General features: G+C 44.6%; 1 protein-coding gene across 1 annotated transcript; it reads right to left on the reverse strand.

Annotated features, from left to right (window-relative positions):
- Positions 1–20,016: 20,016 nt before the first annotated feature.
- LOC140219089 (thiol S-methyltransferase TMT1B-like) lies at positions 20,017–44,178 on the reverse strand. The gene is made up of 3 exons (XM_072288971.1): positions 43,912–44,178; positions 27,923–28,072; positions 20,017–20,665 (listed from the first exon to the last, which is right to left on the reverse strand). The coding sequence occupies exons 1-3, from the start codon at positions 44,176–44,178 to the stop codon at positions 20,432–20,434; spliced, it is 651 nt and encodes a 216-aa protein (XP_072145072.1). The 3' UTR covers positions 20,017–20,431.
- Positions 44,179–72,089: the final 27,911 nt, after the last annotated feature.

A 72,089-nucleotide genomic window follows, 5' to 3' on the forward strand; every position in this document is an offset into this window, starting at 1 on the left:
TATGCTGTATCTCTACTATATGACTCAGCTGTTAAAGTACAGGTGCTTCTCGCATTCAGAACACGGATGACTCTGTATGCTTGCTCTGTACTATGCGGTTGGTTAGTTCAAATGCAGGTGCTCCCGCATGTGGAAATGGAAGATACTGTATGGTAAATCTGCATTATGCGGTTGAACCGTTAAAATACAGGTGCTGGCTGTATGCAGCAAAGAGAAGGCGCGTTATTCTGAATCTGTGCTATACAGTCTAGCCATTCAAATACAGGTGTTTCCCGAAGTGCATTGTACTCTTTATAGTGTTACGTAGGAAGACGCAGACGAAAAGCTATATACAAGTATATTCACAAGAAAATACGCCGCACTTGGCCAAGAGGCAACAGCTCGCGCAAGCCTCTAATCGTCGTCGTCGTCTTCACACTGCTAGCCTTTTCGTGATCGCAAATACTGTTCCGTAGCAATAGCATGCACAATTTTTATTCATGCCCCTATCAAGAGCTACACGTTTCTGTCTTCCTGAAGCTCTGTCTTACTTTACCAACGAAATAGGTCATTTTTTCAATAAGTGTAACGTCAGATCCTCTTCAAAGCCTCAATTTTATTTTTATAGAAGCCAATGTTATGGACAGTCATAATGAGTGAGGATTTATTTAGCAGTACCATCGAGAGGCCTAAGGGTAAAATATAATTGTCTAAATTGACATTATTTCCTGGCAAACGATTTGGTGATTTTTTTTTTTGCAACACAGATTCCTTCACATTATGTAGGTTGGCAAGAGTGGTAGCAAATTACAATATACTTGTTACAATCAAAAGGGATGTTTGGCAACAATTAGTGAAATAAACAAGCAGCTTTCTACAATACTGATTCAAGTGATCCAGAAGAGCTGCTAAAATTATTGCACCCCGACATCCACACAGTAATTATACTCAACAATGACGCTTGCGGTGTCAATCACGCTATTATGGCACTAGGCATCAAGTGAGGAGTAAACGGGGATCAAAGGGCTGAATTATTTTTGCTATATCAAAGGCGCTGTGCATAATTGTCGCATTCCGAATGCAAAATGAGCAGTTTGTGAGATGGCAACCGATGCTTAAGAAAGCTCATCACATTCTGGGCAGTTAGACGGGTTCCCGAGGCCGAGAAGGCCTAATGTACATAAATGCACTCTTTTATGTGAAGTGACATTCTGCAGGCATACCTTGTGCAGACGTGCCAAATTTAGGATTTGAAAAACACTACAGTGGAAGGCGAAATGTGTTAAATTTATTGAAAAATACTAAATGTTATCTGATAATTGAGTATGTTTACTTGTCACGAAATAATAACTTTGTTTTCTATGGGTGCTGTAGACAGACACACTGCTTTAACAGTATTGGCAACAACCAACTGTTTCGCAGACGAGAGATATGCTTGTGAAAGTTACGCAGGAGTATACTCTACATTCACACCTCATTTAACATTTCAATCTTGTGGAGGATGCATACTCCAGAGTAGAAGAAACTAATGTACCTTAATGATTGCTGCTGTCGACGCCTGTGCACTAGCCAGTACACATAAGTCAGTTGCAATTAAATTTGCAAAATCTGTACTTAATGCAAGCTGTCGCCAGTATACCTGTACACAGCTGTACTACATTTAGGAGAAGTTAATGATATATACTTAATTAATGTTATAGGACAGAACTGTAAAGCAATATATGGTGTTGCGAAGAAGAGCAACTCTATAGTGGGCCATCCTCTCCAGCGCTTTCCTCGTTTTCTCGGGAAATGTCGCTCGTGCTGAGAGTCCGTTCCCTGCTCTAACGGTCGGCCCAAACGCTGGTGCATAATAAACACCTTTCAACGGTAATAAACTGAAACGATATGTGCCGTTTGAAGCGATGAAACACGCTTGAAGAAGATGAATCGTCGTCTAGGACGTGACGTAAGGTGAAAAGGGAGTTCTGCGTAAGCTAGCCCACCTTTATAGTGTAAAGTGTTGGAGAGTGCATTTAGCATTATTTGCGAAGGTATTTACTTTAAACTACACCAAGAAAAAGCTTTTTGCAGATTTGAAGAACGTAAGACCATTTTTCGTTTGTTCAATGCTAATGACAGGTATGGTCACGAGATGTGCAGTATGAACTTCATTAAGAAGCAATCGAAGCAAACAGCACCCCCACATATGTCATACCGTGTGTACTCGTGCAAGGGCCGCACTTTTTCTAGAGTCTTGGCTGCGTGCGGCTCTTACACGAATCATGCCAATGACGGCCGGCTAAAGTTTCGTACTGTTTCCGCGACTGTAGCACATGGAATATACGCACAAATGACATAATATAAACTTTTTATTTTATCACACAATTTCGCTTTCCCTTTTGTCACTCGCTGAAGAACTGAGGTGCCGGTCCATCGTCGCTGACCAGAGCTGACTCAAGCAGGGCCCCCTTCTCTATAGGGGAAATACCGCCGATCTGACTGGAATTATTGCCAACCCAGCCGAGATGACGCGCCGCACTAAGAAACAGTGGCCCTCTAGCGGCGGCCTCAATGGGATGTTTCGAATTTTTCCCAAAATGTTTCGCTTCCAAGTGGTGGTGCGTCCTTTACACGAGGGCTGCCCTTGGTCGCGTATGTGCGGTATGCCTTCTTTCTCACGTTTGCTGCCAGAAATTGTTAGCGTGCGATATTGCGGTCCGCAGAGAAATTCCGCTGAGATGCCGAGGCAATTTCATCTGTGCTGCAAAAGAAAAAGAACCTGCTATGAGTAATTACCTAAGAAGAAGAAATGAAATCAGGAAAGAAACAATGGATGACAACTTAAAGGGAAGCTCCTCCCTTTTCTAAGCGACCATGGGGATGCCTTACAACGCATAGATATAAAGCGAGGTACACCAAAGAAAATAAGCATGTTCTTATTGGGGTGAAGCTAGGGAAGATGTGGGTCTTGTTTTATTTTACTATAAATATATCTACCCAGATGTTGCTTTAGGCTCATCTGGCCTCCTTGATGCCCTTGGGTTCAAAGGCAGCAGGAAGAAAGTAATCATGCCTGCTATAGAGATTAATAAGGAGCGATGAGAGGCTTTGTTGCAGAAAAGTACGGGTACCACAAATAACAGAGGCGTGCAAAAGGAAAGTCCCCAGTAGTGGTTCAGAAAGTTTGATGCTGGGAATTGTTTGTGTTTGTTTTAAGCATGAATGTTTTTAGCTCCTGTTGTCGGCGGGCTTCAAGTGACATTGAGACAAAACGCAGAGCCGTTATCCGGGCACTCAAACGAAAACATCAGGGCAAGTTGCCAGAACAAAATGACATCATCCGGACAACCAGCGAAAACTTTTAAAAATTACGCGGTCTTTGGCCCGCAACACTTTGTACAGGACCACATTATATACGCTTGGGACTGTCCAAATAAGTTAGAATAAATATTGCTTCTGGGTTCTTCGTAATGTTTGCTCACAATATCACTCAAGTACGATGAAGTTTTATATGTCATTTGCAGTAGGAGGCGACGTTCAAAAGGCAGATAAAGGGCACTCTAGACTTCCTTGTCATCTTTTTAATGCTCAGCGCTGAACGCCAGCTGTCCACGAGTACCACGGCGCGGGTTTTGCGTCGCCTGGAAAGATGGCGCCAGGCTGCATGGTGCCTGCTTCAGGTGCTTCTACCTGCCGCGGTGGCTTAGCGTTTATATTGGTGCGCTGCTAAGCACGAGGTCGCGGGATGAAATCACCGCCACAGTGGCCGCCTTCCGATGGAGGCGAAATGGAGGAACGCCCGTGTACCCTGCATTGGGGACACGTTAAATGTTCTCTGTTGGTTAAAATTAATCTGGGGTCCACCCACACGGTCTGCCTCATAATCCAATCGTTCCTTTGGCACGTAAAACTCCAGAATTCAATTCATTCTTTTTAAGCTGGGCAGTGCCTTCTGTCTCCATGACGTCTTTCACTGCGTGTCGTGCGGGCTTGAGCCGGTTTTCTTCCAGCTGGACAGCATTCATATAGACAAGCGCACAGTATGGCGTGGTTTGGTGTGGTTTGGTGGGGTGTGACGTTGAGAACGTACACTACGCTCATTTTAAGATTGTGGCTGTATAATTGCGAACAAATCTGCAATGCCTGCTGTCATTTGATGCTTACATCTACTCTCGATTACGGGAGAGCTAGCAATTTTTTTAGAAAGTAGAGTTAGCGCATCACTCAAAATGAGAACAAGAGCTTGGCGGCACAAAACATCACCCTGTTTTAATGGGGACGTTCATAGCATCCATTTATTTGTGGCACCGGCGGCGCCGGCCATGCGGGGTGAAGAACAATACTTTCGCAGTTTTGTCCGAAAGGCGAATCATCGATCGCAATAGCAAATTAGTAGACAGCTGTACGAAGTAAGGGGAGGAGTTTTATCAGCCGTATAAGATAAAAAATATTCGCTTACGAAATAAATTAACCAGCATTGTGCACGCGCGCCCAGGCAAACATGCACAGACCACACTCAATGGCCGCAGACACTCGCTGTAGAAACGCTGGCGTGAGGGAGCAGGCAGCAGCTGCGAGTGAAGTGGTCTTCTGCGGTCAACAAGTCTTTTTTACTATGTTCCATACCTGTCTGTTATTCTGCCACGCCTGTATTATTAGGTATTTTGTCCTGTACATTTTTTCTGTAGTTCTCCCACTTGTGCTTGGGCCAGTTATTGGGCTGCAGTATCTTCTAAATAAATAAATAAAATAAACACAAACTGAGCGCCTATAGCACAGCACGCACAAAGGTATGAGCCTTCTGATGGCCGCACGGGTTGCCGTGAATAGACCAGTTAAATGTTACCGCCCGTGTCGTTTTTCTGTTCTCTTCCACCGTGCCTGTCTTTATTTGGGGTGAATATGACTTGCTATAGCATTTGGTCACCGTAGTTCTGTTCGTGCCAACATCCCCAGGTTGTAGCTGACGTCATTTATAAAAATAAATTCGCTGCTGTGAGCATGCCCCATTTTTGTTATTGTCTCCCCATTTTTATTTTTTCCAGTTCTATATAAACGATGAAGCCTATATCTGAACAAGGATTAAATTTTACTAGCTCTAAGCTCCAAAAACAACGGAGCGGTGTGGCACAGATAGGGTGCCTGGGAGACAAGGTGCATTGCTGTTTTTTTTGCAATACTGTCAGTTTATGCACGTTCTCCGCTGAAATCGTTTGCCAGGGAATAATTCTGCACTGAACTCAAGAAAAAAAGGACATTGAATTATATAAAAGTGTACTAATGTATATGGACCTGGGAGATAATAAGAATAACCTGTAGCTGTGGACAATTTACTAAGCGATTTGTAACTTGGCAATCCCATGACATCGTTTTGGAGAAACATACGCCAAGTGATATGAAAGACGGTGTACTGGATCGCAATATCATGCCTGGAAGTCAACCAGTGCGCATGTGCAACCCGCCCCCTACTTATCGCAGCGCTTCTTATATACCCGGCTGCGTTTCGGAATAAAGTGCTTTTTGTTACCTGCTACTCGTCTGGCTTACAGACGGTACTCATTCTATTTCAGTATTATTTAGCTTAATGGGGGATAGTTGAACCTTCTTCTTAAGTGGCTGAAACTTCCCTGCCTTTTTTTTCCACGTTAATCATAATTGTTTGTCGCAAAGATTTGTACGTTTGAAAGCGTTTCATGGGCTCGATTTTACATGTTAGAACCTGAGTCATCCTCAAAAAGAAAACAGCCTGCTGTCGTCTGCGTAAACTACGCACTTTGGAGACGGATCAACATTGACTATTTCATTTATATATAAAATGAAAAGACACGGACCCAGTATGTTGCCCTACGAGACTTTGCAGGTTCCAACTCGGAATCGTCCCCGGCTGTACCTAGGAACCTTACGTCCTACCTTCAACAGAGGTAGGACGTAAGAAGATAATGAGCTGTGCCTCGAATATCACAATGACTGAGTTTTTAGTTAAATGTTGTAAACGTTAGCAAAACTTAGTCGTTTCGTGGCGTAGTTACTATATCTTTTAAGAGATTTCAACGCTTTCGGTGATTTACTTTGCTTGATTGAACTCTACAACAAGTCTCTTTTGCTTACGAGTTAAAGCAGGTGTTATCTATCAATGGCTTGCGCCATTTTTTGGTGGGCTTGAAGGTTTTCAGTAGAAAACATGCATAGTATATTTCCAAAAACGTTTGCATGAACTTGTCATAAGCCGCATCTGCTGTGTTTTATACATATAATCCCAAGAAAGGCTGGCAAGAAAATCTGGGAATGCTAACAACATACTAGGATTCGTAAGTCAATAATAGAATGCTTGATGCAGTTGTTTTTGTTTTTCAACTGCAGTGGTAATGAATATAAACAAAAGTCAGTGATCTGTAGTTGCCTGTACTAGAACACCAGGTCTTACAGAAGACATGTCAAAGTTAGATTTAAATTTGTTCTAAACAACTCCAATGCAGTCGGCATATTGCCGCAACTCGCGTAGGCGTCGTAATCACGTTTTGACAGAGATGTTTATTTAGCAAAAATTCGAATTATAGTTTCATGTTATTGCTGAGGAATTATATTTATATCTGTCACCATCAAGAACTATTCATAATTGTTGATGTTAACGAATGCTAACAGTTATTCTACATACGTTAAAAGCAGCAGATGATTTCCCGATGGCGTGGGGTAGCAAACAGAAAATCAGATTGGTGCATTTAACAACGACGAATTCATCATGCTGATTAGTGCAACAGCATTCGGAGAGAAACTCAGAATTTGAAGCAAGCATTGAGACCTGTCTGCATCGTTGATCACGGCGGTTCATGTAAAAAGATTTGTAACTAGGAAAATTATACACATCCTCTTCCAAAACAAGCCATGTTTCAGAGAATATGACAACACTAAATGGACATTCTGTTGTGCCCCTCCCCCACCCCCCCCCAAAAAAAAACACGAAATACACTAAAATTTATCTCTCTCGTTTGTGCCAGATATAAGGGTAAACTGTACACAACAGCAGCAATTCGAACCGTAGCTTCGGATGATTGTACCTAAGCCCGATAAAATTACTCGGTCCATGAAATACGACACAGATGAACAGACAGGTTAGCTATAGACTTCAGCTAAAGCACAGTTTATCGAGGTCAGTTGTGTAGCGAATAACAACCGCAGGTTCACTCTCTTTCTTTCAAACATCAATTTTCCCGTTACCATGCCACTCGAAGCGATAAACGTTCGCACTCGCCAATTCTCTCACGCGGCGCTAAAGCTGTCGGCTGAATTTCGTAGCCCTGCAGATGACGTGCTCAACGAGAAAGGCGGCCTGAGGGGTCTTCCAGTGACGACAACCAACAAAGTGCGTGGTGGTCCTTGACCACGTCAAATGGGCGGCCATACAAATATGGCCGGAACTCAGTAAGAGCCCATATGATCGCGAAACATTCTAAGTTTATCACGGTATAGATACTCTCGGCTTTCGTAAGCGTGCGACTTGCATACTTAGACCACAACATAATCAGAAACCTCGTGTTTGCGCTCCGCAAGAACAGCGCCGAGGCCAGCACCACGGCCTCTGCACCCTATGGACCTCTGTAGGGGCTGTCGGGTCGTAGTGACGCAAAATTGGAGAGCACTTCAGCAAAGGACACAGGCTTGCGAACGCGTCATCACAATCGGACGACCACGAAGAGAGGGGCCCGGTGCTTCCAAGAAACTCTGTCAGGGGCGATGTGAATGTGGCGATGTTTCCGATGAAGCGTCTCAAGTATGAACACCGCTCTACAAAACTGCGCAGGTTGTTGACGGATGTAGATTTAGGGAATTCGGCAACGGCCTGAAGTTTGGCTGAATCAGGGAGAATTCCATCCTTGGAGACGACGTCACCTAGTATGGTCAGCCGCCATGTTGGAAATCTGCACTTCTTTAAATTTATATTTAGGCCGACGTATCTCGTGCACGTCAAAACAAGCCGGAGGCGTTGAAGGTACGTGCGGAAATCTGGAGTGAAAACGACGTCGTCAAAGAACCACAAGTCTGTATGGCATTTTAAGTCACACAGAACGGTATCCGTCACGTGCTTAAGAGTTGCTGGTGCATTACAAAGTCCAAACTGCAGGACGTGTAATTCCTACAAGCCGTCGTGTGTGACAAAAGCTATCTTCGGTTGATCGTCGTCTCCCATGGGTACTTGCCAATAACCCGAGCGCAGACCGAGAGAAAAAAATAAATCTGCTCCTTGTAGTTTGTCAACGGCGTCATCAATTCACTGCAGCGGGTAAATGTCCCTGCGAGTAATCTTGTTGTGGCGACGAGAGTCCACACAGAACCGCACAGAAGCTTTTTTTTCCCGACAAAGACGACCATTAACTGTTCGAAGGTCGAACCACTTCGGGCCGAAGCATGTCAACGACTTGCTCTTTAATTACATGACTTTCTCTGGGAGACACGCGATACGGGGTTTGTCGCAGTGGCAGTTGGGACCCCATGTGGATGCGACGCGTAACAGTAGACGTCCGGCCCAGCGAAAGTTGCCCGACGTCGAAAGAATAGCGAAGTTCTTCTAACAGGCACATATGCTGGGAACGTTGGGCCGGAGTAATCTAGGTCATGAGCAATGGAGAAACCGTATGCTTCACAGGGTGACGGAGTAGACATAGAAATAGCACTGTGCGTACTTTAGGTGGCGCAGTGCCTGCCATAGGGCACGTCTGTAACATGCGTGGCTTCAAAGGTTCCACGCTACCAAGACATTCCCCTCGTAGCAGCATCACAGTGCATGGTAACGGGTTGCAAACAAAGATAGCGCTGGATCCCTCAGTAACTCCCATGGTCGCAAAAAATAGCAGAGACATCCCCCCGTTGTGCCGATCCCGCCCTACCGACAAACGTCGTCGGCGGCATTCTGGTCACCGCCACAAGACGAGGCTTGGACGCATCCACAAATTCGAAACACGTATGTATGGCGCATTGTCGATACGCGTCCCCTCTGTTATAACTGCGGAGGCATCGGTCATATTGTCCGCTTTTGCTGGTCCCACGACGCCACATTCCGACCTCGTCAATTCTGGTTTGACGGTCGACGCGCTTCTGACGACTACATGCTACGCTGCGACGACGCTGCTTTCAAGGGTCCTCCGCTAACGCGCACTGTGAAGCATGGCTCTCTGCCTAACCACCACACAGACCTCGGCCGACGGTCATGCTCTGCGTCTCCTGCTCATTCATCTTCGCCGAATGGAAGTCATTTTGCTGAACTCCGGGGAAGAAGCTCACCCAGCCCACACCGGGGACACTTACGGTGGTGACTACTGGGGGTAAGGTAACGGGCCGACAACAAGATGAGTAAAAACCACCATAACCCCGCGGCATTACGCCGTGAAGCCGACAGGCCCTCATACTGACGAAATTTGAGCGCAAATCTTCTTGTCTCCGTTGACGGACAGCAAGTGACAGCACCAGTCGACACTGGGGCCGATCATTCCATATTGAGTCAATGTCTAGCCGTTCGCTTTAACAAAGTAAGAACGCCCTGGACGGCCCCCCATATCAGGAGGGCAGGCGCCCAACTGCTCATGCCTGCTGAAAGCTGTACGGCGAGAATGACCTGCGGAGATTCTCCTTTCGTGGACACTTTCGCCGTCCTTCCAACATGTTGTAAAGATTTAATCATAGCCATCGATATTCCACGGGAATATGGCGCCATAATCAACACGCTCGGTTACGTTTTAAAAGAGTCCCGGTTCAATTCCCAATATGCCACCGTAACGCAACTCCTATTGTCTCATCGAAAACGACGTGGTCGTCCCACCTCGGTCATGTATCCTTTTCGGTGGCATGTGACGTGCCGTCTGATTGTGAATGAGTTGCAGACCATGTAACCCCGTTATTTACTCACGGCGTCTTCGTTGGACGAGGCATCGTAACTGTCACTGATAGGCGCACGTACCTATTGTTAACCAATTTTAGCACACAGCAACGGCACCTACCAAGGGGCATGACTGTAGCATATTTTGACGATGTCTTCGATATTCGGGGATGCCTTTCAGTAAACTAGAAAGAGACTGCGCAAGACCCAGCACCAGTGCTTGACGTAAACACTACTTTACCGCAACACGAGTGCGAACGGCTTCTTGCGTTACTGGAATAGTTCCACTACTGCTTTGCGTCGTCGTCAAGGGTCTGTCGGACGCCCCTAACCAAGGATCGCCTAATCACATAGGACGCAACGAGACCGATTCAACAAAACACTTATCGTGTCGCCCTAAAATAAGGCGAGGCGATACAACTGCAGGTAAACCAAATGCTTGAAGACGATGTGATCCAGCCTTCCTATAGCCGCTGGGCATCACGTATAGTTTTGGTGAAGAAGGACGACACCCTATGTGTCTGTGTCGATTATCGAAAGATAAATCAGGTGATAAAGAAGGCACGCCTCCGCTACGAAACGCTCCTGATTTCCCTTCCATGGACTTGAAAGGCGACTATTGGCAAATTGAGGTAGACCCGTGAGACCGTGAGAAAACCGCTTTTGTCACGCCAGATGAACTATACGAATCTAAGGTCTGCACCTGCTACTTTCTAACAGCTTATGAATATCCTGCTTTCGGGGCTGAAGTGGAAAACCTTTTTAGTTTATCTCGACGATGTCATAATGGGTTACGCAACTTTTGACGAGCACCTTGACCGGCTTAAAGCGATTCTCCAGTCGCTGGCCTTGCCCTAAAGCCGGAGAAATGTCATTTTCGCTTTGAGCAGCTGTAGTTCTTTGACCATGTCGTCAGTCACGCGGATGCCCACCCTGATTCCAACAAAACTGCCACTGAAGTGGAGTCCCCTGTACCTTTAGATAAAAGGCTGTCTGGCGCTTCCTGGGCCTCTGCGCATATTGTCGCCGCTTTATTGCAGACTGTGGTCGCATTGCACGCCGTTGAGTCGCCTCACGAGGGATGACGTTGCTTTTTTTTTATGGGGCGATGATCCACCGTTTACAAACGCCCCTTGTGCTTGCCCAATTTGACGAGACGGCTTTTACAATGCTTCACCCTGATTCCAACAATGTTGCTCCCGGAGCCGTGCTTTTGCAGTGCCGTGAGGACCCAAAAGAGCGATCGCTTATGTAAGCAAAGCGCTCTCAAGTATAGAAGCTAACTGCTCTACAACTGAGAAGGAGTGCCTCGCCGTCGTAGCGTAGGTTACACAATCTCGCCCATATTTGTACGCTCAGCGACCATCATTCACTGTGCTGGCTCACAAATCTTAAAGATCCTTCCGGCTGATTAGCAGGTTGGAGCCTTAGACTGCAAGACTTTGAAATGAGAGTCATCTACAGCTCGGGGAAGCGTCATACCTACGCTGATTGCCAGCCTCGGGAACGATGGAGTCGGCTCCTGCTTCCAATAAAAAGTTGACCGCTTTGGCTTACTCGACACCTATACTATTCAATGCACATCAGCAACATCACGACCCTGAGGTGCTTGGCTTCATTAATTCCTTGCTCGGACGAGCTCAGACCGCACCTAAGGATTTCGCAAGAGAATTGTCATCGATTTCTTAACGAACAAAGTTCTATACAAAATGAACTTCTCTTCAAGTGGATCGAGTTGTTTGCTCGTCGTTCGCAAGAGAATTGTCGTCGATTTCTTAACGAACAAAGTTCTATACAAAATGAACTTATCTTCAAGCGGATCGAGTTGTTTGTTCGTCGTTCCTACTCCTCTTCATTGTGACGCACAAGAAGCATGTCAAAACGAGATCACTTCTAGGCATGTACGATGCAAGCGAACGCTGAACAGAGTGCGACAAAGATACTATTGGCCAGGACTGCCCGTTGCTACGATGCAGAGTGGGCCCGGCAGCAAGCTAGCGATGGCGCGTGCTAACGTTCCACGCTTCTTCCTGGTGCAGTTCCTCGGACTTTGGAGCATGCAGCTTCTGGAGCCTTCCAGCTTTCGCGCCCCGTGCCCAGAATCTGTCGCCAGGTTAAGTCCAGGCGGAAAACTTCCGGTATACTGGCATATTGCGGTGGAGCCAGTGGAACCGTCCTGGGCTTCAAATCACCGACTCACTGAGAGCACATTGCGGTCCACGCACTTTGTGCACGGCCACCGACTATATCTGCAAGCATCGTGACATTCACTCAGTCATCTTAACACCGGGACCTCCCCTCTGCATTCTGCGCATGCGTGGAATTCTGTTAAAAAGCTACGCCCGAGCAACGCGCCCTTCAGTGGGCCCAGCAGCAAGCTAGCGATGGCCCGTGCTAACATTCCACGCTTCCTTCTGGTGCAGGTAACGAACTCATATTGCCTTTACACATATCCTAGTAGCCACCGTGCACTCTTTGTGCTGCAGGGCCCACAGCGCTTTTGTTCGATTGTGTGTGATTGTGTGCATATGCTGTTAAAGCTTTTCATGCTAGCTGGTGATATCGAATCTAACCCCGGCCCCGACAAAGAGATTCTTAATGTTTGGAAAGAAATGGAATCTGGGCAGACCGTAATGCTTGAACAACTAAAGTCTATTGAAAAAAAAACTTGATGATGATAATAATGCGCTACGTAAGCTTAGGAATAAAAAGAAACGTCTGTACAATACCGCTAAACGCGTCAATAATGCTCCTTCGTGGGAAAGGTACAGGCTTTGCTTAAAAACGTACTGTTCTGCCTTAGCTGCAGCTAAAAATAAATATTTCTCCACAGATTTACCTTCTCTCTTACATTCGAATCCGAAAAAGTTTTGGCGAATTATATCACCTGACCGTGACTCTAACCGCATAGCCTTACATAGCGATTGAAATACTCCCCTCTCTGACAATGAATGCCCCTCTACGTTTAATGTTTTTTCCATCGATTTTCAGCCGCGAGGATCATACCAATGTACCTGATGTTGCTGGTTGTTACTGGCAATTCATGGAAAGTATTGAAATCTCGGTGCAGGGAATTGCATGTCTTATTAAAAATTTTAAGTTATCTATTTCATCTGCTATTGATAATATTAGTTCCAAGATAGTAAAAAATACCATTTCTATATCCAGTAACATTCTGTACCATATATTCAAGCAGTCTTTGTCATCGGAACAGCTGCCTAATGACTGGAAAATGGCCAAATTCATACCCATAGTTAAAACTGGCAATAAAAACTCCCCGGAAAATTAACGTCCAATTTCGTTGACCGGCATTTGCTGCAAGATGCTCGAACATATAATTGCTTCTCATATTTATAATCACCTAGAGTCCAATTATTTCTTTTTTCGCCATCAACATGGTTTCAGGAAAAGATTATCATGTGAGACACAGTTACTCGAATTCACGACTAACCTGCACCTTAACATGAACAAAACCAGCAGGCCTATTGCATTTTTCTTGACTTTTCCAAAACATTTGATCCTGCAGCTCATTGTCGCTTTATTGCAAAATTTACTGCACTTCGACTTGACTCCTTCACTCTAACATGGCTTCGTAATTTTCTTTCGAATCGTCAACATTTCACAGTAGTTAATAATATTGCTTCGTCTCCTACTTACGTTACTTCTGGTGTGCCTCAGGGCAGTGTTTTGGGCCCTTTACTCTTCCTAATTTACATAAATGATTTGCCACTTAATGTTTCTTCTCGCTTACGTATTTCCGCTGACGACTGCATTATTTGCAGATCAATTAACAGTACTGAAGACCACCTGGCCCTTCAAAATGACCTTAGCCTAGTTCATAATTGATGCAACACCTGGTTAAGGGCTTTAAATGTATCAAAATGTCAGGTAATTTCTTTTAGTCGTAAGCGTGACAACTCACATTTTTATACAACGTCAATAATAAAGAATTGTTACATAGAGTGTCGTATAAATATGTGGGTGTTCACCTAACCGAAAACCTCTCCTGGACCGACCACATTGCAGCCGTTTGCGCAAAAGCTTCAAGGACATTAGGTTACCTACGTCGTAATCTGGGTAATTCACCTTCCAACATCCGCAAATTGGCCTATCAGACATTTGTTCCTCCACAGCTCGAGTATGCATCATCCATTTGGTCCCCACATCCTACATACTTAATCGACATCCTTGAATCAGTCCAGAACCGAGCTGCCCGTTTCATTTCACGTAATTATAGCCATCACTGCAGCGTAACGCAAATGAAACTCGATAATTCCATACAGCCTTTAGTTCTTCGCCGTAATATCACTCTGTTATCCTTGTTTCACAAATATGTTTATAATGCCACACAAGCATTTTTCATAATAGCACTTACAAATCACTTTATCTTGTTTCTTACACTTGGCAATGTGCTTCAAACTTCTTGTGATGTTTTTATTTTATTTTTATTTTCTTTATTCCTTATTGATGCATTGCTATCTCGCTGTTATGAATTACTATTTTATGCTGCGTCACGTGTTCACTTGTATGCCCTGTATATATTATTGCTTTTCTGCGTCTTTTTCTCTAAATATCCCTTCAAGAATTGTACTCCCAGATATGTTCATCATTCGTGTACTGTACTTTCTAGTATTAGTGCCTTACGTTAAGTTTTACTCGTGTTATTTCCTTAAGTGTACCTCTGTGGCCTTTCATTGCTTCAGTTGATCCTTTTTCATGTTTTGATCTTGGTAGTAATGTTGATGAGCCCTGCATTGAGGCGTATCTTTGTATTGCACTTTAGAAGGCTGCTCACTCTTCTTTTCTTTGTCTTGATTTTGTAACCCCCCTTACACAATGCCCCCATAGGGCCTGTAAGGTATTTTTAATAAATAAATAAATAAAACGTTCAGTGAAAATAAAGCACGTGGCGAGACAAAATTGAGACAGCCTGCGCTGGTATCGACGACACGCAGATTTAATTGGGCAAACTTCATGAGAGAAGCACTGAAAATATAGCACAGTTAGGTGTATTGTCTGCCAGATAAATGATGCTGAAAATAGATCTAGAAGAAATTGCCTTGTTTTTTGCAGCATCGCTGATAAACAAAAAGAATCATGGTCTGATTCTGAGAAAATCATTTTTGCACATTGTAAACAATATTAAGATGTACAAATAGAACCGCGTGATATTGAGCGTGCACAGCGCACTGGGTCTATCCAAGCTGGAAAGAGCAGGCCTATAAATTGAGGTTCGCTCACATTAAAAGCGAAGATCTTGTCCTTTCTTCGGCTCGGAAGTTCAAAGATACGTGCTATGCCTGTGCACAAGATCTCGCCCCAAGCACGCGTATTGCCCAGAATCGCCTGATCGAGTTTGGATGGGCCCGTAAACTGCGGTACAAATTGCGACATGGAAAGCTTATCGTAGGTAAAAAAACCTACTACTTCGACCACACTTCTTACCAGGTCATGGAGGAAGGCCTTTAGCCATCATTGAGGCCAAATCGTACACCGCATCCACGGAACTATTAGCCTTTATCATTCCTGCTCACTAACATCCGAAGTGTTGTTCCCAAGCGTGATGCACTGTGCAGTCTAATAGGCTCATCTTCTCGCGATGCCTTACTACTAACAGAAACATGGCTTAACTCATCAATCGATTATACCAAGATTCTCCCTTACCTCTCGTATTTTGACATTTTTCGGAAAGATAGAACCGATAACTCACGCGGTGGGGGTGTATTAATCGCCACTAAGCGGAACCTACATTGTTCACTTGTAAACCTCTCTTTACAACTGGAAATGATTTGGATGCGATGCATTGCTACACACCCACACATTCTGATTGGTATTTGCTATCGGTCTCCTAGTACCGACAGTTATTTCGCGCCTTTACTTCATGAAGCCTTAGATACGTTAACAAAAATTTATCCTAACAGTCCTGTCCTTCTGTTTGTCGATTTTAATTTTCCAACTATTGATTGGTCCGATCCTGCCCCTACATTATCTAAAAGCAGCTCCGCTAGCGATTTCTTAAACACGTGCGTAACATCCGGCTTAGCGCAGCTCGTCACTGACTCAACCCGCGTTACCGCTCACTCGTCCAACAATTTAGATCTTGTATTAACAACTCACCCTGATAACTTTACCGCTGTCACCTTATTGCGCGGTTTGAGCGACCACCTGACAGTACATATTTCGTTTCATTGCAACGTACTAAAGAAGCAAAAAAATCGGAAAACACTTACACTCTATGATAAAGGGGACTAAGTCAGCATGAACCGAGAATTATCTGAGTACTTCGTATGTTGGTCGCTAAATTTCAATTAAAGTCTCTCGAGTCGAACTGGCTGCTTTGCAAAGCAGAGATGCATCGCCTTATAGGTCTTTACAACCCCACCATTACAATAACGGAAAAAAACAACATCACCATGGTTTAATGTATCCCTCAAACGGCTAAATAACAAGAAAAAAAAACGGCTGTTTTGATCAACCAAATGATCTAGTTCTTCTTCCATATGGCAGAAGTATTATGCAGTTCAGAAAGAATATGACAAGTTAACCTCTCAAACTAAACACAAGTTTCTTTCTACCACTTTACCAGCTATGCTACAAACTAGCCCGAAGCTATTTTGGAAACCTATTAATCCTAATCAACGGAATGAGATATCACTTATCAATAGCTCCGGACTTCCCACCCTTGCGACTAAGTTTGCAGATCTTCTTTACACAACATTTAGTTCGTTTTTCACTAATGAATTACCTGACGGCTTACCCGATCCACCATACTTCGCATATCCGCTCATGCAAAATATCACATTCAATCCAGTCGGCATTGTCAAAGTAATTCGATCATTGAAGAATTCGTCATCGACAGCAGTAGACGGTATCAATGGCAAAGTGCTAAAAAATACTAAAAATGCGTGTAGCCTGTTTTTATCACTCATATTGCAGGAATCACTCAACAGCGCTTCCATTCCACATGACTGGCAGGTGGGCAAGGTCATTCCAGTCTTCAAGAAAGGAAGCCGATCATCACCGAGTAACTACCGCCCTATTTTCATAACAAGCGTGTCTTGTAAAATATTAGAACATATTTTATACTCGCATGTTGCTAACTTCCTTACATCCGTCAATTTTTTTCACCCAAGTCAACACGGTTTCTGGAAAAATTATTCCTGCGACACCCAACTTGCTCTTTTCTTGCACGACTTACATTTAAACCATGATCGTAACATCCTGACTGACACAATAATTTTAGATTTTGAAAAAAGCGTTCAATAAGGTACCTCATGGTCGTCTCTTAATAAAGTTATCCTGTCTTAACATTCATCCTTGTGTTCTAAGCTGGATTCGAAGGTTTTTAACTAACTGTCAGCAGTTCATATTCACACTATTCGCACTCACACTCTTCATCCTTAACACCTGCACTTTCAGGCGTACCTCAAGGTAACGTACTTGGTCCCCTCCTTTTATTAATACACATCAATGACCTGCCTAGTTATATTTCTTCTCATATCCGACTCTTCGCAGATGATTGTGTGGTTTGCCGAGCAGTTACTAACCCCACCGACCATTTGGCGTTACAAAAGGACCTATCGCGCCTAGAAAACTGGTGTAATACTTGGCTGATGTGATTAAATGTAGCTAAAACCGTGTTAATGTCTATTCATCGTATTCTTAATTACGATGTGCCTAATTATAACATTAATAACACGCATATTGCAACAACTGATTTATTAAAATATCTTGGTGTGTATATCTCGCATGACTTAACTTGTACCTGTCATGTTAACCACATAATAAATTCTGCTAATCGTACTCTAGGTTATCTACGCCATAACCTTTGCTAGCTCCTCCCTCAACTAAACAACTTGGTTTTCTAGGCTTTGTGCAGACCAAACTGCAGTATGCCGATGCTATTTTTGACCCCCACCACAATAACCTTAATAACACCCTCCAGTGGGTTCACAACCGCGCGACACGATTTATTCTGTCAACTTATTCGTACAATTCAAGCATCCCAGCACTAAAAGCCCAAATAAGCTTACCCTTCTAGCCTCACGCAGTAGAACAGCACGTTTTAACCTTTTTCATAATTTTTTTTTTCATTCTTTGCCTTTCGACAACCCGTACATAAAAAGATCACATCGCATTGCCCGCACCAGTCACTCTAACACAGTATATCCCCCACAAGACCATACCGTGACTTTTCAGCAATCATTCTTTCTGCGCATAACACGAGACTGCAATCCCACAGAGGTTACCACTATCATCGACCCACTTGCATTCAAACGACTCATCAAAAATATCCCTTCGTTTTTTGTATTATCTATCCTTGTCACTAACCCCCCACTCACTCATGTAATGTCTCAACAAGAGACCTTTCGGAAAATAAATAAATAAAAATAAATAAATAAATAAAACACTAAGTTCTGACCTGCCTAGATTGTCAGTGGCGCAAATCACCTCCAAGGAAACCAGCCGGTTTCCTACAACCCATTCAAATACCGTAAACGTCATATTACGATATCAGTATGAACCTCTTGCGTCCATTATGATCTTGGGTCTCTACGAATGGGCCTCTCAGGTCCTCCACTACTGCTAACCGTTGACTCATCGTAGAAACTGACTATCTTAATCGTTACGCCGGAACAAAAGCTATTCAGGGAGGCACAGCAGCAGAGGTGACATGATATTTGATAGAGAATGCTGTCCTCAGATACGGCGCAGCAACCATCGTCATAATAGACCGAGGAACTGCAGTAACAGTCGCGCTTTTAGATCACATCCTAATGCTGAGCGGCACGACTCATCGAACGACAAGAGCCTACCATCCACGAACAAACGGACTAACAGAGCGCCTGAGCAAAACACTCGACGATATGTTTTCAACGTACGCGAATATAGAGCATAAAATTTGGACGAGATTCTGCTTTTATCACGTTTGCTTATAACACGGCTAAACAGGAAACTACACGGATAACTCCATTGAGCCTTGTCGACGGACGGGAAGTAAGGACCATGCTCGTAGCCATACTACCGCACGAACATGAAGATGTTGACAGGATGTCCATACCTTTACGCAACGTGCAGGAGCCAGGCAGCTCACACGCGTGCGAATACACTTGCAGCAACAGTACGATACAGGTCGCTATTATGCCCATCACAGACCTGTAACTTACAAAACCGGCGAGAGAGTATGGATGAGGACGCCAATACGAAAACGGGGACTATCTGAGAAGCTCCTAAGACGATATTTCAGATTCTGTAAAGTGCTGCGACGGCTCAGTGACGTCACATACGAGCACGTTTTTGGTAGCGCTTAGTGCGCAAGGCGCCGCCAACACCGTTCTGAACTTGTGCACGTTGTTCGCATGAAGCCTTATGTCAGCGAGTGACTGTACTACGGACATTCCTTTACTCTTTTGGAGAGCCGGTAAATGACGTGTCTTCTGTATAGAAGCGTAGAATACGCTGAGGATTTTGGCTTTGACGGACTCCGTGCAGTGGGACTCGTGGAATTCAGACGCGAAGACGACGTCTTTGTTCTGGTGCTTTGTTCAACAGGCTTTCTTGCCGTATTCCTGTTCCTATACCGCGACAACATATATAGCAGCCAAAAATTATATCAACAGTCTGGTCAGTTTTTTACAAATGCTGTTTATAACCGGTCTCGCCTTTGCATGGTGATATAATTTACTCAGGGAGTGCGCTCACTTTTAACCGGAGAAAGAAGAAAGCTGTTTTTATGTTGAGGTACAATTCCAAAGCAAAACTTTTCTTATTAATGTTTGGCTCGTACGTTACTTAAAATTTAGAAGCCAAATATACCGCTCACATTAAAATGCAGCCCTTTCAAAAACATGGTGCCATTCTATGAGCACACATAGTTTGATACTTCAGCCATTAACCTAAAAAGAATGTCACACATGACCGGATTCTTCAAATACGCATATGTAGTCGCCTTGTATGAACGTACTGTTGATTCAGGAATAAAAGGACAAATACCCTTAGTAATGTACTTGTAGGGGCATACACTAAAATTAGGCACTTTTTCAAAAATCCTGTTGTGCAATAATGCTGAATGCAATTCACGTACTTATTTGCGTACTTGGGCATGGCCATCTGTAAAAGATTGCTATGTATAGTTCCTGTACATTTTGTTCAAGGTGAAGAAAGACGTGAAATTATGTCTGTACGTGTGAGCAGAATTTATTAGCCATGAAAGAAACGTTGTCACAAAAATGAAGCTTTTAGTCTCTGTATTCTTTCAATGTTCATGAGAAAAAATTGTAATAAAATAAAATTTCGGATCATAAATTTCGTTAGGCAAGCCCTTTATTATCACTTCACCAATCTATGCATTTAAAGGCCCATCGGTAGGTGCATTAGAAACAATAAAGAGAGCGCATTCAATCGTTAGCTGAGCGCATGCATTAAAATTGTGTCTTTTTCATCTCAAGCAGATTGTCATATCAAACAGCTCATCTCGAGCAGCAAGTAGATTGTTTGATCCAGGTTTAGAAACTAAAAATGATTTCCCTGTTTACCATAGAGACTTTAGGTGAAGCTTCTTCTTGACCTGTACAGGATATCAATTATGTCTATTCTGATGTCTTACGGAATAGCGACACCATAAACTTGATAACTCAATATACTGCACATGTCAACGTAAATATAATTAGTGGTGACTTGAGAAAATCCAGCATTTTCTATTAGCTTAGCGGAGTCCCTGTCAAGATGACAGTTCGCACAAGTGATCTTCCATAGTGGAGTTATAAGGCTTTGAAAGAGCCTTGGCCATGTCCGTTCTGGATGAGCGACATGCTCCAAGAAAATCAGTTGGCCTCCCTGCAAGATAAAAGAGGCCATTGTGAGAAAAGTATTCCACTAGTTTTTATAAAAGTAATCATATTTATATCCTTCTAAAAAAACGCCTGCTGTGACCTATGACAAGGGAGACCGCCATGCCAAAAATGTACATTCTGGCTCGAAACAAAACTAGGACACATCTCTACAAACGAAAGTATTGGAGCCTGAGGTACAGTGTTAAAATCTATTATAAAGCAAGCACCTGGGAAGAATAAAATGTAAAGAAGTGTCGATGCTCGAAAGCAAGAACAAATTCTGCAACAAATTTATAAACACTGAGAAAATGGTCGCATTTCTAACCTGCATTTTCTCGCCAAATGTCAACGCCAGTTTTCTCCCTCAAGCTAGAATATTTCAAATGCTTTGGAGTTGGTAATGTCTAGGTAAGGGCATCATCTTTTTCTCAGAGATACTTTCATTGGGCCAAAGGAATATTAACCCGTATTGAAGAGAAAAAAATGAAATGTGTCAGAAATGAGAAAACAGGACACAAAACCAGCGACGTCTTACAAACGGACGTTCAGTGTAATCGCGATAATTTCCGCATTGTCCCTTTTCGGGGCGATCCCGTGGGTCTTGCCATGTCTGATCACGTGGTGACGCGTCCATTGCTTGCCTCAACAGCCTCCATTGCCTCCATGTTTACAATGGGTGTGTATGATGCCGGTGCGGCTTAGCAAACCTCTGTTTCGGGATATAGCGCAGATGGTGACATGGAGGACGACACGAAGCTTTGGCCACAGTTTCAGAGAACACGAAAAAACTCTTCCGCAGCTGATTAAGCTATTGTCCAAATGGCGCGAGCAGCGCATATGGTGCTTGTTCTAAAAGGGAGCTAAATATGTATCCCAAACTTTCCTCGGATGAACTAAATTAGAATTAGTGTTTTGATCTTTCTTTATTTGGCACATATGTTGAACCAGTGGCTCGTCACATTTCGGATAGTAAATTTTCTCAGTGAGTTTGCTATTTGATCATTTTTGCTTAATCGCTTCTGTTCCTAATCTTTATCAATGACCTTCCTGCTGAAATTTCATCATCAATTCTTCTGTTTGCGGATGATTGCGTTCTCTACCAACGTATCTCTACTATTAACGATCAGTCATTGCTGCAGGATGATTTAACCTTAATCCAGAAATTGGTGTTCGACCTGGCTCGTGCATTTAAATGTATCAAAATGTAAGTTTATGCACGTGTATCGTAAGATATCTAACCTACACTTCTCATACATGCTAAACACTACCGCGCTATCACAAGTGAAATCTGATAGGTATCTAGGCATAGAAATAACAAGTAATCTAAGCTGGTCAAAGCACATCACGTCGCTCTCTGCAAGCGTTTGCAGATAACTAGGTTTGATTAGACGATCACTCACGTTTGCTTCGCCCATGGTTAGACTTATCGCATACGAAACTTTCATCCGTACCAAACTTGAATACGCATCCCCTATCAGGAACCCCCATCAAGAGTACCTAATCCAGGCGTTAGAGGCAATACAAAATCGAGCTCCTCGTTTTATAACAGCCAAATATAATTCTCGATTGAGCATTACTAGCATCAAAGCTTCAATTGGTCTAACCCCCCTGGCATCCCGTCATAAGATAGCAAGTCTCTGCCTTTTTCATAAGCTGTATTATCATTTTCCTCATTCACGTGAGAGCCTTGTTCTGCCGCCCATGAGATCATCACGACGTCTGTTTAATTGTCACCGTGTTCAACGCATTCATGGTTCAACAAACGCTTTAAATAAATCATTTCGGCCGACTGCCATATCGGATTAGAATGTACTTATTGACGCAATCGTCAGTGAACCAAATTCTATAGAATTTAAGCTGTTACTATTACACCAGTTTTTTCCACAGCCCCAGTAGTAAGCCCTTGTATCGGCTTTTTCATTTTGATGTGATTGCTGTGTTTACCAGTTCTTGCAATCTGTATTATTGTGTTTATCTTTGTGACCCGTGGTTACCATTTGTTACCCCCCTGCCTTTAGGTAATGCCCCATCGGGGCCCTTAAAGGTAAATAAATGATGATGATGATGAATCGATCGCGGGTGTGCTCGGTTTCAATAGATTTGTTCTTTCTGGGCGCAAGGCTTGAAATGTAGCTATTTTGTATGTTGTGATGCCTTGTAGCAGAGATGTATTATCGCTAGTAGCTCGCTTGCTCTTGTGGACCACAACGGAACAGTTAGTTACGACCGTTCATGCGCTATTGGTGTAGTCCGTGCGTATATGGTGTGTGCGTATATGGTGTGTCCCCATTCGCTCATTGACATGTTGGCCATAGAGTGGCCGTAAGATTTCGTGGCTTTTGGGGTAGACTGTCCACGAAACTTAATATGACAAGACGCTGCGCTACTCCCTTTGTCAATGCTTAACAAATGGTACTCACTCTTGCCGATGTTCCCGGGCGGATTCACTTTTTTTTAAGGTTAGCGCTACAACGCTGGTGGATGAGAAATTTTCTATATCGTCGAGGAAAGGCGTAAATCTCGAACTGCCGGTCACACGTACGGACGTAAGTTGCAGCAGCGGTCCGTAAACCTGGCCACACAGATTCATTCAATTCCTTTGTATGCTAGTCACTATTTTTTCAACCAACAACTGCACACGTATTCAATCCACTTGATTGAATCCAGGGTGATTGAAGCACAGTGCGTTAGCGAAAACTCGGTTGCATATCCGACAGCTGATCCCACCGAAGCAAGGTGGATGTGGTAGGGGTTTCGTATTCGTGCGCTGTCACTGAGGCTACGTGCGGCGCATGGCCGAAAGCGCCATTTCGTTGCTGTAGAACAAACTGCTCCTCGAAACGCATCAAAGTGCTACACAATTTGGAGCATAGGGCACTCAAAGCAAGGCGTTAGGTCATCAATTAAGGCAAGAGAGGAAAAGTAAAGGATGTAGCAAGAAGTTCAGGGACTCTGACTCCCCCCTGGCGAAAATGGTGGACCGGCCGTGTGAGTGAGATGACACAGACAAAGCGCAAACTACAAATATAGCAATGGCCTCAAGACATACAATATACTTTAGACAACAATGCACGAAACAATTTTAAGCTGTAATATAATGATCGAGGGGAAGTGGACACACAAATCGGAGTGTCGCCGCTGGCCATGAAATCAAAAAGGTGCTAAAATAACATCGCAGGATTACTGGGACGGAAATTTATGCAAAGAGAACAGGGCAAAACAATCTTTGCTCTTTGCAAGTATTGTTGCGATTGCCATTGTTCGGGAATTTTCCAGTTTTCTGTGTGTGTGTGTGTGTGTGTGTGTGTGTGTGTGTGTGTGTGTGTGTGTGTGTGTGTGTGTGTGTGTGTGTGTGTGTGTGTGTGTGTGTGTGCGTGCGTGCGTGCGTGCGTGCGTGCGTGCGTGCGTGCGTGCGTGCGTGCGTGCGTGCGTGCGTGCGTGCGTGCGTGTGTGTGTGTGTGTGTGTGTGTGTGTGTGTGTGTGTGTGTGTGTGTGTGTGTGTGTGTGTGTGTGTGTGTGTGTGTGTGTGTGCGTGTGTGTGTCTAACCCCTTTACCGCGCGCACAGGTCACTAAGTTCTCCGCGGTAAAATGCGTTGAGGATTGGGACACTATGCTCAGGGAAGTGGCTTGCTTTTAAATAAGCCTTTTTGACGCAAACTTGCGTCACTACCTATGTGCCGTTTTTAATGCATAATTAGTCTCAGGGTACTTGACGCATTTTGAAAGAGTTACTTTCCATGTATATAACCGTTTTTAGGCCAGGACCACAGGGTAGTGCATGGTAGAACGGGTAAACGCATCGTACGGCTGTCTTGAGGGAACAGTGTTTCAAACCAACCGTCACACCAACTTTGGTCACTGAGTATGTGGCACTGTATGGGCCCCTCTTCAACCAACCCCCTGCACGCCGACATGGATCACTGTAGAACGTAGGCAGGGTAGGAACCGCTGTTCAACGAGTCTCTTAGATGCCCACTTAGATGCCGTGGTGTGTGTCACTTGTTTTTTGCTGGTGTTCAATGAACCTCTGGTGCTAAAATGGCCCATGGTACATGGGTCAGAAGGTGTGTACCACTCTTCGATAAGAGCTTTGACGTAAGCCTTGGTAGGTAGGAATTGTCACTCGGAATTTACCGCTCTACACGAGGAAAAGTCCGCCTCAATATTGTCCAAAGCTCAGAGGAATAAAACGCACGTCACAAGGCTTCCTCGAGGAGAGCAAGCCGACGCTTTAGCAGGTTTCGCGAGAAATGCGTGGGCTATGTGGCGCTTTTCAGTGAACGTCTTTCACGCCGATATTTTAGCGGCTACGTCATGAATGCACTGTGTATGTGCCGCTCATCAATAAACCTCTCGCCAACCTAGGTCGTGCAGTATGCGCCCCTAGGTGTACGACAAGCGAGGGAACAATCAGTGTTCGCAGGTAGCGGTGCGCCACGCTTCTCGCTCCTTAGGCAACGCGTGGACTTCCCGGCAGCGTTACTAGATGGCGCAACGTTTCCAGTAAGAACTTCACGCGCAGGATACGCGGTGGCAGCGCTAGATTGCGCCGAGCATTCTTAGAAAACAGCGAAAGAGTCCCGCTGCTGTAAATGTGTCACATATGACTGGTGTCTATGATGTCAGTAGCTTGTGTCAATATACTGATTCAATGCTAAACGCATTACCGTCCATAGTGTAATGGGCTCTGCCGCATTTCAGAGCATCCCTGCCTCTCTCTTTATTTCCTCCTCCTCCATCGAATTTCAGTGCGTTAGAATTCTTTGTCTACTTCGCGCACTTTCTGGTGTCTATCTATCTATCTATCTATCTATCTATCTATGTTTGTATGACGATCTTTGTACCTAACTGATTTCCCGCCTACCTCGGTCACTGCGGTAGCCAGTGGTCGAATATGTAGCTTATCGAGTGCTTTCCTGAGATAACAGGGTTCGAAACCAACCATCGTACGAACTTGCGTCATTGTGCATGTGGCAATTTGTGGATACGTACCGCTCTTCAACGAACCTCTTTCACGCTGACATCGGTCACTGTAGATGCGGGTCTAGGTAGGTAAATTCGTTCGAAGAAACTCTTCAATGTTGACTTGGGCATGTGCCACTCGGTCTGTCCCAGTCTTGAATCAACCTCTTTCATGAAGACTTGAGTCACGGGGTACGTGACTCAGGATATGTGCCGCTTAACAATTGCGAAAAATATCAAGTAAGTTTATTCGGCGCGGAGCGGAATCGAACCCACGTCACAAGAGTTCCCTAAGAGCAGCAAGCCGTCGCACTAGCAGGCCGCAACCAAACGCGCTGGGTAGGCGCCGCTTTCGATAAACACCTCGACATCTTGGGTAACTATTTGCCACTAGGAGAAGTTAATTTGAGGGAGCGCCAGCCGTTTGTGCGCTGGCGCGAGAGAGAAAACCTGGGGGCTTTTGCTCCTTGAATATATGACTCTGCCTAGGCACTACGGAGGAGGTTTCTTAGCGCGTCTTGTGGGCGAGTGGGGTCGAGTTTGTTTACTCTCGGACGCTGGCTGCCGTCGAGGTAAAATAGTGAAGCAGCGGGCTGTGTCGGCCAGATGGTCTCGCACCTGCGGCGCACGTGCTAAGTCAGTCGTGGTCGATCATAGCTTGCGAACGTAGTACAGCCCGGGCCGCATATATTTGAAACATAGAAGGCAGAGCGCCTTAGCAAGTCTGTCGGACATACCTTCAGAGGCAAAGTTGTTACTGGTGTTACAGAAGTCGTGGGGCGCGTTAGTGCTGCACTTAACATCACAATTTGGCGGCTGGGCGTAATTATACTTATTCAATCATATTTTTTACTCATTGTAACACCGTGCCATTATTCCGCAATATTGGCGGCGCCTCCAGGACACCAAAGCGGCAACGGGGACACCAAAGCTAGAACCCAGACTGGTCTCTGGGTTGAGACTCGCCGAGGCAGTGGGTGCCAGACCCGCGGGCCGCCCTGCTTCCAGCTTTGATCCCACCGCTACCCCTTCGGTGCCCTGGAGATCCTGCGCCGCCTACTTCATGCCGTTTACATGTGCCCTCCTGGAGCAGTGCGTGTAAAAAAGTGCAATCTATTTTCGCGACGAAAAAAAGTGACTGGCGACTTATACAACATCAGTCATAACCTTGCCCCTTCAGACACAGCGATCACCAAATGGGGCGTCCGTGCCCACTGCCTCGCCGCGCGGGATGTCAGCGGAGCGTAAACTCTACCGCACTCCTCAACGTCGGCATGTGTAGGGCAAACGCATACGACACGCGCTAAGAAATCTCCTCTGTAGTGGTGAGGCAGAGTCATATATTCAAGGAGCAAACGCCCCCAGATTATCTCTCTCGCGCCAGCGCACCAGCGGCTGGCGATCCCTCAAATGAACGTCTCGTTTTCCCACTGGGTGTGCGGCAAACGAGGAAAACATTGTCAGCCGTCGCAGACTCCAGTGCGCCACATTTTTTGTGTCGGAAGTCACGTACGGACTGCTCAGTAGCACCATTAGATGGCGCAGCGTGTCCAGAAAAATGCGAGAGAGAGGAGCCCGATTGTCGCGTTACACGTTTCTCAGCGTTTGCACTCGCCTGGCACTTCGGAGTCTATGCTCAGGCTTCGCTGCGGCAGCGCTAGGTAGCGTTGAGTGCTCCTAGGGAAACGCGGAAGAGGAGACTCGCTACCGTACACGCCTTGTGCTTAACTCGTTTTGACGGTGGCAATACGTCGTGCCCCTATGTTTATTCAATGCTAACGCATTACAGTGGACAGTCATCGTGAGATGTGTTCAAGTGCAGTTTTTTTATTGACTGATTTCTTAGACCGTGCTGCCATTTATTTCAGTTTTGCAGTGCCATGACGGTCTAATTCTTTATGCTGGCAATTTATATTTATTGGTTCGTTTATGGGCATCGTTACTACTACTAGAACGTACTATTTTTCATTTTATAAGGATCGTCGTATAACAAATATAACCATTTACGCACCAACCGTAATACATCTTGCTACTCGGCAATCACCTCAAAATAATGGATTCAGCCTCACTGTTTGAGCGAAGTAGTACCTAGCGTTCGCGTGAAATTTTTATAACGTTGGGTAATATTACTTAGGAAGGAGTACTTCAATCAGAACTATAAAGTCAAGCTAGCTTAGCGGAAAGGATTCTCTCTTTCTCTATAAAGGTGGAGAAAGTTTCGCAAGTTTTTTGCGTAATGGGTGCTTCCGTACAGCGCATTTTTATTCATAATGGTGGTAACATGAAATAAACGCCTACCTTGACAAGTACTCGTTTTGCTTCCTCTAGAACTTTCCTCCCATCTTGAACTGAGCACAGGAGATACGTGAACAAAACCACATCGAATTGTTCATTCTCAAGCTCGTTCATGTTTTCCCCGTGGCACTCAACCAAGCGTTCCAATTCAATCTGCATAGAAAAAAAAATATTAAAAGTGTGATAAGAACATGTTAATGAAGTCAAACGACACTAAACACCATAGAAACAGTATTGCACATTATAAAGATTCAGTATTGCTGTTTATAGCAAGTCATACGGACAGCTTCTACTTTGAATCTTCGTGTGTGATATTTTTTTATGGTCACAAAAATAGAGAATTAGACTTCTAGAAAAGTACAAAGTAATCAAACGTTAGTGGCGTTAGCAATCACATCAGTGGGTAATATTATAGCCTCGACTATGTCGCATCATCTGTAGGTAGGGACCCTCCGTCATCCTTCTTTAGTTGGTGTATGTGACCACGCCGAGCTACATTTAGCATATTCGTGACGTTTTTCTTAAGTAGCTTTTCCCTGGATCTTAATGTGCCTGTGTTCGCGCCTTCTTTTTGCTCCCTACACTCGCTAGCATAACACAGCGCCTATTTTGCATTCACGGACAATTTTTCTTCGTGAGTTGCCCCAATATGTTAATGAATAAGTACCCTTTGGCGTTTACCCCAGAGACACCGTGTCTGTCCCGTAGCGCCTTGTAACTTGGAAATAAATGCGTAAGTAGGTCAAGCTATTTATTGGTCCTAATAGTGTCACTGCAGATGACTGGTAGCGTTTGTATTAATGAAAAACAAAATGGTCACGTCGCCGTAGCCCCGACATATTGATTCGGTGCAATGAAACGTTTAACTTTATACTCGCGAAAATGATAATCGGCAGAAGGAACAAAGACAACAGCGACAGGAACTAGGAGACGATAACCAGCAATAACAGGAAAGAAGGTGTTCAGAAGAGGATCGGAAACGACGTTACAGGGTGACGCTTGATAAAATGCATGCATGCTGCCGTGCCCGGCGACCTGTACGCACTGCACGCTGGAACTAGCACAGCAGAGAAAGAAAGAATATGGCGGAGATAAAGAGCCCGCAGCTATGGTGACGCGGGGAGAACGAGACACCCATATCGAAGGAGACGCATGTTCCCAGCCGGCAAAGAAGAGACGCATGTTGTCCCATCAGAATAAAATGCTGGACAGAACGCAGCAAAGAAAGATTACTATGCCCGTGCTGGGTATGAAATGGAATTGGACTTGGAACGTTGTGATATGGCCTAAGCAGGATAGACGTGATAAGCGACAAAAATGCTGCAGAAATTGTGAGTATTGTCCGCTACTGCTTAAACCTTCTTTGGCTCCGGAAAGAGCGATGGGTGGACGTGCGTAAGCTAGCAACATAAGTAAGGAAAACCGAAGTAACCGACCAGCCAGAGAACGCTTTCACATTAGTAGGCAATTCCCAGATTTTCGTTTGCATTTTCGTATCGGTTACGTTTGTAGTCTTTTTCGTGGGCCGAATCCAAGAGTGCCACCGATATGTGCCACTGGTTGTGGCACATGTGCCAACATTCAGAACACGCGAGACAGTTGCCGCGCGTGATTTTTGATTGCCCCTTGATATGCGTTTGTTGGTGCCTCCTTGTGGCTGCAGAAACTGGGTTGGCTACCCCTGTATTATTACTATTTTTTTTTGTACGCGCAGCCCCGGAAACCTGCGGCGCCGAACGGAAAGCATGGGTATCTCTACATCAACTGGGTTTTAGGCGCTCAAGGGTACTATACCTCTTAGCTATCTCAGCCTAAGTTTTCTCACACCGGTGAGCATCATGACAGTCGGCGCTAAATTTGCAAGTGCCGGTTTTGATGTGTTTATTCGAACCTTTCACGCGAATGTTGTAGTAACACTGCCTAGTACGTGAAGTAAAAGACCGTTGCCTTCAGCAGATGACTGACGTGGATGTGGCGCAATCTCATAAACTTCCGGTTATTCGTGTCAAATTTTCGGTCAGGCATCCTTAGTTAATCTGAATATCCGAACATGGCTGTTTAAACAGTGGATACAAATGCATGCGGTTACTGAGAAGAGCCCGAACAACAAATGCTTTGATGTAGATAAGGCGGACAAGAAAAGTGAATGCACATATTGCTGTGTATTTAGGGTAACTTGGGAATAGATTACGGCGGATTTCAATTGATGAAAGCGGTTTGACGTGATTAACGTTGTTCCATTTTTCGTATCGGCAACTTGAGAACATTACGTGAGTTTTAACCTGCCATTGTTTTTCGGTTTAGCACCCTGAGCTATGCCTTATGCATTTCTTTTTCATATTAACTGCGTCACTAAAGAGTTCAAAAAGAACAAATAAATACAAAAGGTCGAAACAAGTTTTGATGTTCCGCGTTGTTTCTACAACGAAAATTGACTAATGCTACAGAAACTATGCCAGCCTTCCGCAGTTCATTTGCTATTTCGTGGCGATAGCTGGTCATAGGTATTACCATACTTTAAATATTATATTGCCCAAAGGTTCGTCACCGTAAATCGCACGAATATCGCGGGAAATTATTCGGTATTTTATCTTTAAGCTTTTCAGTTACTCTTTTATGTTTAAATATGTATTCAGGGGCCCTATAACATAAAACTATACAAATATGTTTTTATTCCACTATCCTGACGTCATATTTGCGTAACCACCGACGCAAGCACCGGGCGGTCACCCGCAGGGTTGTCTGAACAGACCAATCAAACGCTCTTCTCGTTCATAGGAGGTCACTTTTGTTTGCTTGAAAAACGAATAACATTGCCTACATTGAGCGGCTTGTCGTATCTAATTGGCTTACAAGAGGCGAGGAGAACGCTCAAGTGGAGAAGGATTCGATGGGGCAGAGCCAGTGCATTGAAAATCGATAACCGGATGAAAAGGGTGGTGCCGGCGTCTGCGATTGGTCCACTTTCCCTTACTTAGCTTGCGGTGGCTGGTCGAAAATCGCGGCAGTATGCAACGGAAGCTAAAGAATAACGCTAAAACGGATCCTCAGCAAAAAAGAGTTTGCAGAATGAGGTCGTAAACGTGCCGAAAGTGCTCGAAAACGGTACACGGCCACGCAAGAAGATTTAATATACGCAAATAAACCCGTGCTCACCGGCAGGTGCGAGCAGCCAGCGCCTGAGCGATAGGCGGCAGCCATCTTTTATTCCTCTCGGAACGGGGCAGCCCGCGAGTATTCAGAAGAAAATTCAGTTTTGTTCGGCATATTAATGCATCTTTAATGTGTACACGTCACTTTGACGCGGTGAGTTTTCGCGGTTTTGTGACGTCGCGTGACAGGCAAGGGAAGTTGGCGCAGCCCGAAAACTTTTGACGAATAGCCGGGGGCTAATGTAGAAGAGGTGTCAAATCAGAAATAACTATTTTTCTTTTGTTCGGTCAAGTCATGCATAATCCGTGTGTAAACTTTATATCAAATGGGGAGCTATCGCGGTTTTCGTGACGTCGCGTGACAGACCGCTGAAAGGGGGGTGGTCCAAAAAGTTTTTGACCAATCGCAGAGGGCTGATAGCAGAATTGGAATAGAAAAGTTTGGAACAGTTTTACGCTATAGCGCCCCAGTACTAGGCAAAACTGTAGGTAGTCATCTGTAGGTAGTGACTCTCTGTCATCCTTTACTTGGTGCGTGTGCCCACGTCGTGCTACATTTAGCTTATTCGTGACGTTTTTCTTACGTAGTTCTTCCCTGGATCTTAATGTGCCTGTGTTCGCGCCTTCTTTTTGCTTCCTACACTGGCAAGGTTAACGCTGCGCCTATTTTGCATTTACGGATAATTTTTCTTCGTGAGTTGTCCCTATATGCTAATGAATAAGTACCCTTTGGCGTTTACCCCAGAGAAACCGTGTCTGTCCCGTAGCGCCTTGTAACTGGGAAATAAATGCCTAACTAGGTCAAGCTATTTATTCGTCCTAATAGTGTCACTGCAGATTACTGGTAGCTTTTGAATTAATGAAAAAAACAGTCACGTCGCCGTCGCCCCGACACAGTGATTCGGTGCAATAAAACGTTTAACTTTATACACGCGAAAATGATAATGGGCAGATGGAACAAAGAAAACAGCGACAGGAACTAGGAGACGATAACCAGCAATAACAGGAAAGAAGGTGTTCAGAAGCGGATCGGAAACGACGTTACAGGATGACGCTGGATAAAATGCATGCATGCTGCAGTACTTGGCGGCCTGTACGCACTGCACGCTCGAACCAGCACAGCAGAGAAAGAAAGAATATGGCGGAGATAAAGAGCCCGCAGCTATGGTGACGCGGGGAGAACGAGACGCCCAAATCGAAGGAGACGCATGTTCACAGCCGGCACAGAAGAAACGCATGTTGTCCCATTCAGAATAAAATATTGGACAGAACGCAGGGAAGGAAGATTACTATGCCTGTGCCGGGTGTGGAATGGAATTGGGCTTGGAACGTTGTGATATGGCCTAAGCAGGATAGACGGGATAAGCAACAGGAAATGCTACAGAAATTCTGAGCATTGTCTCATACTGCTTAAGCCTTCTTTGGCTCCGGAAAGAGCGATGGGTGGACGTGCATAAGCTAGCAACATAAGTAAGGGAAACCGAAGTAACCGACCAACCAGAGAACGCTTGCACATTAGTAGGCAATTCCCAGATTTTCGGTTGCATTTTCGTATCGGGTACGTTTGTAGTCCTTTTCGTGGGCCGATTCCAAGACTGCCACCGATATGTGCCACTGGTTATGTGCCCTTTGGAGGAATGCTCGCTATGATGTTCATAGTATATATAAGCGCAGAGATAACGTCAGGTCGTAGTGACGATGAAGGAAAACGTATTGCAATGCTGTCAGTCATGAAGTTAACTTTTTTATTCAGCAAACTTGCGCCCTTCGTTCATCACGCTCGCACACCTTTACTTCCCGCGTGTGCTCCCCATTAGGGCGCAACATTCAGAACACGCGAGACAGTTGCCGCGCGTGATTTTTGATTGCGCCTTGATATGCGTTTGTTGGTGCCTCCTTGTGGCTGCACAAACTGGGTAGGCAACCCCTGGATTATAAATTTTTTTGTACACGCAGCCCCGAAAACCTGCGGCGCCGATCGGAAAGCATGGATATCTCTACATCGAGTGGGTTTTAGGCGCTCAAGGGTACTACACGTCTGAGCTATCTCTGCCGAAGTTTTCTCACACCGGTGAGTATCATGATAGTCGGCGCTAAATTTGCAAGTGCCAGTTCTCATGTGTTTATTCGAACCTTTCACGCGAATATTGCAGTAACACTGCCTAGTACGTGAAGTACCCTTGACTTCAGCAGATGACTAAAGCGGATGTGGCGCATTCCAATAAGCTTCCGGTGATTCGTGTCGAATTTTCGGTCAGGCATCCTTAGTTTATCCGAGTATCTGAACATGGCTGTTTAAACAGTCGATACAAATGCATGCAGTTACTGAGAAGAGCACGAATAACAAATGCTTTGAAGTAGATTAGGCGGACAAGAAATGTGAATGTACATATTGCTGTGTATTTAGCGTAATTCGGGAATAGATTACGGCGCATTTAAATTGATGAAAGGGATTTGACGTGATTAAGGTAGTTCCATTTTTCGTATCGGTGACTTGAGAACATTACGACAGTTTTAGGCTGCCGCTGTTTTTCGGTCTTGCACCCTCAGCATGCCTTATGATTTTGTTTTTCATATTATCTGCGTCACTAAAGAGTTCAAAAAGAGCAGATAAATACAAAAGGTCGAAGCAAGTTTTGAGGCCCCACGTTGTTTCTACAACAAACAATGATGAATGCCACAGAAACTATGTCAGACTTCCGCAGTTCAATTTCGGTATCATGGCGATAGCTGGTCATAGGTATTACCATACTTTAAATATGATATTGCTCATAGGTGCGTCACCGTAAATCGTAGAAATATCGCGGGAAATTACTAGATATTTTATCTTTAAGCTTTTCAGTTACTCTTTTATGTTTAAATATGTGTTCCATGCTAGCCAAACTGAAGATGGCGTGAGTGGCAGACTAGGGAACCAGGGAGCGCAACGCTGGTAATCAGTGCGTTGTTTTATGTGCTAGCGTGGGAAAAATGATGCTTCTTTACTAACAGAATTACCGAATCTCCATTGATTCTAAGGACAAACAAACAAATTTGGTACCTCGTCCAACAATTCATGCAATACACTCTGGGTCTAACAAGTAAAATTAGTGCCGGTGGAATGAGAGCAATAAATAAACACGAGTGAGGCTTCTTATTTGCCGTGTATTGTGACAAAATGTTCTCAATTACCTTATTTCACCTCATTGGTGTGATGTCACGAAGTCTGGCAATAAACAAAGTTCTCTTCTTTTACGGTTCTTATAATGCGCGCATCATTGTGCGTGGTTTGGATATATTTCTCTCTGGAATTTATTGCTTTCTTTCAAACCTAAAATGATTGATGTTGATTCGGGTGCCTAAATGACTATTATATGCATTTATTGTGACTGCTGGGCGGCACCCCCGGCCCACGATGCTAAAATGTGTGATCTTTTTTCGCCATGTGCTCTTGGAAGTACGGAGGCCAAGTGATGGCACATTGCGGTTGCCCCATGCATTACAGTCATGAGCAACTACCTATGAATTCACGTTTCCTCGGCTTATTGTACGGCTGACACCTTACCTGACGCTATTACGTCACCAGATGTTACCACCCTTCGGATTATAGCCTTCGTCAGGGCATGCCAGCTACACAGGCAAATGCGTGAGTGCAAAATTTATTTAGGTCCTCAGGATAAAGAATTAAATCAATCCCGCGGCTCCACCCAGGTCGGGGCCGGTAGACAGAATTCTTCGGCGACGGTCCGGACCCTCTGCACAGCCTTGAGCTGAGTGATGAGCTCTGTGCTTTTGAGCACTGAGTCCCAGAAGGACTGGTCAGGAAAGTCCATGCCCGCGTTTGCAGGGCACAGCCAGACCATGTGTTCGAACTTGTATTCGTGGCCGCAGTGTGGGCATTCAGTAGAAAGGCCCGCATTGATCCTGCTTAGTGTCGCTGATGTGATGTATTCTGTTTCATCCCTCGCACACAAAATTTTCAAAGACAAGCGGTTGCTCCAAATCTCGTAGATGCATTCCTGTCAAGGCGTACACCCTAAGAGGTTCGTCTTTCCTCTGCGTGTGAATTAGCAGCCTCATTTCCTGCTGGCGACAACGTTGCATGTTTATGATACCAATTTTAACATCTCCATACTTATTGCTTGTGCCTCTTTTCTTTACTATTTGTGGTCTAATCTGCTACTTCCCCCCTTGCGGGTCGCGAAATTCAATACTTAATCTTACTTCCTGATCGCTTGGGATCATCCTAAAAAAGCTACTGCCCGTGTCGTGAATCAACGTCCAGCCGATGTTGCTACGAAATCACTGAAATGTATCCCATCGTACACAAAAGCACCCTCGCGGCCTCCTCGACGCGCTTCCCGGATGTTGTCATTGACCGTAAAATTTATTGCATTTGCTAGCGCCCATATTTCCCTGTTTACTGCAAGCACCGTCCTTTTCCTTGCGTACATCTGTCCATCAATCACTGGCACCGTGCGCATTGCATTTTGAACTTGTTTTGAAGCATCCCGCATTTCAGTAATGCTTTGGCTGTTTGCTTCGTGATCCCTCTCCCCCGTCTCTGCAGTACGTCATCACTCTACCCATTTTCACCGCAAGGTGTCTCTCCTCCATTGTGTTCCACCTGTGTTCCACATGTGTTCCTTGATTTTCGCTATCGCTTCCCTGTTAGGCTTCGAAAGAGCTCCCTAATGTCGACTCGCTCGCCCGTACCTGTCCTGTTTATTATCACCGGCTGCATTTTACGCATCTTTGAATCCCAAACGGTACTATCCAATCCCGAATGTTTGAATCCCAAATGCGATTGTATATGCACCTTCAACAATTAGCATTGCAGTTGTATTATTTACTTTACAAGATGGCACGTAGTGTAGCAGTTACACAGTATCGTGCCACTTGTCACAAGGTTTGCGATGCCCACCGCATAGCGTTCATACACGCAAACTGATATGTCGCATCATATCATGCCATGTGTCAAGCCATGTGACGCGTGTGCCGCGTACACTGAATGCCTGTGTTTGCAATTCGGTAAATATTATGGCGCCTTCTCGGTAGGTGCGAATCGCTACTGTAGAAGATAATCGTAGAGCTACGCGGGCGGCTGCAACCAGGCAACGTCAGGCCCAGGAGACCGCTGCGCAAAAAGTAGCACAAGTCGCAGCTTACCATTAACGCCTTGTGGACAGTTAAGTTCGCTCTCTTGAAAACTACGCGCAATGGCTTCGCAGCGAACACGCGGCCCGACAGCTTCGCCGCGAAGACCCTGAAATACTTCCTGTCGCAAATGCAGTCCTGCAGCTTTGCTGTTAACGGCTTCAAGTGCGTACTGCTTAAAATCAGGCACGACAGCAGTTAACCCTCTTCAAGCGCTTTACGGTGATCCCCTAAGGAGCCCCTGCTCCAGCCTACGTGGTGACAGGGCTGCGTACTCCTCCGACTGGGTGACTGTGCAGGCTTGCGACTTATTTGTTTCAGATAAGCTAACGCGACGAAAAAGTCTAGCAATTAGAATGAGTCTGAGGAGACATGACTGAGCGAAGAAATATGTCGCACCTGAATGTAGAACGAAGCTACAGACAAAACCTTCATGGATGTTTTTATGAAAGAAAGCATCGCACTTCAGAAAAATTTCGTCCTGGTCTCGCATTAGCACCCCGAACCAAAGATTTTTCGCAGTGGTCGCTGAACCATCTGAGCTAACCAGAAAGGTAGAACATCGCAGCACGAAGGCGATGTAATTGACAACTCGAAACGAATGGACACTGAATATGGCAATTCATCCCTGAGGGCTCCCACAAGCTGCAGGACGGTTGACGAAAAAAGAAAGTTTCAGCCACCCGAATGTATTGGGAAGCGAAAAAGTAAATTCGAGCTGCTTTCTCAGAAAGCAGGCTTCCCACTTGAGGAAAACTTATGCCTAGTCGTGGATTCCAACCTGGTACCAATGCCAATCTAGTATGGATAAACTGATTCTGCTACTCACTAATAACAACTGCCGCAATGAGCTAGCAATTGACGTAAACTAGCGACATGCTTGATAACAGGCGACAGATCGAAATGGCTTTGCCAGCTATCCACCCGGGAAGCTTGTGTAGCCATTTCAACTTTTCGCCTCTCCTTCATCAATGGTGGCAAAACCCATGCCACAGTCGCTGTCGACGGTAATGCGTGGGCAACAAATTTATATAGCAAAACAGCGAATCATCACCGTCGAAACGAGGTATGCACGGGGAGTGTGAAGCAGCAGGACTGTTTATTCGCGCTTCCCTAGCAAAACTCGGTGCCATCTATCAGCAGCGCCACGAAGCTTGCACCTGACCTGCGAATTGTGTGGCACGTGCGAACGCAGAGAAACGCGCAGTGGAGTAACCTCTCTCGTACTTCTTTTTTTTTTTGACACGCTGCGTCATCAAGTGGCAGTGCCTGCGAACGCTCACAATTTTGCATCGCTTTGCGTCCACTCAGTCGAACGTACTATTAACCCGAGTTGGAGGAATGTCGTTGGAGAGTGGCGCAAGCCCAGTGCTTTCGTGGCGCCGCTTGCTGAGGCGTTGGCATTAAAGAAGTTCAATCAGAAACGGCACAGTGGAACTGCATTTGTAGGGTTGCCTGCCAATGCATTGGATTGCTATCCTTCAGGAATGACTGTGGTGAGTGGGATTCCGCTCAGCATAGGACAAATTTGAGGATACATTTTTATTACTTGAGAGCGGTACATTCCATACATAACTAGTCAGCTGAAGAATGATACACACCTACTTGCACATGCTCGGTAACCAAAGTTGGCATCAGGCTAGTGTCTGGCCAGCACAGAACGAGTAGCCCTTAACTACTACCCCAATCGGCGTCAAAGAGTCTTCCAACAGGACGAAAAAGAAAGAGGAAGAGAAAGAAATGCCCAGGGCTGACTGTTGCGCTAGGCCTCTCGCTGCTATGCATTTTTTTGTGTTTTTGCCATTTCTTTGAGAGTCATTTAATCAACGATGAGAAAGAAGGCGCTCCCACGGCCAGCAGAACAAGGTCAGTCGTCTGCTTCATTACTCATTTTTGGACGACGTGCCTTTGTAAGCTCGGACAAGGTCGATTCCTCGGAGAGCTCAACGCCAGAAGTCATGGTCTCTGGCAGCGGGTACACCGTAGCCATGAGCCGCCGTATGAAAATGCACCGTATGTCCACTGAGGCGACTTGATCGAATCAGAGTCAGCAGGAATCCTTCATGCTTTCTGACGTGCCGCTTTCGACGTCGCACAGCATGAACTCCCTCGGCGGGCAGTTACTAAGCAAATATTTCGAAAGTGTAGCCCCTGGGCAAATCAACCACATCAGTATCAACGCTCGCAAAAACATCCTGACAATATATGTGAAAAATTCCGAAACAATTGAAAAGTTAAACGCCATTCCACAGTTAGGCGTTATATCTGTCCGCTCCTTTATAACCTACGGCAAGGAGACGACTGCTGTGATCTCCGACGTGGAGCTGGAAATAAAGTATGGGGACCTCAATAATCTTTTAAGGCATTCTTGCGATTCACCGCTTGGCGAACTCCCGATGTATCAAGTTAATTTTTTATTTTTTTTTAAATTTATTTATTGAATACTGCGGACACGTGGTCCAAGCAGGGAGGGCGACATATGGTACATACAAAGAAAATCAGATTGACAAAACAAACAGAACAATGAGAAACAAGATTAGGAAGTAGATTCAACTTATACAATTCCATTCGGTTACAGTTCTAGGAAAAAAAGAAAACTTATATGTGTTTGTTCTTGCAAAGTAAGGGGTTAATGCATCATGTCTGCGGTGGAGTGTAGTTCTGGTCGATAACTGCGATAAATGTTCAGATGGGTCAAGGGATAAATTGTTAGTGTGAAGCAGTTTAAGGAATTCAAGTCTGTGTTTATTTCTTCTAAGTTCGAGTGGTTCAAGGTTGTTAATTTTCATAAGTTCGGTGGGGGAATCACATCTGGAAAATTTGTTAAATATAAATCTGACCGCTTTTCTCTGAATTCTCTCAAGGCTATTGATATTAGTTTTTGTGTATGGATCCCAAACTATGCAAGCATATTCGAGCTTAGGTCTAATTAGGGAGATGTAGCATAGCATTTTAACGTTAGGTGGGGCTTTCTTAAGTTTGTGTCTCAGCAGGCATAGTTTTCTGAAGGCTGAAGCGCAAGTGTTAGTTATGTGATCATTCCATGATAGTGAATTGTTAAGGGTCACTCCTAGGTATTTATAGCTAGTGACTTCACGAAGAGGTGATGGACCTAACTTATATGTATAAAGCAGGGGTGATTTCTTATGTGTCATTCGCAGTAGTACGCTTTTATCTGTGTTTAGTGTCATTCCCCAGCACCCGCACCATGCAAGAATGTTATTTAAACTACAACATAAACTAGTTTGATCATGGAGAGAAACAATATCTCTAAAGAGTACACAGTGATCGGCAAATAATCGAATCTGTACACCACCTTCAACCGTGTTAACAATATCATTAATATATAGAACAAAAAGAAGAGGACCGAGCACACTGCCCTCGGGAACACCCGATGTGACCGGAAGGCAGCCCGATTTTTCGCCATTTATCTCAACGAATTGTTTCCGGTTAGACAAATAAGCTGAAATCCAAGAGATAAACATCTGAGGGATTCCTGCATTTTCAAGTTTTAAGATTAATTTATTATGAGGGACCGTATCGAATGCCTTACGGAAGTCAAGGAATATTATGTCTGTTTGTCCGTTCTTGTCAGGGGTTGATGCAAACGAATGAACTACAGTGACCAGCTGTGTGACAGTCGAATACCCTCTTCTGAACCCGTGCTGGAACTTAGCTAAAATTGAATGTTTTTCTAGGTATGTGGTTATGCTTTTTGCTATGATATGTTCGATGAGTTTGCAGCATGATGACGTTAAAGAAATAGGACGGTAATTATCTACAAGTAGACGGTCTCCCTTTTTATGAATTGGTGCTATTCGGGCTGTTCTCCAGTCATTCGGTAACTCAGACGACAATAATGAAGCACGGAATATTATAACAAGAAACTTTGATAAGGTTACAGCATATCTACGGAGAAACAAATTAGGGATATTATCAGGCCCACTTGAACATTTCGGTTTTAGGTTCAGCACCATAGACAGTACACCAGCATACGATATAAAATTCACATCAAACGGTTGGTACGCTGGGCAGTTACGTGAACAATTACTGGGAGTTGAGAAGACACTGTGAAAAAACATATTAAAGTGATGAGCAAGTTCAACCTTCTCCGTAACCATCTGTCCATTTATTGTCACTTGGGATATTGGTTTCTTCTTCTCGGCAATGTAGTTCCAAAATTTACTTGGATCGATCGTTTGTAATAAAATTAGGCAGAGATGAGTTAAAATAATAATCATTTGATTTACGCACGGCAAGTGCAAGCTTGTCTTGTAGTTCAGATATTAAGTTTGGCTGCGTACGGGCCTTCTTTAATCTCTTAATTTTACGTTTCATATGAATGATGTTGCGATTGATCCATGGTGTTTGCTTGTGAACTTGTTTTTTCTTATTTGGTATGAATTTATCAAGGCAAAAATGACACATGTCCTTAAAGCTGGTCCAAAGTAAGTTAACAATATTTTCGTCAAAATCAGTTAGACAATTTTCCAAGTAATCAATCACGCATGCGTCGTTTGCGCGAGAATAATCTTTGACAAAATGGACAGATGATTTTTTTAGTTTTAGCACAGGAAACAAGCTGTAAGCGAACACAAACAAGACAGTGGTCGGATAGCCCCTGCTCGATCACCACCGTGAATTCATCGAATTTCCGAGCTAAGAAAACAAGGTCCAAAACTGAGGATGAAGAACCTTGCACACGTGTTGGTTCAAGAACAACTTGTTTGAGATCATGTGTTAACATGATATCAAATAGTACATTAATATTCTGACTGTGATGTGGCCCAGGCTGAAGGCGCATCCAGTCTACACCGGGCAAATTAAAATCGCCTAATAGGATAATCTTACTGTGTAAATAGTTATTCATACAAGACCGTAATTCATGCAGAAATACAGGAGGGGAGTCAGGAGGTCTGTAGATTGCGAATATAACGAGGGTATAACCCCAAAGAGATACCTTTATGCATATACATTCCAACGTAGGTATTATGTCCAGAACGACAGCCTCTATCGGATCTTTAATTAGTACCGCCACACCTCCTCCCCTAGAAGACCTATCCACGCGATAAACACTATAGCAGGGAGGAAAGATGTCTTGGTCGTTAATATCTTCGCGAAGCCAAGTTTCGGTAATAACAGTAATGTGAGGGTCGTGTTGTAGTAACAGTATTTCTAAGGAATCTGCTTTATTTACAATACTTCTAGCATTAATATTTAACAATCACAGTTGCTTATTCCTTGAAGGTTCATTGTTTCACGACTGCGTTTGCCGAGAGCGACTATCTGCAACCTGTACCCGTTCGTTCTGCGATTCGTCCCAAAAGAAAACATGTCTGTCTACTTTGAGCTTGTCGTGTATAAGTGACACCTTCTTTCCTTGAAGTTCATCGTTTCTTGCACTTTCCCACAGAAGCTTGCGCTTCTTTAAGGTAGATTGCGAGTAGTCGTTCTGGATGAAAATACTAGTTCCCTTCAGTTTTTCTGCATTTTGCAGTATTTCTTTCTTTTCATTAAAATTCCGAAGATACAGAATTACCGGTCGCTTGTCACCTTGCTTTCCTAATCTGTGGATCCGACCGACAGAATCACACTGTACGTTCAATTTTTCTTTAAATACATCCTTAACAACTTTATCCTTGAGTGCATTTTCTGCCTCATTTGGAATTTCAGGTATACCATGAATTATCAGATTTGATCGTCGGCTTCGATCCTCAAGATCTGTAAGCTTTTTAGCCTGGAAGCTGATCAAGTGCTCAATAGACTGTAAACTATGGGTGTTTGTTACTGGGGTATCAATTGTTTGCATGATTTGCGTCTGCATTTTGTTAAGCGTGCTGTAAAGTTCCAAAACCAGCTTCTCAGTTTTCAAGAAATGCGTTTGCAGTTCTTGTATATCGTTACGAAGAGTATCCTGCCCCTCTAATAACTGCTTAAGCATCTCGGTCTGTGTAGGGCCGGGATTTACTTCAACATCACTGCAAAGTAGCAATTTACACACAACGAGACATTGCTTCTACTTGCTTCTTCGACATTACCAGCGTCTGTCACATTGAGCTACGTGATCCACCTTGTACGATCATTCGGTCCGAGGCCTCTTCAATGCCGGAAATGTCTAAAGATAGGACACGTGAGTGCTATTTGTAGAAGTGAAGCCACCTGCTCGCGTTGCGGCGGAGAGTATAATACACCGACTGTGATGTGTCTTCATTGAAATGCCCCATCTGTACTAGCTATCCCGAAGCGAATTTGAAGGAATACCAGAAGACGAAACAAGACACTCGTTTTCTTAGAAAAATGGCAAGATACCAATCTTCACGCAAACAGGCTGCTCAGTCTATTCGCAAAAGCGACCAACGCTCGCGAAAGAAGCGCACAAAGGCATGTCAGAAGAACTACATAGCGAGGCGCACGCGCCATGACCACCTTTGCGGGTGCGTGCACCAAAGACGGTAACCGCTAATTCGGTCGGAACTGTTTGTTCAAGTTCTTCTAGTTCAAGAACTGCTAGGACGCAACTGCTAATTCAAGGTCAATGAGAGCACGTGGCGAATATCCGTGCACGTCCACTCGCTAATAAAGACACGGGGTGCCCTTTGCTACCATCTGGGCCCACGGCTATGACAGCGGGCCCTAGTGGTCCTCTGCACCATGAAGCCAAGAATGATAGGGCCACTGAAACCGGTTACACTACGGACAAGGAAGGAGACGGACACAATGAGAAGGAAAGCGTTCAGAAAAGGCTGAGGCACTTGGTAGATTCAGTACGCGTGATTCTCGGTGGTCTCCGCAATACGGCCGCTAAATGTGCCCTGCAGGTGCTCGCCATACTGGAGCCGCTTATGGCAGTGATTTACAAGCTGTAAAGCATGTAAATGCTCACGCAGGGGAGACCCATACACGAGCTTCGTCTTAGCGCTTTTATCTTTAGGTTCACGAACTAGTGACTACAGACCAGATACGGATCCCAGTAGTGGCTTAATGGATGAGATTTCTGATTGTTTATCATCGAAAAGGTGGGGAACGATTCCACGTCTGAGCATTACGCGCGTGATGCGAAGACCTGAGATCATTGCCCTCCTGCGGCAAGTTGTTTTTTCATCCACTTTGATTGCCATTAATTTATCATTTCTTAAATTATATTACTAAGTACGAGTAATTTCCCCTATGTTTTCTTTAGTGTCTTTGTTCGCTTCTCATGATATGATTTTTTTCAAATATCGAGCCCCGGGTAACCCCCTTTCTTCTCGTTCTAAAATCAACCCTGTTCTTTATTACAGCTTTTATTATTCTTAACTTTATCATTACATATTAGTTTCTGTTATTTCTCAATGTCATACTGTTTACCTATGTACACGTTTACCACATTTGTACACTTTGATATGCTATGTGTTAGGATTTCGTAAGTACATGCCTTGCCTGCAATGGTCCCCAGTGGCATCGACAGTCACAGTAAATAAACACATAAAGTAAATAAACTGGACCAAGTGTTCCAAAATGTTTCTAGTTGCTTTGGTACTGCCGTAGTCGCTCCGATAATCCGGTAATGCGTTAACGGTAATAGTTAGTCGACAGGTTAGAACCTTACATATTCGCTTCTTTTGCGCTTTTCTTAGTATTAACCTCAAAAGCTGTGGCTAAAGCATATATTCGGCTGCATTTCGCTGAACAGTTATCTGTACGTCTAATAATGAATGTTTATACCTTTGGGTAGCGCTTGAGCTCTTTGAGGAAGACATTGCAGAACTCTGGATTGGGATCCACGTTGGTGTACTTAATCTTTCTTGTGAGGTGCTCAAAGTTGGCTCCCGAACCCGCGCCAATTTCTAGCACCCGGAGAGCGCCTTCTTTCTGGAGCGCGGGATCACGTGACTCCAAGAACTCCAGAGGCTTTAGCGCTGCGCGCCGTGCTGAAGCTATGCCGTCTGCATATATGATGATTGCGATGCGAAAGCAAGCGACGAAGTACATTTCACGTAATTTTCTGGACAATAGCAGTGCTGGGAGGAGTACGATGCCGAATGTGAGCATTAATGTTACCCACATGACGCCACAGAGCTGGCACAGCAACCGCATCCTGTCCCCTACACACACCTTCACTGCACTCGTGCCTTTTGTTCAACATCGCATATAAACAACCCCGTTCACCTGTCAGGTGACTGCGTGACGGGAAACGGATTGGTGGCAGGTGTTGCCTTCGAGAGGTCATATTTTTGCTGAACTTTCCCCGCGCCTGATTAAGCACGGCGGTCATGCAATATTTATAAAGAAGAGCGTGACTTTGGAGCTTAAATTCTTTTTTGTGATTGGCATTCTTATACACTAATTTCCTTCTGGCGAATGAAAATCTATTTACAGGATATTTAACTCGAAGAAGTATCTTGAAGTATCTCAGAAATGAAGTTTTGTTGGCTGAGTCATCGACTGACTATTCGTTACACCGACATTTAGGCACACATAGCATCAAGCATATTCCGGAAACCTGACGTCGACTAAACTTTATCGAAACTCGACCGCGAACTTCGCCATATGAGCCGCAACATTAGCAAGGTTCCCATTTCTAGGAAGACACTGCTTTAGAAGGCACTAGTATGACGTAAACTCAAATATTTAGCCGCAGTATGGCATGCGAAGCAGGCTAAGCTGTGTCAGGCTCTTAACTTAGGGAATAACCGGCACAAGCGTGGAGAAAAAGTTGACACCGTCGATAAGCAATCCATGCACGTGAATAGCAGACAAAGTTGATGAGCTAGAAAATAGAAGCCCACAAAAAAATGTCCTCATCTACGGGCTCACAGAACAAGGTACAGAACCTGTAACTGATCTTAAGCAGGCGGTCGTAAGCTGCATTCCTAAAGAAAAGCTTAGTGGACGTTCAATCATACAGCGAGTTTACCGTATAGGTAAAACAAACAGAAAACCGAGTTTGCTCTGTCATTCCATTCTTTTATAACTTAACTGAAACGATGTGCGTACTTCTAAACTGTGTTAAACTGAAGTACAGTCATCTATATATTTCTGAACGTTTCTCAGCACCTGTTCGTTCTATACGTAGTAAGCTTTGGCAGTCATGGAAAACCGAAAGGGTGACTTGATAAAGTCACACTTGTCTATAAAAAACTAAAATAAATGACAAATGGCACGATTGGAGTTTACGGGCAGCAGTATGCAGTGGCGGTGCTACAACCTATGACTATGCCTACAGATAAACCTTTGCTTTTATACAGAGCACCTGTTCGCTCCATACGTAGTACACTTTGGCAATGATGCAAAACCGACAGGGAACACGGTGATACAGTCACCATTGTGAAAACAGCAGCAATGGCACAGTCCTTGCTGAGACAGTTCTTCTATTACATCCAGCTTGGTAACTCGACTTCCCTCTACTGTAAGCGCTCTAGTAATCGCGCTTTGCTGCTCGTCCCACGTCCGCACATTTTTGTGGTATTTGTTCACCGACTGTGTACATGTCACAATGTTGCTTGTGATGTCCGCAGACATTCAGCTTAACCCTGGCCCTGATCCCAGTTGTAGCACTAACCTGCTTCTCGAGGCCATTAACTCTCTTGCTACTAAAATGGATGCGCGTCACGCTGAGCTAATCTCAACTCTTAATGAAGTGAAAGCCAACGAAGAATTACTTGAGGAGCGTATTATAAGCATGAATGCCAGATTAGCGTGCGTAGAGGAGAAAGTTGCTGCACTTGAAACCCAGCAGGAACCTGCTCATAACCGAGGAATTATTACCGAGACCATGAAAAGTGAGAATGCATCGGTGCAATCTCGTCTGGACGATTTCGAGGACAGGTCAAGGAGAGATAACTTGATTTTCCATGGTATCGCTGATGGTGCCTCTGAAACTTGGACGGAAACAGAAGAAGAAGTTCGTTCAATGCTTATGCTAGTTTTTGCGCTGCAATTACTCGAAGAGGGAATTTTGCGTGCGCATCGCTTAGGTGCCTTTATAAATAACACATGTCCATCAGTGGTAGTGAAACTGGCATCACTTAAAGTAAAGGAAAAGATATTAACACAAAAGAAGAAACTGAAAGGATCTGGCGTATCCATTCACAACGTGCTCTGTCGGGCAACTAGAATGACTAGGAATTAAGAAGTTAATTGCATTTGCAATTGCAATTAAGAAGTTAACTGCATTTGGGAAGTTCTCCAGACAGTTGTGTCATCTCAGGTACAACAAATTGTTCATCAACAAAAAGTGCTACGTGTACTTCTCTCAAGCCGATACCGTTTATGAACATCAATGGAACAGTATTGCTAGTGCCATCGGATATGTAGGCAACAGCGTAATAAATTTCCCTGCGAATACCCCAACCCCGTTTCGAGTCAACATCGCGCGGCCGTACATCCGGGCCGATTACTCTGGGCTGTTCACTAACGTCCGCTCGGTCATGAATAAACGCGATGCCCTGTCTGCGCTTACCGACACGTGTAATGCAGATGGTGTTGTTTTAGTCGAGACCTGGTTTTCTGATAAAATTGAAAATTGGGAACTTTTCGCGTGCGGCAAAGCTTACAATGTTTATAGAAATAACCCAATAGGACGATGTGCCGGTGGGACCTTGATCGCTGTTTCATCTGATATCACCACTTTTCATATACACGTGCTTTCGCAGATTGAGTTCTTGTGGTGTTGAATTCCCATAAATAAGAAAGACGTTACATTTACCGCTTGCTATCGACCACCCGATAGCTCATCCACATTTTGCAACGAACTATTTGACTGTATTAACCAAGTCGTTGTTGAATATCGAGCAGGACCAATATTCTTGCTCGGTGATTTAAATTTCTCTGGCATTGACTGGGCTGTTGAATTCCATTCAGTGACCATATCCTCATCCCAATGTTCAAGCCAACATCCTTGATCTCGTCTTCACCACATCACCTGATTCAATTTCTTCATTATCAATTATACCTGGTTTAAGCGATCACTCTGTGCTTCATTTTGCAATCCTCTTACGCTAGCCCCAGCGTCTAAAATACTGTAAGAAAACTCGTGACTACAGTAGAGCAGATTTTTCGTCAATCAATAACGAGTTACAAAGCTTTGCCGATTTCTTTTTTCCACAGTTGTGGGAAAGGTCTATCGCATAATACTGGCTCCTTTTCAAAAACAAGGATGGAACATTCATTGTAAAAATATATTCTGACTCGTCTATTATCTCCATGCAATCGGGCTCTTGGGCTTAACTTGTGTTTAAAACGGCTTTTTATCAAGAAAAAACGCATTTTTCGACGCTTCAAGCTGTCTGGGGAAACCAAAGCAAAGGCTGCCTACGTAGCTATCGCATCTGAATATAAAATGGTCATCCGCTCAGCCAAGAATTACTTTTTTCTGATACCACATCTGCTCACAACTAATCCTAAGAAGTTTTCGAACATTATCAACGTACACAAACCTAAAGAAATTGTTCTGAAAACTGACGCTGGATTTCCTGTCCCCCGTGAGCTTTGCTCAAAGGTTTTTAACAACACATTTTCTCTATCTTTTTCTGACGCTGTAATAGATCACCGTCCGCCTCACCGTGCCTTTACGTACATTGAGATGGAGCCGATTTCCAGCGACGTTGATGGCATATACAATTTGATTAAAAAAGCTAAACTTTCCTCAACGGCAGGTGTCGATACCATAAATTACAAGTTCCTTAAGAGTACTGTAGCGTATTCATCTGCTTTCTTGTCATATATTTTTGCGCTGTCTTACGGACGACTGGAAGACGGCGAAGGTGATTCCAGTCCACAAGTCTAGTGATATACATAACCCCTTAAACTACCAGCCGATCTGCTTAACTTCTATTTCATGCAAGTTATTAAAGCACATAATCTACTGCAACCTGATTTGTTTTCTCAAGTCTAATAAATTTTTTTTGCGTCACGGCAGCATGGTTTTAGCAAAAATTATACTTGTGAGACTCAATTATTAGTCTTTACTAATGATTTGTCTGCCGCGTTAGATCGAGCTTCAGTTATTGACTGCATCTTCCTTAACTTCGCGAAAGCTTTCGATACCGTCTCGCATCGACTACTTTTACTGAAACTTAGCGCATTCCATCTTGATTGTGGCTTGCTTAAGTGGATTGAATGTTTCTTGCAGGATAGAACACAGTATGTTTCTGTTAATGATCATGACTCTAAATCATGCTATGTAACATCCGGTGTTCCTCGGGGGTCAGTCCTTGGGCGTCTTCTTTTTCTAATTTATATTAATGACCTGTATGATTCTGTTACTTCTACCATAAGGCTCTCTGCATACGAATGCGTTCTGTACCGCGCAATTTCTAATGAGTCTGACTTCTCTGTTCTTCAATCAGACCTAGATAAAATTTCTTCTTGGTGTGATACATGGCTTATGAAACTAAACTATAACAAATGTAAAGCAATGAGGGTGTTTCGAAAGATTAACCAGTCCATTTCTCAGGGCTCCTTTCAGCCACATGCTCTGGGACCTCCTTTATACTCATGTAAGCACGTATCCACTTATTAAAGAAATAAACTGAAACTGAAACTGAACCTGATTTTATACAAAACCTCACGGCGACGGTGACGGCAGAAATGGGCCTTAAGTGTTTATATAGTTGCTGTCACAATAAACGATCAATGCTACATATTAATGTCAATAACCCGCCTTGGTTGATTATTGGCTATGGCGTTGGGCTGCTAAGTACGAGGTCGCGGGATTGAGAGACGGCCATGGCGGCCGCCTTTCCGTAGGGGCGAAATGCGAAAACAGCCGTGTACTTAGATTTAGGTGCACGTTAAAGAACCCCAGGTGGTTGAAGTTTCCAGACTCCCCCACTACGGCGTGCATAATAATCAGATCGTGGTTTTGGAACGTAAAACCCCAAAATTTAATTAAATAAACGTGCATAATGTAATCCACGTAATAAAAATCGCAAAGCAGGCAGATGGACACAATAGAATCGGCGTTCACTAACGTGACAGTATGCACAAGTGCGAAGACCAAATAATTTTACAGCGCAAGCTGCTATGGGCTGACTCCGATAGCCGTTTCGGTTGGTGTCGCGTCCGCCGCTCCACCGTCGGTGCTCCTAGCAGCTATCGCCGGAGAATGAGAAATAAAATAGCCACTTCGCGCCGGAATGGAACCAGGACCCGCTGCGTGGCAGTCAGCTACTCTACCAATGAGCCACACCAGCGCCTGCCAGCATGTAGCGGAAAAATGCCTTGAAACATGTCCTAGCGCGCGGGCAGACACGCGATGTGACATGCGTGCCACGTAGCGTTGATACGGGCAAATTTTGCATTCCAGTTGAATATTGTTACAACAGGTATAAGCCATGTAGCAGATGCACATCTAGCGCTGCAAAGTAGCTAAATGTGGCTTAAGGAAGAAAAAGAACCTTAATGAGGTGTATAAAAAGATGCCAGAAAATATATATATATATATATATATATATATATATATATATATATATATATATATATATATATATAAATATATATATATATGTATATGTATATGTATATATATTGTATACCTTGTGTATCTTGCTGGTGTACTTGTAGCACTTGCATAGGTAGCGGTACAAGGTAGATATAGAAGTCTTGAAGAAAAAGTAGGTTATAGAGATGTATTAATATTGAAGCGATGAAATAGATGTATTGCGTATGTGATTCATTCAAGCAGGCTAGGTGATTGTTTGTCACTGTCCCGTTTCAATTGGGACGCCATTAAGTCATCAGGATCATCATTACCATGGTATTGTGCCATTTCACGTGTGTGCCGCATAGCTTCGATAAGCAGAAACTTTGCATTGCTGTTTTGTTATATTCCACAAGGTATCCCGACTAGCCGAGGTGTCCCGAATAGGCGTATAAAGAGTTAACGTATTTGAGTAAAATGTCATTTGATTGGTTCAACGCCCAGAAACTGCACAGTAAGAAGAACGTGGCCTAGAGGATTCCGGCTTAATTTTCACTACCAGAGACCGTTTAAGGGGCACTCGACACACGAGCGTGTTTGCAATCTGCCGTCATCGTATTGTCGCCGTCGCCAGCAACCAACACTGACCCCTCCTGCTCATCGGCAAAACGACTCGTTCTTTATCTGGGAGCTAAATTTCGCGATCGAGGTGCTCGCTGTTATTCTTGGTATATGTCTGTTCTTTGTGTTCTTGTGAAAAAGTACACGTGATATGTGCACTGTAAAAAAACTGACTTGGTTTCACGGCAAAATCTGCTGGTAACTTGTGGCCGAACACTTTTCCGTTAATAAACAACTCTAATTTTCATAGAACCGAGAGCCATAAAATAGAGACCGTAATACAAAATGGGATTGCTTTCGTATATAGAAAACGCGAGACTGTATGCTGTATCTCTACTATATGACTCAGCTGTTAAAATACAGGTGCTTCTCGCATTCAGAAAACGGATGACTCTGGATGCTTGCTCTCTACTATGCGGTTGGTTCGTTCAAATGCAGGTGCTCCCGCACGTGGAAATGGAAGATCCTATATGCTAAATCTGCGTTATACGGTTGAACCGTTAAAATACAGGTGCTGGCTGTATGCAGCAAACAGAAGGTGCGTTTTTCTGAATCTGTGCTATACAGTCTAGCCATTAAAATACAGGTGTTTCCCGAAGTGCATATTACTCTTTATAGTGTTACGTAGGAAGACGCAGACGAAAAGCTATATACAAGTATATTTACAAGAAAATACGCCGCACTTGGCCAAGCGGCAACAGCCCGCGCTAGCCTCTAATCGTCGTCGTAGTCTTCACACTGCTCGCCTCTTCGTGATCGCAAATACTGTTCCGTAGCAATGGCATGCACTATTTATATTCATGCCCCAATTGAGAGCTACACGTTTCTGTCTTCCTGAAGCTCTGTCTTACTTTACCAACGAAATAGGCTATTTTTTCAAAAAGTGTAACTTCAGATCCTCTTCAAAGCTTCAATTTTATTTTTATAGAAGCCAATGTTATGGACAGTCATAATGAGTCAGGATTTATTTAGCAGTACCATCGAGAGGCGTAATGGCAAATTTTAATTATCTAAATTGACGTTATTTCCTGGCAAAAATTTGCTGCTTTCTTTTTTTTTCAACAGAGATTCGTTCACATAATTAGCTTGGCAAGAGTGGTAGCAAATTACAATATACTTGTAACAATCAAAAGGGATGTTTGGCAACAATTAGTGAAATAAACAAGCAGCTTTCTACAATACTGATTCAAGTGATCCAGAAGAGCTGCTTAAATTATTGCACCCCCACATCCACACAATAATTATATTCAACAATGACGCTTGCGGTGTCAATCACGCTATTATGGCACTAGGCATCAAGTGAGGAGTAAACGGGGATCAAAGGGCTGAATTATTTTTGCTATATCAAAGGCGCTGTGCATAATTATCGCATTCCGAATGCAAAATGAGCAGTTTGTGAGATGGCAACCGATGCTTAAGAAAGCTCATGACATTCTGGGCAGCTAGACGGGTTCCCGAGGCCGAGAAGGCATAATGTACCTAAATGCACTCTTTCATGTTTAGTGACATCCTGCAGTCAAACCTTGTGCAGACGTGCCAAATTTAGGATTTGACAAACACCACAGCGGAAGGCAAAATGTGCTAAATTTGTTGAAAAATACTAAATGTTATTAGATAATTTAGTGTGTTTACTTGTTACGAAATAATAACTTTGTTTTCTATGGTTGCTGTAGACAGACACACTGCTTTAACAGTATTGGCAACAATCATCTGTGGCGCAGACGACAGATATGCTTATGGAAGTTACGCAGGTGTTTAACATTTCAATTTTGTGGAGGATGCATACTCCAGAGTAGAAGTAACTAGTGTTCCGTACCTTAACGATTGCTGCTGCCGACGCCGGTGTACTAGCCGGTACACATAAGCCAGTTGCAATTAAATTTCCAAAAGCTGTACTTAATGCAAGCTGTCGCCAGTATACCTGTACACAGCTGCACTACATTTAGGAGCAGTTAATGAATATAATGAATTAATGTTATAGGACAGAACTGCAAAGCTATATACGGTGTTGCGAAGAAGAGCATCTCTATAGTGGGCCATTCTGCAGTTCCTCGCGAACGACCGCTCTGATGGTCTCTCGCATGTCGTCAGTGCCGAATGCTTGAATATCGGTGTGGTTTCGGTGGGTATATAGTTTTGCCCGCATATCGAGCGTCTTCGCCATTGTTGTTGCACTACCCCCCGCGGCAAAAGCGCCCTCCCGGAGCGACTAAAGGCCGGACTTGGAAGCACTGTAGTAGTCCTTGAGCCTACTGACATACACGACATCACTAGATGCCAGAGGAGAGGACGAGGTTGAACCCACAGGAGAAATTTCGTACGTCACAGGCGTCACCTGGCGCAGCACGCGGTAGGGCCCTGTGTATCGCGAAAGGAGCTTCTCTAAAAGTCCGACGTGACGAGAGGGCGACCACAGGAGCACGAGCGCACCAGGCGAAAACTGTACGTCACGATGGCGGGCGTTGTACTGACACTGCTGAGTGGTTCGTGAGGCCGTCAGTCGAGCACGGGCAAGCTGGCGTGCGTGGTCGGCGAGGGCGATGGCGTCGCGCGCATACTCGCTTGTTGAGATCGCAGAAGCAGGAAGGGCCGTGTCTAGGGGCAAGGTAGGTGCGCGGCCGTACAGTAGATAAAAGGGAGAAAATCCGGCGGTGTCGTGCCTGGAATAATTGTACGCAAATGTGACGTAAGGAAGGGCAATGTCCCAGTCGTTGTAGTCCTCGGAAACGTACTTGGACAGCATATCGATAAGAGTACGGTTTAGCCGCTCTGTCAGACCATTGGTTTGAGGATGGTATGCGGTAGTCAGCTTGTGTTCAATGAAGCAGGAACGTACAATGTCTGCTACAACTTTCGAGAGGAAGTTTCGACCACGGTCAGTAAGCAGCTGTTGCGGGGCGCCACGAAGCAAGGTAATGTCACGCAAGAGAAAGTCCGCGACGTCAGTGGCGCAACTGGTAGGGAGAGCCCGCGTGATAGCATATCGGGTGGCGTAATCAGTAGCGACGGCTACCCATTTGTTCCCAGAGGATGACGTGGGAAAGGGACCGAGGAGGTCTAATCCAACACGAAAGAACGATTCCACAGGGACGGTGATCGGCTGGAGATGACCGGCAGGTAGCACCTGAGGTGTTTTCCGACGCTGGCAGGGATCACAGGCAGCAACATAGCGTCGGACGGAGCGAGCGAGACCAGGCCAATAGAAGCGGCGGCTGACGCTGTCGTACGTGCGAGTTACCCCAAGATGTCCTGCAGTGGGTGCGTCATGCATCTCAAAGAGCGCAGTCTGTCGTAGATGTTTTGGCACGAAAAGAAGATCAGAGCCGTCAGGGAGGAAGTTCCTTCGATACAGAATGTCGCCATGGAGGGCATATCGGCGAACGGATGCGTCGGTAGGTGTAGAGCGCAGACGCTCGATGAGTGCTCGCAGTGATAGATCTTGGTACTGCTCATCGGCGATGTTAGCGAAAGGAAAATGAAGGAATGTGAAAAACACAGAGAAAATGCCGTTGGCGCTACTACTGTCGGCGTCGTCAGGCTCGTCGACCGGGTAGCGAGACAGGCAGTCAGTGTCCTTGTGTAGTCGGCCAGATTTATAGGTGACAGTATACGAATATTCTTGGAGGCGTAAGACCCAGCGACCAAGTCTTCCTGTAGGATCTTTCAGTGAGCATAACCAGCAAAGCGCGGGATGGTCTGTGACAACGGAAAAGGGTCGGCCATATAAGTATGGGCGGAACTTCGCAACCGCCCAAACTAGGGCCAGACACTCACGCTCAGTAATGGAATAGTTGCGCTCCGCGGGTGAGAGGAGCCTGCTGGCGTAAGCGATAACACGGGCGTGGCCGCGCTAGCGTTGTGAAAGTACTGCACCAATTCTGTAACCACTGGCATCAGTATGGACTTCGGTAGGCGTAGAAGGATCGAAATGGGCCAGAACGGGAGGTGTTGTAAGGAGGTCAATTAGAAGCGAGAATGCAGCGGCCTCGTTATCGCCCCACTGGAAAGGGGCGTCTTTTTCCAAAAGCTCGGTTAGTGGTCGTGCTATGGCGGCGAAATTTTTCACGAAGCGGCGGAAGTACGAAAAAAGGCCGATGAAGGTGCGCACATCCTTGACGCACTTCGGAACAGGGAAGTGTGTAACAGCATAGATCTTGCTTGGGTCCGGTTGCACTCCGTTCGCGTCAACGAGATGTCCAAGGACGGTAATCTGGCGACGGCCAAATTGGCACTTCGATGCGTTGAGTTGCAGACCGGCTGGACGAAAAACGTCCAGGACTGCTAAGAGGCGCTCGAGGTGCGTAGCGAACGTTGAGAGCTTGGGAACGTTGGGAGCTTTGCAACGTTGGGAACGTTGGCAGCTTGCCGGCGGACAACATGCCTAAAGCGCCATTACTGCTTGTGCAGGTTTTGCCATGGTTTTTCGCCGTCGTGTCTACAGCAAACGACAGGACTCAACCAGGATTCTTCGATGTGCCGCAACGTGGCAATGACACTGTGGGCCGTCTACTTTTCAACGCCCACCCTACAGGAATGACGTCATCGCTGGACAACCTAGAAAAGGCCAAGCCCGGCATCAATTTCTTCAGAGGGCACGGCAGCTTATCGGCGGACAACATGCCTAAAGTGCCATTACTGTTTGTGCAGGTTAGTCAGCTGGGCAATTTGCCCGCTTATCATGGCGATGATAGGTTTCTGTTGGTCCTGCCGTGCCCTCAAAAGTGTTTTGCTATTTTGTCTGATTGCTGGTCGATGCTCATGTTATTGCCTGTGTCAGGTGACATAGAACAGAGCCCTGGGCCCAAGGCTAATGAAATGTTGCAGGTCATTATCGATAGACTGGAAGAAAGTGACCGCGAGATGGACCGCATAACAGAGGAAATTGCTGCTGTTAATGTTAAAACTGATAAGCTACAAGGAATTTTCACAATGTTAGCGGAAATGAGCAACATAATTGATAAATTGGAATCGGTTGTCCAACAGCAAGCATTGAAGTTAATTGAGTACGAAAACAGAAGTAGGCGAAACAACCTTCTAGTATTTGGAATCAACGAAAGTGCTGATGAAACAGAAACCAAACTCAGAGAACAGTGCCTGGACGGTATTTTTGACAATACTTTGGGGGTGCCTGTCAGGACAGTAGAGAGGATTCACCGTATTGGAAAAGCGAAACCGGATAGACCAAGACCAATTATTATGAAGTTCCTTGATTCCAAGAAAAAGGACAGTGTTCTGAAGAACTGTTTTAAACTGAAGGGCACTAATATTCGCGTCAGCCAAGACTATGCTAAAGAAACAGCGGAAATAAGAAGAAAGCTTTGGGAAAGTGCAGCATCGGATCGGTCAAAAGGCACGAACGTCAAGCTTATCTACGGTAAACATAAAAAAAGCCAAAATGTACACTTGGGACGTAACCCACGATAAGCGCATACCATATGGACAAAAAAAGAGCATTCGGTAAAGAAAAGCAAAAACAGTTTGAAGTGGCAGGCTGCCCGCCTGACCCAGACGATTCAACAAGTTCGATGGTGACGCCCGGCTCGTCACATACGTCCTAGCTACGTTTTCTTGTTTTAAATGCACGCAGCATAGTTAACAAAACAACTGACCTAGAATTTCTGCTGCTTTCACAGAGCCCTTCTATGGTTTTGATAACGGAAGCTTGGCTTCACTGTGGTATACAACATGACGTAATTATTCCCCTTGGATACAAAATGTTTAGGAAACACCGCGATTCACGTGGAGGAGGGGTGTGTATCATAATAAGGAATTCTGTCCACGCGGCTCTAATTGATAATGACATCCCCGAAACAGTTTGGGGCAGAATTTCCTTTCAAAGTGTCATTTATCTAGTCGGTGCAATATATCGGCCACCTTCGACTTCGCTGGACTTCCTAATCCGATTGAACACATTCTTGTGCAACAATGTACATAGAAACACACGGTTAATTATGGCTGGAGACTTCAATTTACCGCACATTAACTGGCAGGACCTATTCTGCAGCGGCGCTGAAGCATCCAGCGCTGATAAACTACTAGATATAATGTTTTCTTTTAATCTAAATCAAATCGTTCAAGAGGACACAAGAATAACTTCTAGGTCGCGGTCATTATGGGACCTAGTGTTCCTATCCAATAATATAGAACATCATTTGTTGACAATTGAAGACGGTATTTCCGATCACCGAATGATTGTAGCGAATATGACTACTAACAGTACGTCCTGTATGAAATGATCCCCTGTAATTACGATAAAGGACTACAAACGTGCTGATGACAACTCAATATTAGATTTCGTGGAATTATCGTTTGGCCAATTTGAGCACCATGCAAAGGAAAAAAAACTGTAGATGAGCTTTGGAATGAATTTAAGGATATAGCAAACCATTGTGTGGACCGATTTGTCCCAACTCGAAAAAAAAAACAGTCTAAACAACGCCGACCTTGCATTAACCGCGGCATCATTCACATGTAAAGAAAACTATAGCGACTGCGTAAAAAAAAAAGGGTTGGAACGAAATACCGAGTCTTCGCGCAGAGTTGAGGCGTACTCTGACACTATTCAAAAAGCAATTCTTTGAACAAACACTGACAGGGTTCCATAAAAGTTCTCCACAAAAATTCTGGCGATATCTCAGCAGTAAGAAGATCAAATTGAAGAAATTGTAAAAGACAACATGAAGTTACCAAAGTCTGCGGACATTGCCGAACATTTTAATTACTTCCAATCTGTGTTTACTAATAATACAAACATGAATACAGACTAGCATTTACCCTTTTATTACACGTTACCCAATGGAAAATCTCGAAATCAAACAAGAAGGGGTGTTCAAATTGCTGCTGGATTTAGATGGAAAAAAATCTATTGGAGCTGACAGAATTTGTCCTGAATTTCTGAAACGCTATGCTGAATGGCTGTCCTACTACTTCACAATAATTTTCGAGAAATCATTACATACGCATTCTCTACCCACAGACTGGCGCAGGGCCGTAGTTATACCAGTGTACAAAGGCGGTGATCGCACACTTGTAAATAATTACCGTCCCATTTCACTCACATGTATCAGTTGTAAACTTCTAGAAAACATCAGTGAAAAACATATTTTACAATTTCTAGAAGTGAATAGTTTACTTTACTCATCCCAGCATGGCTCGCGTGCTGGACTATCTACCGTTACACAATTAATTGAAGTAGTTCATGATCTCGATGCAGTCTTTGATGAGAAGCACCAGATTGACGTCATTTGTGTAGATTTTGCGAAAGCCTTTGATAAAGTTCCGCATAATAAGCTGATCTTTCAACTGAGAGGAATAGGTATTTAAAAAAAATTTAATTATGGGGTTTAACGTGCCAAAACCACTTTCTGATTATGAGGCAAGCCGTAGTGGAGGACTCCGGAAACTTCGACCACCTGGGGATCTTTAACGTGCACCTAAATCTAAGCACACGGGTGTTTTCGCATTTCGCCACCATCGAAATGCGGCCGCCATGGTCGGGATTCGATCCCGCGACCTCGTGCTCAGCAGCCTAACACCATAGCCACTGAGCAACCACGGCGGGTAGAAATAGGTATCGATGAAAGATTAGTGCTATGAATAGAAGAATATTTAAGTGATCGTAAACAGACCGTAAATTTATATGGCAGCCTGTCGAGTCAACTCCAAGTGCTTTCAGGTGTTCCTCAGGGGTCAGTCTTGGGCCCACTGTTATTTCTTAGATATATAAACGATATCTCCTCTGTTGTTGCAGAACCGGTAAGAATGAAGCTTTTAGGAGATGATTGCCTAATTTATTCTACCGTAACCAATGTTCAGGATCAACTCAGAATTAGTCGTTATGTAGAAAATTTCAGCCAATGGTGTAAATTATGGGGTATGAGTATAAACTGCTATAAATCAACATACACACATATGACTAGGAAAGTAAATTTAGGAAAGCCTTTTAACTATTACATCGATGGTAATTTGTTAGTTCGTGCTAACCAGTTTAAGTATTTAGGTGTTACAGTCACGCATAATCTGACATGGCATACGTACATAGAAAATGTGTGCTCGAAGGTGAATCAGACTAGGGGCGCTATAACGTAAAACTATTCCAAACTTTTCTATTCCAATTCTGCTATCAGCCCTCCCCGATTGGTCAAAACTTTTTTCGACCACCCCCACTTCAGCCGTCTGTCACGCGGTGTCACGAAAACCGCGATACCTCCCCATCTGATATGATGTGTACGCACTGATTATGCATGATTTGAAAGAAAAAAGAAAAACAGTTATTTCTGATTCGACCCCTTTTCGCCATTAGCCCTCGGCTATTGGTAAAAAGTTTTCGGGCTGCACCCACTTCACCTGCCTGTCACGCGATGTCACAAAACCGCAAGAACTCACGCGTCAAAGTGACGTGTACGCGATAAAAATGCATTAATATGCCGAACAAATCTGAATTTTCTTCGGAGTAGCCGCAGGCTGCCCCGTTCCGAAAGGAATAAAAGATGGCTGCTGCCGATCGCTCAGACGCTGGCTACTCGCACCTGCCGGAGTGCATGGGTGTATTTGCGTATAATAAAACTTCTTGCGTGTCCGTGTAACGTTTTCGATAACTTTCGGCGCGTTTACCTCCTCATTCTGCCAACTCTTCTTTGCTGAGGGTCCGTTTTAGCGTCATTCTTGAGCTTCCGTTGCATGCCGCCGCGATTGTCGACCAGCCACCGCAAGCTAATTAAGGGAAAGCCGACCAATCGTAGACGCCGGCACTACCCTCTTCATCCGGTTATCGACCTTAAGTGCAGTGGCTCGACCCCATCGAATCCCTCTCCACTTGAGCGTTCTCCTCGCCTCTTGTCAGCCAATTAGATACGACAAGCCGCTCAGTGTAGGCAATGTTATACGTTTTTCAAGCAAACAAAAGTTACCTCGTGTGAACAAGGAGAACGTTTGATTAGTCTGTTCAGACAACCCTGCGGGTGACCGCCTGGTGCTTACGTTGGTGGTTACGCAAATTTGACGTCAGGAGATTGGAATAGAAACATATTGGAATAGTTTTACGTTATAGGGCCCTAGGTTTCTTAAGGCAAAAACTAGGTCAAGCTTCGCGAGATGGAAAGCTGATAGCTTATAAAACTTTTGTTAGACCTTTACTTGAATATGCCTTAGTCACCTGGAGCCGTCATCAGAAAGAAATGACTACAAGGTTAGAAAACGTTCAACGTCTTTCCGCGCGCTTCATATGCTCAAAGTACCGCCGTTTAGATTCCGTCACACTGATGTTGCAGTCTTGTGAACTGGAAACACTAGAAGTACGAAGGCAAAGAAATCGTCTGAAAGCTTTTTTTTAGGATACTACATGGACATATAAAAATCAACAAAGATGAGCATGTGCAGCTTCTAGGAAAACGAAGCAGTCGTGTTAATCATCAATATGTTTTACGCCCATATTTTGCTCACAGTGATGTGTTCCGCTTTTCTTTTTTCCCTGCCGTGATTGAACTGTGGAACGCGATACCAAGCTTCGTGGCAAATGCCAGTGATGTTGGTGAATTTGAAAAATTGTTAAAAATGTATTTCTGTGATTCCGCTGCCACTTGATGCACCTGTATATATGGTCTGCCTGTATTTAAACCCTCCCTGTATGAAACCTCAGCAGAGGGTTGACAGTATGAAGAAATAAAAACAAATAAGAAAAATATAACGTCGTCCAAGTAGCACAGGCACGTAAACCATTTGAAAACGTGAAGAAGGGAGTCCATCATGCGTTCAAAATGGCAGGGACGTTACATAGACCAAACGGCATCACTTTGAATTGATAAAGACCATCGGGTGTTACAAAAGCACTCTTCTCGCAATCGACATCATCCACGGCAACCTGCCAGTAGCCGGAGCGAAGGTCAATGGAGGAGAAATAGGGAGCACCGTGGAGGCAGTGAAGGGAGTCATCAATCAGAGGTAGGGGATACACGTCCTTTTTGGTAACCCTGTTAAGGTGCCAATAATCCACGCAAAAGCGCCATGAGCCATCCTTCTTTTTGACCAGTACAACAGGTGACCGTCCATGGACTACATGACGGTTCGACAATGTTCTTTGCAAGCATTTTGCGAACTTCTGCGCGAACAACTTGACGCTCAGCCGGTGACACTCGATACGGGCGGCGATAAATAGGACGGGCATCGCCGGTATTAATGCGATGTTTAACAGCTGTAGTTTGGGCCAAAGGACGATCGTTAAAGTAAAAAAATATCGTGGTAGGAAAACAAAACGCGGTAGAGCTCACGAGCGTGCTCGGACGGCTAGTCGGGCGCAATCATCTTCTGTAAGTCGGCGATGGTACAAGTTGACGGCTGCGATAATACAGGAGGATCGGATGAATTGTCGTCTACTGCAATAGATGCTACTGAGTGACCCTCGTATGAGCAAAGCTGGGACAGAGACATCCCGCGTGGCAGCACTTGTGTCGTGAAGCTAAAATTGACCACTGGCAGGCAGACGCATTTCGCCGTAATAGATAAAACTGTATGAGGTACCGTGATCCCGTGTGTAAGGAGGACGACTTGAATAGGAGCCGCGATGTAGTGACCGTCGGGGACTGGTGGGGATGGAACTAAGTCAACGTAAGTTAGTGCCGAAGGTGGCAAGCGAACGAAGTCGACGGAACTGAGGCGAGTGGGGTGCGGTTAAGCGGCATCCAGAACAGGCACGCCAAGGCGGAGAGTACTGGCGGAACAATCGATGAGAGAAGAATGTGCGGAGAGGAAGTCTAAGCCGAGGATTATGTCCTGGGGACACTGGGCGATGACTGTGAATAGCACGATAGTGGAGCGATCGGCGAAGGAAACGCGGGCGGGACACATACCAATTACGGAGGCTGTTCCGCCATCGGCAACACCAACAATAGGCGTCGTGGCGGGCGTCATTATTTTCTTGAGCCGGTTACGAAGGGCAGCGCTCATTATCGACAAATGCGCCCCATTGTCTATAAGAACAGACACAGAAACACCGTCGACTTGCATGTCAAGAAGGGTCAGATGAGTGGGTAACGTCAGAAAAAGGATTTTGCGGCGTAGGGAGCAATGCAGCGTCACGTCGAGGTGCGGCATCGTCTACTTTTCCGGCTGGGAGCGGCGTCCGAAGGGAGCCGGCGAATAGGAGCGATGGGGCTGGGGAGAGCTAGATTGTCGTCGTTGGGGCGAAGGCGAACGAGAATAAGGGCGATTCGGCGCAGGAGAATCAGCGGTGGCATTATCGGAGCGTGCGGCATAGGGACGAGTAGGGCCACCTGGTGGACGCGAATAGGCAGTACAAGTACACCGGGTCAGGAAACTCCAGCGATTGCGACAGTGCCGAGAAATGTGCCCGATTCGATGGCAGTGAAAACAAATGTGCTAGTCGTCAGCAGTGCGCCATTCAGATGGGTTGCGGAAACGTTCTGGGTGAGAAGATACGGGACAGGGCGGAATCGAAGAAGCCGGGCGGGTATCAGGGTGATGGGCCGAGCAAATGGTGTGAAGACCCATGTTTTAGAACTCCTGGCGGTCAACAGCCTGGATCAGGGAAACCGTGACTGCAGATGCGTTGGTGGGGCTGGAGTCGAAGGCAGCCGGATAGGCGGCCTCGATCTCACGCGTGACGATCCTGGTAACATCGCCAGGATTCTTGGGACGAGGAGCGTCGGCACAGGAAGATGTCGCTGAGGTGTTGGGCAGACGGGCAAACTGCTGGTGCGGGGATCGATACCCCTCACCTCCACCAGATATGTTACGTAGGAAGATGTAGACGAAAAGCTATATACAACTATATTTACAAGAAAATACGCCGCACTTGGCTAAGAGGCAACAGCCCGCGCTAATCTTTAATCGTCGTCGTCGTCTTCACACTGCTCGCCTCTTCGTGATCGCAAGTAGTGTTCCGTAGCAATAGCATGCACTATTTATATTCATGCCCCAATTGAGAGCTACACGTTGCTGTCTTCCTGAAGCTCTGTCTTACTTTACCAACGAAATAGGTTATTTTTTCAATAAGTGTAACTTCAGATCCTCTTCAAAGCTTCAATTTTATTTTTATAGAAGCCAATGTTATGGACAGTCATAATGAGTGAGGATTTATTTAGCAGTGCCATCGAGAGGCGTAAGGCTAAAATTTAATTATCTAAATTGACGTTATTTCCTGGCAAACCATTAGCTGCTTGTTTTTCAACAGAGATTCGTTCACATAATTAGGTTGGCAAGAGTGCTAGCAAATTACAATATACTTGTAACAATCAAAAGGGATGTTTGGCAACAATTAGTGAAATAAACAAGCAGCTTTCTACAATACTGATTCAAGTGATCCAGAAGAGCTGCTTAAATTATTGCACCCCCACATCCACACAATAATTATATTCAACAATGACGCTTGCGGTGTCAATCACGCTATTATGGCACTAGGCATCAAGTGAGGAGTAAACGGGGATCAAAGGGCTGAATTATTTTTGCTATATCAAAGGCGCTGTGCATAATTGTCGCATTCCGAATGCAAAATGAGCAGTTTGTGAGATGGCAACCGATGCTTAAGAAAACTCATGACATTCTGGGCAGCTAGACGGGTTCCCGAGGCCGAGAAGGCATAATGTACCTAAATGCACTCTTTCATGTTTAGTGACATCCTGCAGTCAAACCTTATGCAGACGTGCCAAATTTAGGATTTGACAAACACCACAGTGGAAGGCAAAATGTGTTAAATTTATTGAAAAATACTAAATGTTATCAGATAATTTAGTGTGTTTACTTGTTACGAAATAATAACTTTGTTTTCTATGGTTGCTGTAGACAGACACACTGCTTTAACAGTATTGGCGACAATCATCTGTGGCGCAGACGACAGATATGCTTTTGAAAGTTACGCAGGCGTATACTCTACATTCCCACCTCATTTAACATTTCAATTTTGTGGAGGATGCATACTCCAGAGCAGAAGAAACTAGTGTACATACCTTAACGATTGCTGCTGCCGACGCCTGTGTACTAGCCGGTAGACATAAGTCAGTTGCAATTAAAGTTCCAAAAGCTGTACTTAATGCAAGCTGTCACCAGTATACCTGTATACAGCTGCACTACATTTAGGAGCAGTTAATGAATATAATGAATTTATGTTATAGGACAGAACTGCAAAGCTGTATACGGTGTTGCGAAGAAGAGCATCTCTATAGTGGGCCATTCTGCATTTCCTCGCGAACGACCGCTCTGATGGTCTCTCGCATGTCGTCACTGCCGAATGCCTGAATATCGGTGTGGGTTCGGTGGATATATAGTTTTGCCCGCATATCGAGCGTCTTCGCCATTGTTGTTGCTTCGGAAACAAATCCAGCAGCAGTCCTGGGCTACTTGCGCATAAATCCGGCGAAGACCGCTGGCTTTACCCCGCGCATGAGGAATCAAATTTTCTTCTTCTTAGGCATATCCGGGTCGGCTGGCGGAACAGGCGCATCATCTCCTCGGCAAAGGTCGCTATCTTCTCTTTGGGTAGCTGTATTCGGGTTTCTAGCATAGTTTCGGCCCTTTCCTTGCGCACGGCGCTCGTAAAGGTCCACAGGAAGCAGCTATGGAGCAGGTCCCCCGTTGTCAGGGTCGACTCCCGGTTCTCAAACTACGTTCTGGTGGCGTCTTCTACGGCGAAGTATGCATGTCGCAGCTTGTCGCCGCAGTCCGAGCTGTTGAAAGTCGGGATTCATCTATAGGCCTCCGGCCAGGTTTCTGGGTCTTCGGATGATGATCTATGGAAGGTCGGTGGGCCCTGATATTGCAGCAGAATAGGGGACGCTAGGGCAGCCATTGGGGTTGCTGACTTGAGCTCAATCTCTCTGGTCTTCTCGAGAAGTTATCCGTTTCGCCACAGCAATCCTCGCTGTTTACGGCTAGCTCGCTGGTCCTTGTCGACGTTGGCGTTCTCCTCTTGCTTCGTTCTTTGGTCGCGGCTTGGCGGGAGCATTCGGTACATGAACACACTAGCATCTCCACCAGATGACACATCGTAGTGGCGGTGAATAATAATGCGGTAAAGCTGTGAATGACGAAACTAACATTTTATTGGGCAAAGCTGTGCTCACAAACGATAGTTACACTTAAAACACAGCTATAGCGGCGAACACGGTCGGCGAGCGTCGAAAATCTGCTCAGCGGATCAAGCGCGTTGGCTTTTATGCATCAGTCATCGAAGGTTCCAGAGTAATCGCTGGTGCCTGCATGTCGTCCAGAAAGTTCCACACCATTCGCGGCGCGCATACATAAAATCAGATTACACAAGCTTCGGTGACAACAGATAGCAGATAGAATTATCAATAACATTCGAGAAAATTAGGATTCAGCGGGCGCGTCCCGCACAGAGCGATAACATTCGTTAAATGGTGAAAAACGCTCACCCGTAAAAGATAAGTCCACGTGTCAATAGGCCATCTTGATCATGGTATTGAGTTTAAGCATGTCAGTTGTACTGAGGCTAAGTTACGGGGTGACATAGGTTATCCTGCTCAGTGCGTAAGTGGTTACCAGGTGTATCAGGTATCAGGGTATCAGGAAAAATCTGTACGATAATACGAAGGGAAGTCCCTCGCTCTTAGCGCCGTCATTTGATGGCGGCAGAGAGTTGGAGGAAAGGACACTTTGAAGATCGAGTGGCTGATTCATAAATTAATAAGGCATGTGCAGGCTGCAGTAAAAATATGGAGACCATTTACCACATCCTTATGGAATGCGAAGGCATTCACAAAGGAAGACCTGTAAGTAACGCACACCTTCCAGAAGCGTTTGTGTAATGCGGAGGCAAGCATCGACCGGTCGACAGTAGAGATAAGGAAGAGACAGTTAGAGTATTGGCGAAAAGAAAAAGTTGGGGATAGAGTGATATGGCCACATCCATCACACGCATAGGTAGTGGTGCAATGTAGATAGAGAAGTTTTGAGGAAGATAAAAATTATTTGGGAGATATATAGGAGAATGCTAGAATAGGAAGCATGCATAGCATAGCAGAGTCCCTCAAGCAGGCTAGCTGACTACTTGTGACCGCGTAATTTCAAAGGGATGCAAACAAATAGTAATTAACATCAAGCAGCACGACAAACGAGCCCGCTTACCGCATTTCGTGTTTCTGATGATTCTCATGCGCCCGCACTCCATGCACTTCGGAGACCACACCAGGTTTTACGGTTGCGGTGCTCGATGCCGCCGATCGTTCTTAAGGGAACGCGAAGGAATAATCCGCTGCAGCACATTTTTTTAGATACCTCGTTTCGACGGTGGCAATACGTTATCTCGCTGTACTGATTTAATGCTATCCCATTATCGACGATACTCATCGTAAGATGGGCCCGGCCACAAGGTTTGTACTAAAACTACACACTTGCGTCATGAAGCGCGAAAAACTCTGCTTCGCTTTAGTCACTGTTCAGTTTTGTGTAAATGGGGAAAACGGGGAAGGTTGGGGGCGGGCACTACGGAAGGTGTCCTCAGCCTTTGCGCCGGCTGTACGAATAAAGATGAAAGATGACATAAACAATTCAAACTTGGTCGAGGTGCACCATTTCAATTATTCGTATGTAAACACGCTGACGGAGCACACTAGCACGTTTGGAAGTGGTTAGTTGAGTGTAAAAGTGTGCATCGTGCTTGTGTTACTAATGTTGAACCGATGTGTGAGCTTATTTCTCCGGGCGTGCAACGCGTGTGCACAGTATACATGTTCATACTCTAAAAATTAAAGAAAAATTACATAGTGCTCTTTATGGGCAGCATGTTATCCGCACCTAATAGCAATAATAAACTCGCGTCGTAATACTGAGGACAATTTTCTTTATTCTGAACGCAGGCGAAGTTGTTGGAGCCGTGCTCTTCGATATTGAAATAGGCAGCTGTGACGTCTGCAGAAAGAACCATACTTTAAGGAAGACTTTCTCAAACCTGCTCAATACGTCGTAGCGTGCTATAGGGAAAAGTACGCTAGACTGAAATGTCGTGCCGTCATGCAGATTAATTCACCCCGGGCTCTCATTATTTCTTCTCCAGGAGCGAATGCATGTTAAATTCACCATCTCATTTTTCGTTGGGTAACAATCGTAAAGTTGTGGCTAGTTTGTTTCCACAGAATTGTGCTTCTCATAGCCAGGATATTATTTATTCGCTCTGGTATTCATGACAACCCTTGCCTTAAATTTCATGGAAATGGGGGGTTGTAATTTGCCATGTTGATGAAATTGCTTATACTTGAAAGACGAAGCTTTTTTCGGCAAGTTAACATGCTTCGCTAACACATAGGCTTACCAGACTCTCTACACTATATTTTTCGCGCTTCTCGTACATAAATTATGAAATTCTCATGCTTGTCCTCCTCTCGTCAGCGAGGAGATTGTATCCGGCTTTGCTTGTAAGGCGCTGAAATGTTCCACACCGCGACATACCTGTATCACATACAACACTTTAGACTATTACGAGGTGGTGAAAATGATGGAAAACAATTTCTCCTGCAAATATATTTTCCTGTCTACTATTTATATTCCTTATAAATAATCAGTGCACTCGAAGATCTTTGTGCAATCCCAATCGCAAACTTTTTTATTCGCGGTCTCATTACAAGCATTCCCCAGAATCTCCAATGAAACACAATACTTTTAAGGCGCAAAACCTGAGCATGTACCAACAAACCACTTATCTGCTGGAACTGCCCCACCAATCGCCTGACGGCGCATCTGGCACCTCCATAAGAGATGTCGCCCCAACCAAATAAAAGTCCCAGGAACGTTTTGGCAACACACTTTCAGTGAAAAAGTTGCTCATGCTCCCCACATGGTTACACACTCATATATTGGCAGCCGTTGAGCATAATTCACCGTTTCTTTGACAGTCGCGTTTGGACGTATAAATGCGCATGTAAGCCAAGTTTTGTGCACCTAGAGGCATTGTGGGCGGTACTCACGTTGCCGGTTTAGCAGCAAGAAGAGAGATGCGTCATTGCACTCACTCTATTTATCGCATCCGGTGCTTTTGCAGATGTCACGTACAATCAAAGGGTAGCGAACTCCTGACTCCGTCAGCCTCGCCATTTGTTCGTCTGTCGCATGCGGGTATAGTATATGGCATGACTGCGCATCCTTATAAATGCAGTCATCAGATTATACATCACCTGCAGTGACAGAACCATGTGACAAGGTATTTATAACGACCGCGGTATCTAAAACTTTGGGAGAATTATCTTTACACCGGATCTACACAAAGTCTTCTTACAGTTTAACTCAACAAGGAGGGCATCTAGAGGTGTCGTGCCGACAATGGTCCTTCTTTGGCCTAGGCACAATCTTTGTTAAACTTGCGTAGCCTTAGACTGGGAAATGCTAGCAAGAAAAATAAAATCGTTTAAAACTTGCTTGTCGGGACACGTGCAGGCAATATTTGCTGTACATTCTTTGCGCATAAAAAACTTAGCCGCAGGACCTCTTTGGCAAGCACAATCGTAATCCTCTCTTTTTTTACTGTTGAAATAACGAACACGAGAGTTGCATAGCCAACACGGTGATAATCCCAGTGCACCAGTACCTAACCTTCTTAGTTTATTTTTTTTTCTTTTCACAATGAAGACAATAGCTGATTTCTTTCACGTCGTCACTCCCGTGTTCACGCTTTCACATGCGTTTCAAGTGTGTGAGGGTGCGGGATGTACCCGCGCACATGAATTTCCCGTTTTTTTTTTTTGGCTGCACTCTTCAATACTCCTTTACATCTAAACAAAATTGGTCGAGGTGAATAAATTATTCACCAGGTGGTTTTCTTTCAACCCCACAGATGCTTAATAAAAACTGGATGAGCGTAGCAAACATGTCGTTTTTGCAGACGAGTTCTTCGATGAGTTGGATATACCTTAGCGCTTATAACGTGAATATCACAGCGCTAGTTACCTAGACTTATTAATTTACCTATTTATTAGAATTTGAGATAAATACTGACAGAATACGTCCTGCCAGATTCAAGCTAGGCTAAACGTGCCGTGTGTGCTCGTGGTTGAGCATTCACTTACGATTGTGTGCATGCTGATGAATCTCCTTCTACCTTCTTATCTTTATTTCCCTGTCTTCCGTTCCCCACATGTCAGTCGGCCAATTTGGCCTGACCTTGGTTAACCTCACTGCTTTTCCTTCTTGTCTCTCTCTCTCTTTTTCAGCATCTGCCGTGAGTGACCATGAGGTTCAGTGTTAAACATCATCACGCTTTTCGTCGCGGAGCGTTTCCGTCTAATATGATAGCGGGGCCGCCTTTTCTACGCTTTCAGCGGACTCGGTTTCGTTAGTGCCTGAATGAACGCTGAAATTTCATGAGGAAAAATTGGAAGTTTCAAAACATGGTGTTCTCCTAAAACATGACTGCCTCCAAGCTGTCAGTGAAACAGATGCCGCAAAGGTTCACGTAAAGAACTTTATGCGCTATTTTTTCTGCATTAGTGTTCCGACACTCATGGTGACACTCATGGTAAGGTACGCGTCCGCCTCGCAAAATAACGTATGCAGTAAGAACGCCACGCTCGCTACACTCAAACCATTGTTCTAAAAATGTGTATGGTCTAAAAAAAAAGGAACAGCCTCTATGCCTAGTTCGGTTTTAAAACGAAGACGTGATAAACAGGCGTTTAGCCTGTTATTATATTATATGCAGAAAGCAGCCAATTCTCTAAGAAATATTTACTGACTGCAGTCTTGCTAGTCAAAGAATAGCTTTACCTGCGTGAAAAACGTGCGAAGTCAAAAAGAACATGTATGCGGCTTCGCTTTGGATGTTTATGCGAAAAAAGACAAGCTTAGCACGAAGCTCTCACGTACCGAAGGTTACAGCATCTTAATGCTCACAATAGAGTAACGCAACTTGCTTTCACGGAGTGAAAAACAAAGAAAAAACGAAACTCAGATATCTGTAGTAGAAATAAGAAAACTGTCGGCCTATCTGGTTCCATTTTCAGAACTGGTGCTGACGCAGCAGATGAGCGAAACTTCGTTGTTGTTGTCGTCCTCTGAGCACGTGACTCAATCCCACTGCGGCTTTAGCCAATACTTGGGTGGGTATTGCTAAATAAAGTTTGTCTATTGATACTTGAAGTGTGCCTTGCCGAAAATGTCATAATAATTTTTTTTATTAACCATTCAGAGCTTAGTTTGCGAACTTACAGATTATATGCTTTGCATTGGCATACTAATCAAATCAGAGAAATAGAGCTTTCAATACCCAATGGCAAAGGCAGCCTTTCTATCTTGTCGTAACTTTGCTGCAAGAAGAAAATTATATTGAAAATGTCGCTTAGAAAACTTGGTCTAGGCTTAACAGAACACAATATTCTTCCCCTTGGGGTCCTCCGTGATTCAGCCACCGGGATGTTTGTTCCACTCTCCAAAAATGTCTTCTAGAGTCCAGCCGAATGCCCTCCTAATATTGTATATTGTCTTTTTTGTCTACGTTTGAATTATTGATTATTCATTCGATATGCTTTTACTGATTTTAACAAACAATGTTACGTTCTACAGTGCTACAATCTTAGAAATTCCGCAATTTATTCTTCATTATAAACTGCAGCAAACCATCCATGTCTACGTCAAACCTCCATAGTGGGTCGCAGCAACATGCTTGATAGGAAACAACAGCAGCCCCAATAATGGCTTCGTGCGAAAAAGAATGAATCAGCAACATGATCAGTTTTCTAAATCTAACCAGACATGTGGCCGTCATAAAGAACATATATCTTGGTTTTGAAAGTACCAAATTATGTAGCCTCATTTGAATCAATTCTATCGCTAGCTGGACACTGTTTGGCGAAGCCATTCATGTATTTCCGAAAAACGATTTGTCGATTCATTCCTATTCACGCCCTTTGTATTACAACTAGGAACTCGATTTCTTAGACACCTGCTTCATGAATCTCGAATGGCACTTCTCTGATGGGTCACCCTTCAAGGAACATTTTCAGCAGCTTTCTTTCGGCATGCACACTGCCCGTTCAGGGGTAGCGAAGAGGGTTTCTTAGCACTTACTGGAAAGAAAGGATGATCGACGCTTTTTCTTTTATGCTGAAGCTGTTTTTAATCTTCAAAATATTTAGGTGCCGATCTAGTCGAAAATGCTAGACAACATGCATCAGCATTATCTCACACATTTTTCAGGTGCTGGATCCATTATTTCGACCACGTACATACCATTGCAAAGCGTTGTTCAGTAGCTCACTGGACAAATGACCTGCCGCTTCTTGCAGGGAAGTGCAATTGACGCTGGTCTGCTGCGGCTTTATATTTAGCACCGTTAGTTCATCTTTCAGTAAGAGACATCCTGTATTCGTTGCGAAATATTCACCATTACAGATATTGCACCGATTTGCGTGACTTTCACAGAAATGTACAGGGTGATTCGTGCTGCATTTGGCCCAGACCTGGTACAAAAGTCCTGAATATAGCAATCCTGAAAGATTTATGGCATTATAAGAGCTGTGGTACAAAAGGCCGAACATGATACCGCGAAAGTTCATCCTAATATGACTAGGCACCTTTCCACAGGCAAACAGTACCTTCATACACTTTAACGAGCCCATCCTTTGAACTCAAATTATTCTGCATTGTGCCCTGTGAAGAATCGTGCTCTTAAAAATATTGTCTTTCAGATCCATACAGTCGTCAGATAATACACGAGCTGCTATATGCGCAGTCTTTGGTGTACAGGGCCACGTGTGGACACCACAGATTTTAGACAAACATAGCAGAGTTTGCACCATCTTATCATCTCTTATGTCAACAGCAATGACATTTTTCCATGGGTTCACACGAACCTCTTTGTATTAGGAAAAAACCATAAAATTCACTCATATAGATCGTTTATCATTACATTGTTGATATACAGGCTGTTGCAACTCGTGGTAGAGTTCGGGATAGGAATCGATCCGGCACAGGGCTGAGTACGTGAAGGAAAAGTCCGTTTGTTTTACATTGTTAACACTGGCTCCATATACTGAAGCCCACTCCATGTAGGAGCATATTAAACGACTGAGTTCACATCAGGACACGGCGGCGCCTCTCTACACAAAAGCTCTGCGCTTTAACAACTGTCATTTAACAACTGAGTTTTTCCCTAGGAGACTACAATAGAGAATATGATTACTTTATCTCGGCCAATCACAATAGTTGAATCGGTCGCTATATCCCTCCCATGTTGTTGCACCATTCCGCCTGACTCTACCTCCTCAGTTGCACGCTGGCTCCGCATATGATGTAACCATGTAGCATTATGGGAATCCGAGGTGGACGCTCTTCCCACAGTAGCCTTCTACGTTGGCCCCTTTTATCAATTAGTTGAGCACATGAGGCTAAGATTAAGGTTGAGTGATCTTTGCGGTAGTTATCACCTCGATGTGAGCGCCTTTGCGCATCACAGTCTATGTCGGGCCCCGGCGTCTTCTGGACGCGCGCTGACGAAAGGACTGCCTCTTGGAAAACGACTAGGGAATGGTCGTCGTTGTATTGAGACAAACTAGACTCCTTCAGCGACGAGAGACTTGACCTGAGCGTGAAAAGATGTCAGCCGGAAGCGTTGGTGTTCAGTGGTGACCTCGGGGATTGTTCTAGTCCCATCGGGTACATAAGGCAAAGAGCCGAAAAATTGTCGTTATATTGTATTTTTTTCCTCCATTTGGGCCTTCGAAAAGATAATGGAACACTTTCCAAACAATATATTTCTGACAGGTTGTTCTTATTCTTTGGGACATATCTGTCCCTAGGGAGTCGAACATTTAGATGGACTTCTTAGCTGTTTCCACTCCATGGCGTAATTTCTTGGGATAGGGAAGCACAAGTGAACATTGAACATGTTGCTACAGGTAAATAC

Source organism: Dermacentor andersoni, chromosome 6 (genome assembly GCF_023375885.2).
Source record: "Dermacentor andersoni chromosome 6, qqDerAnde1_hic_scaffold, whole genome shotgun sequence".
NCBI lineage: Eukaryota > Metazoa > Arthropoda > Arachnida > Ixodida > Ixodidae > Dermacentor > Dermacentor andersoni.

Coding starts and splice junctions, on each gene's coding strand:
- LOC140219089 (XM_072288971.1), bottom strand. CDS start 44,178: ATGTACTTCGTCGCTTGCTTTCGCATCGCAATCATCATATATGCAGAC. Junction 28,073..43,911: donor AGCTCAAGCGCTACCCAAAG/GTATAAACATTC, acceptor TTTTCTATGCAG/ATTGAATTGGAACGCTTGGT. Junction 20,666..27,922: donor CAAAACGAGTACTTGTCAAG/GTAGGCGTTTAT, acceptor TTTATCTTGCAG/GGAGGCCAACTGATTTTCTT.